A 72,089-nucleotide genomic window follows, 5' to 3' on the forward strand; every position below is an offset into this window, starting at 1 on the left:
CGCATCTCTGTGATATAGGGAGCCAATGTGTTTTCTTCATAAGGTTGGAGACGTGTTGGTGTTTGTTTTCCTGCAGAATCAGTCTGGCCGCCTGGTTCTGTATCAGTTGGAGACGGTGATGAGATAGGCTGGGATGCCAAAGTATAAGGAGTTGGCATAGTCAATATGTGAGATCACCATGGCGAGCGCTGCCTGTAGTTTTGCTTCCTGAGTGAGGAACCTGCTGATTTTCTTTATTTTCCTTATTTGGAAGAAGCAGGTAGAAATTACAGATCCTATTTGGGTTTTTATGGTGAGGTCATTATTGACTATTATTCCCAGGATGTTGACATGATTGGATGGAGTCGGGGGTAGTCCCAGTTCTTTAGGCCAGAATTGGGAGCTGCAGGGTTTAAGTGAGCCTCCCGTGAGGATCAGTTCTGTTTTATCTGGGTTCTATTTCAGTTGGTTGCTGTTCATCCCGTCACGGATGAATAGCATTGTCGATTGGCATTCGTGGATGGAGCCCGGGGAGTTATTGATAGGGAGTACTAATTGAAAATCATCCGCATAGTTGAAGGTTTAAATATTCCTTTCTAATGCGTGGATCAGGGGGAAAGGTATACAATGAATAAGTGAGGGTGAAAGTCAGGATCCATGGGGGATTCCACAGGTAGTTTTAATCATGGGGGTCATAAAACCGCCAAGATGGACTGCCTGAAATCGGTTTGTTAGGAAGGATCTGGTCCATTCGAGGGCTGTTCCTTCGATACCCGCATCCATGACACGGTCGATCAAGATGTTATGATCGACCGTGTCAAAGGCAGCGGAGAGATACAATAGCACCAAGGCTTGGGGGAGACCTTTGTCCGCCTTTTCTCTGAGGGTATCCAACACTGATAGTATCACTGATTCTGTGGAGTGAGCTGCTTGATGTGCATCCAGGTATTCAGATTGCTCCAAAAAGGCAGATAGGCTTTTGGCTACATGGGCTTTGAGCATTTTTGCTAGATAAGGGAGCAGTGAGATCGGTCGCTAGTTAGTTAGGATTTTTGGGTCAGCTCCTGGCTGGGGGATGATAATGGCCTCCTGAAAGGACTCCGGTACCTGACCTTGGAGCAATGACTCATTTAGGAGGGTCACAGCTGGACTTGGGCAAGCAGTAAATGCTTCCTTCAGGATCAAGGGGGGACAGCAGTCCCTTGGAGATCCAGATTTAACTTCTGCTAGTAGGTCTGTGAATGTTTCTTTCTTTTATTATTTTCGGAAATTGTTCCAACCTGTGTGAGTTCTTGGGTTTTGTGAGACATGCAGGACTCAGGCAGCTGGGGATACTTGTTTTAATTGTTTTGATTTTTTCAATGAAAAAAATGATTTAAGGAATCGCATAGGGATTGAGAGGGAGTGGGTTTTACTGTTACTCTATCCGGGTTGAATAGTTCATTAATGATTGAAAAGATGTCTTTGGAGCGGTTTGAGGAGTTGATGATTTTGGACGAGAAGTATTCAGCCTTGGTAGCCAATATAGCCTTTTTATAAGTTCCATGTACTTCTAGGTAAGTGCTTTTGTCATCAGGTGAATATTTATTTCTCCACTTCCTTTCTGCATGACACAGGTCAAATTTTAATTTCTTTAACTCAGGGGAAAACCATCTCTAGGCCTCTTGGCGACGTGCTCGATGTAATTTCTTGAGGGGGCATGTTTATTGCTGGCTATTATCAACCAATCCGAAAGGTCTTTCTAGCTTTGAGCAATAGATGGTTGGCCAATGGGAATAGTACTGGTCAGTGACTCCAGAAATTGACCTTTATCAATAGTATTCCAGCTCCTGCGTGATCCAAGATCATGTGGTATTGTTTTAAAATGGGTAGGGATATTTATAGTAAATGTAATAAAATAGTGGTCAGACCATATACAGGGGGTGACTTCTAGATTGGTTAAAGACAGGTTACAGGATCATACCTGATCTAGTGTGTGCCCTTTGATGTGTGTAGCAGTGGATATAAGCTGACTTAGGTTGAGCCCTGCGAGTAGGTCCGTTAGTTCGACTTAGTGAGGTCCCCCAGCTGAGTAGTTGGCCCAGTAGTTGAAGTCACCGACCATCAGTACTTTAGCATGATTTGTTACAAGGTGTGACATTTGTTCACTCAGGGATTTTGGGAACTGTGGCATGTTCTGTGGTAGTCTGTAGACCCTATATACTTTCCTGCTCAAGTGACCCGACCCCTGAAACAAGTCCCCTGCTAGGTGCTCCGTGTTATTTGATATTTATTAGCTTTTATAAAGCGCGTCTATCGATCCGGAAGGAGCATCTTGGCGCTGAGCAGACAGAAGAAACCAACTTGACGAGAACAGGAATCAGATGGCTGCGAGGACCAAAGAGTCGGGCTGGGAGAATATCCATGTCTTCAGGAGTTTCCTGAAAAGGCTTTCTGAGGGGGCGTGCCTGAGGTTGAAGGGGAGGCCATTCCATGCCTTAGCCGCCAAGTTATGTTTGTGTCACTTCAAAGCTGAATTCAACATCCTACTGTAGGCCACCAAAACTAATGGTCTTCAAACTTTTTACTGAAGTGCGCCCCTCCCTGTTAAAATAATTTCATCGGGCTTGCCCAGGATTTAAAAAAAAACAATTAATTATTCAATAAAATGATAAATATTAATGGGTTGGACAGCACACATTCTAGCAAATATAGACAAATCTGATTTGGAACACTGATTTTGAAGCTAGCACACTAGATACTTGAAGAGTAGAGGACAGCAAGTCAAACATTTCAAGTGAGATTCCTCCCTCCCAGATAAGAATTAGCCTAGAAATCGGCGAGGGTAGGGCTTGACTACATTACACAACGTCTTCTGGATGGGTGAGCCAGGTACACTTCTCAGGGTGCATCATTTTGCTTTCAGATGGGGTGATTGGACAAGGGATTGACAGTCTGAGAAGGTGGAAGAAGCGTAATCCAAGTATCTGGTCACCCTAGCAGAACATAGGGTTGCCGTCTGGCCGGTTTTCTACATCCACCACCACTATTTTAATGGCCCTACCGGTACAAAAACAAGCAAAATGACTGAAAGCCTGAATTTTCAGGCCTTCGCTGTACATACTTCAAATATAAACAGAAGGCACTTTTAACCCTTTAACCGCAGCGCAAATTCTCCCGCAGTTAAAGAGTGGGCGGGGCTGCGACAGCCAACAGATGTGCGCAGCAGCAGGGAGGTAGTGCTTGCGTTGGCCAACGCCAGCAACGAACGGGTTAAATGTGTTCTACAGCTGCGTTAAGGATCCAATACTAATAGTTTAGGTAAACAAAGACAGAAAAGTCATGTTACACATAAATCTGTGCAAATTTGTTTAAAGTCCTATTTAGTATTACATCTGGGAGCTTGCAGACTCTTAAAACAACAACAAATGGCCGGTATGTTTCTCTTGAAAGGGTGGCAACCCTGGCAGAGCACCTCTTATCCGTCTTGAGATGAAAACTTAAACCACCAGCATCAAGGAAATGGGAAGTCTTTGATCTGTAGTCCGTCTTCTATGCGATTGCGGAAGGTCCCAGCCTCTTTCTATTTCGCGCGTTCTAGTCCTTCTTCTCTTTCCTCGCCAGGAAGTGTTTGTGTTTTTCTGAGGGTGGTGTGTTCTTTCTTCTTTCCATGTCCATTTCTAGCTTCTCTCTTCTTCGTTCTTTTCTTTTCTGACCTGAACCGATCGGAGAGGTCTTTGTTCGCCTCGGTGATGATAAACTCGGTTCCGGAAGGAGGCTCTGATCGATGCTTCGGCGTTGCGCATGATGTCGCCTCTTCAGAAGGCTTATGCTGCCCTTATGATCAGTCGCATTTTCCTTATATGACCCAGTTCCCTCGTGGCCGCTGGAAATGATTATGTACATTGCAGTGATTGGGCCAAGCAGCGCCTTCAGTACTTTCTTCTTGCTTTTTTATTCTTAACTCTTTCCTTTCTCTCCCCTTCTCTCCCCTTTGCTGTACTGTTTATTTCATTTTACTTTTTCTTTGGTATCTCGAAAACACTTCCTCGTTTCCCTAGTAAAATGAGTTAGTTCTATCAACAAATAAATGAATCTTTTTGGGGCATTATATGTATGGCGTTGGTGCTTCCAAAACAAATGCATTTATTTGACATTAAGGTTTTATCACAAATGTAAGGAAATCGACAGGGACTTTTGTAGTTTTTTTTTACTAATCAGTATGTTTGGATCGTGACTTTAATTTTGTAAGATTTAGCAGATAACAATGATGTGTTTAGCAGTTTGGAACTTTCGTTAAGTTTTTTATGTCAGCGAAAATAGTTGTAATTGTGGGTCCATGATGACATCTTCGGTGCAGTCTGAGTTTTTACTACTGAGATGACGTGCACAACGAAAAAATGTCTGAGATCTGCATTCATTCTATATTTGCATTATTTCTTTTTCAGATTGTGCTTACATATGTGTCGCTGCGAACCGAATAACGGATATTTTAATCAGTAAGAAAGTAGTTCAGTGTACTGCCACCTTTGCTTAACACCAGGACACTGCCTGTATTTGAAGTACATTCCTGCAAAACAAACGCCAGTTACCGCTTCTACTGTGTGATTTTTTACTCACTCATCCACCTATACATCCCTCTCATTTTGTGAAGCACCGACTCCGGAGATCTGTCTGTAACCTGCACGTCACTCATGCATTAACTACATGTTCGGTGAGCTATTAAGGTTTATGATAGTGTCCCCTGCTGAGGTTTATGTGTGGAAAATGGAAGATTTACTTTATTGCCTTCTGTTTCAGAGGGAAGCTTGGTTTGCTACTGCCATGCTGTTCCTGTTCTGTCAGAAAGTAAAGTTTGCACTGCTGCTGTCTGATTTCATCCTGTCCTGTGATTGGAAAAGCATCTGCTGATGCTGCCCTATATGTAACTTTGCTCTGAAGAAGGAAGCTTGTACTGTTCCTGCCCAAGGTGTGCCTGGTCTATGAAGCGAAGTTTTTCCACTACTGTTGCTCCATCTTATTAAAAAAGAGGAAAGGATGTTTTGAATGCACATGTATAACATTCCAAGCTCAGTCAGAAGCTTTTGTTGGACACAGGGCAAAAACTCCTTACATGGCCCTGACCCAGAGTCCCTGGTTCCAATTGCAGCTTCCCAGCTTGACCAAATTGTGTGATCCTGTGCAGTTACGTTTCTTGCCTCTGCCTCCTTTTCTGTGATCAGCATTTTTTAGAGCACCTTGAGATAATTCTGTTCAGAATATACACTGCACAAGAATCTTTCTTGTGTATGGTTTAGTAGATTGTAATGTTCCATGTATAAAAATAAAGCCTTATATAGGAGAGACAAGACCACTGACTTGAGACAGTCACAGTAGAAAGGATGTGGGCCACTAATTCTAATAAAGGTGATTCGGTGCAGTGATATAATCTAAGGTTCCAAAGTGAAGCAATCAAAAATACACCATTTTATGTAACAATTCAAACTTCCGCTATAAATAAAATGGGAGTCAGTGACACTAGCAACAGAACAAGAGGTCCAGACTAAGCTATGAGCTGTCCTCCTCAACCTCCCATGCAATGCTTTTCCTGGCAGGGGGAATTACGGGACCCAGCCATCAGTGCTTCACACCACTGCCTCATCGGCGCTGGTGGCAAAGCAGGAGATGCTTTGATATTGAGCAAGGGGTTCAGTGTCTCAAGTTATGTGCACTTCCGCTTCTCACACCCAGTCAGCTGCAAGTGTGGCTTGGCAGTGTGGACATGCCCTGCTACATAGCACAGGCTATGATGAAACGAATATATGATTTTTCCACGAAGACAAGTTCCACGCATGGCATTACCACGCGAACTTTAGTTCGCATGTGTCTTCACCACGCAGCATTTGACAACGCATGTTTTTACTCCGCAAAATGAACGTTACGAAACATCTCACGTCTCATTTAAATTTACATAACGATGCTGATAGGCTACATGCAGTACGAAGGAAAAGATCGATGTTTTAAACAATTAAAAACAACAGATTCCCTTACATTTTATTTTTATTTTTTTCATAATGCGCTTAAATAATACCTTAATTAATAAAGTTTAGATTCTTATCTGACCCCTGTACGTCTTTCCCCATCAGCCCTTTCTTCCACCGACCACGGAAACAAGCGTCAAAACACGTCTATCAAAACTGTGAAAGGACTTCAATTATGACGTACACGTCTCCTTGTTGGTGAGGCTATTTCCTTGTTCGTTTTTTAAGTTTTCTTATTTATTTATTGTTATCCGCTTGTTTTTTTTTTTGGGGGGGAGACCCCCCAACCCCCCCTAGCCCCCCCCAACCCCCCCTAGCCCCCCCCCCCAACTCCCCCTAGCCCCCCCAGCCCCCCCCCCCCAAGCCCACGCAGATCGTACAGGCAGAACGACACGAAGGAATACCACTCGCGTGGTAAAGACGGACGTTGAAAGCATACGCGTGGAAAAGACCTTTTCGTGGTGAGTGACGCGTGGTAAACGTTATGCGGGGTAATTCCTTCGTAGTAAATGATGTTTCCCTGATGAAACATGCTGACAGCCATGTCTTAGCTCGTTGCAAAGCCTCTTCAAAGACACTCCTCTTACCTAGCACAACTTGGGCCTAGACGTTAGTGCTCCCTACGTTCAACAAGTGCAGTAAAGGCTGCAGGTGGTTTCCCCACGAGGTCCGTCAGTGAGTCAGCCCTCCCAGGCTTACTGATACTAAGTATACCTGTAACTTAGGGGCCGAGATAACTGTCATTACAATGCAATCCTTGAGGTCCATTTGAGAGAAGATTAATTACTGGGGTAATTAGTAATTCAAAGTCAGATTCTTCAAGTTAACTCCTCATTCTTCCCTAGAGTTTCACGCAGTGATTTCAACTGCTTTCTGTAGCAGAAATGGTCAGGTGAACCATAATAGATCCACAGTAAAACTGTGTGTGTTGTAATTCTGATGGGACCAGTGACACTTTAGTTGGTCGCTAAAAGCTATAATGTGAGGAATTGAAAAGAACACTAATAAGATGTCAACCTTCGGCTTGCAATAGATCAGAGTTGTCAATTGGTGCAGGCATTGCCACGTAAGTCCATTGTAATCAACATTTGCAATTCCCAGTAATACAGTTATTTGAGTGTATCCCCCAAAAATTCATAGTTGGTGGAGCTCCAAATGCAAGATAAGCACTTATGTAACCAACAGAATATGCACTACACTAGGATCTGAATACCTGCATTTTATTGGAAAGAAGTAAAATATACACATTCTCCAGTGTGAGTCTTGGCCACAATACAAGTGTTTTCCCACATAGAGACAGTACCACAAAGCCCCTCTAGGGAAAGCCTGTATGACAGCTCAAAACAATTGCCCGATTTCATGAGTAGCTTCCCGTTATAGATTCTGCTGGGAAAGTGGGGCCGCGTCTATGTGACCCATGGTCCATGGACCCTTAGATGTCAGCTCAGATAAGGTCCCTCTAAGTAGTTACTGAAAGGTGAATACTGGGTTATGTTGCTGTCCATTGGATGTATATTCTGAGCGTGAGAGAAAGCCAATTATCCTTCTCCCTAACCCTGTGGTTCCCAAAGTGTGCGCCGCGGCACCCCGGTGCGCCGTGATTAGAAGCCAGGGGCGCCGCACCAAAAGTACTTCAACTGTTTGCTCGCTGCTCCGCATATCATTCATTTTTTGAGCCCTAGCAAATGGAAAGTGCAAGGTGCTGGGGCAGCCACGAAATATCCCAAAGGTACTTCAATTGTTTGGCGGCAGCTGAACGGTGACATGAGCGATTTGAGGGCCCACTCAGGCCAACGATGATGTTAACATGTAGGGGCAGATTTACAAGCCCCTTGCGCCACTATTGCGTCACTTTTAACATGGGAAAAGTGACGCATTGTGGCGCAAGGGGCTTGTTAATCTGCCCCGTAGTGCGTAGTGTGGTATGCACTGAATTCAGACTGGTGGTTACAGCTTGTGCAAAATACAGAGACAACCGTGGAATATTGCAAGAGCACTTCAGTTATTTAATAGCAGCTGTGCAGACCTATGTGTGTTTTTTTGGGTCTGAGCCGCCGATGGTGTTATGAACCCCAGTTTTATAGCAGCTGCCTAAAGAAATATGACTGTTTTAAGATTTAAATGGTATTCTCTGGGTTCAGACTCGCGATGGCAGCCTGACGGCATGCTCGAACTCCAAAGCAAACAAGGTCTCTGCAGGGCAAGTCTTTTCTTAGCTGTAGCAGTGATGCGCAGACGCATAGCACGTCCATGTAGTCTCTGCACCCTGACCGCAAAGACTACATGGACCTGTGTGTTCCATTTCCCCAGTATGAGTGCTGCAAGTTTAGCTTTAAGCCAGAGCGGGTATATGCAAGTAATATATTTCTGCTGGTTCCACAGGGCGTAGGAGTTGCTTACTGCCCAGGCATGAGAGCCCTTGCTCAATTCTGCCCAGTCATCAGCCTTGAAAGCCCTTTCACTGTAATTGCTGTGAGCGTTTTGAATGTGGATTGTGGAAGATTCTTCCCCCAGGGACAGGGTCAGAGGCCTAGTGGAGAGCATTGGGTGAGTGGGTGCGGGGGTCAGGGGCCTGGTGGAGAGCATTGGATAGGTGGGTGCAGGGTCAGGGGCCTGGTGGAGAGCGTTGGGTGGGTGGGTGCGGGGGTCAGGGGCCTGGTGGAGAGCATTGGGTAGGTGGGTGCAGGGTCAGGGGCCTGGTGGAGAGCGTTGGGTGGGTGGGTGCAGGGTCAGGGGCCTGGTGGAGAGCGTTGGGTGGATGGGTGCAAGGTGAGAGGCCTGGTGGAGAGCGTTGGGTGGGTGCAGCGTCAGGTCCTGGTGGAGAGCTTTGGGTGGGTGGGTGCAGGGTAAGGGGCCTGGTGGAGAGCGTTGGGTGGGTGGGTGCAGGGTGAGAGGCCTGGTGGCGAGCGTTGGGTGGGTGGGTGCAGGGTGAGAGCCCTGGTGGAGAGCGTTGGGTGGGTGCAGGGTCAGGTCCTGGTGGAGAGCATTGGGTGGGTGGGTGCAGGGTGAGGGGCCTGGTGGAGAGCGTTGGGTGGGTGCAGGGTCAGGTCCTGGTGGAGAGCATTGGGTGGGTGGGTGCAGGGTCAGGGGCCTGGTGGAAAGCGTTGGGTGGGTGGGTGCAGAGTGAGGGGCCTGGTGGAGAGCGTTGGGTGGGTGGGTGCAGGGTCAGGGGCCTGGTGGATAGCATTGGGTGGGTGGGTGCAGGGTGAGAGGCCTTGTGGAGAGCGTTGGGAGGGTGGGTGTAGACCAGTGGTTCCCAAAGGGTGCGCCGCGGCAACCCGGTGTGCGGGTAAAAAATGGTGCGGAGCCACGGCCAACTGCCAATTAGGTCAAGGGAGCCACGGGTCAAAAAAGTTTGGGAACCACTGCCCTAACCTCTCCAAAGAAGCACAGTACTCCTACTCTGGCACACATACAGACAGACTACTAGGCCTCATCTCATAGCACCACTAGGACTTGATAAGGACCTTGCAAGCTTTTATTTACATCTGGTAACTTGTGCAGGAAGGGTATTTTTCATTGTTGAGGTATGGATATGAAATACTATCATAACTTCGTTCTCCTCCAAACTCCTTGTTATGCTGGATGTGGGCCATGCCCCCCACCCCCGTTCCAGTGGCAGAGTGCCAGTTATCTCTCACTGTAATCACAGGCTGCCTCAGTGATGCCATAAAGGGGCACATCTTGCTGAAAACAACTGGGTCTGAAAGGCAACTTTTAATGCTTCATGTTGTGTCAGTGGATTGAAGAGAGCACTCTTCTACACTCGTTTTGTAGTATCCTTGCCCTGCCTTTACACATAAAGAGAGATATCCAAGCACATTGTAAATGAGACCGGGTCTTGGTGGATCGGGGTGAAGAGATTTTGTCTGCTGACCTTTTGGGACGTGGCCACTGCAATGTGTTTACAGAACACGAAAAAGTGAATTCTAAAGGTCTCTCTTCCCTATGTCTGCAAAGTGATTCTGTGATCTGCCAGACCATCAGTAATGCTTTGCTCATGCCTTCTTGAGATCAGGGTATGAAGAGGATCCACAGAACAGCTCACTGAGAAGGCAGGCAGCTCAATGACCATCCTTGAAATGGGGGAAGTATGTTAATAAGAGCGCGATTTTGCCATAATGCAGGTACAGAATCTATCAGTGAATCCTGTCGAGTAAGAGATCATGATTATTTTTTTAAATCATGGGTAAAATATAATTTCACCATTATTAATTATAAGCAATATTGTATGGGGAGAAGAACATCAATATTCATTTAGCTAAAGTTTCCTCAGAGAATAATTTACGAGTATGCAGATTCCAACATGAATAATTCATATTTTGAACTAGCGTAGGTTAGAAGGTAAATTGCAGGATGGAATTTTTTATAACCTTTGCAGGGCACATTGAGTGACTCATGAGTGGGAAAGGATTATACAAAGTGTCTGTGTTCAAAGATGTAACTTCAAAACTACTTAATTGTATTATTCATACAAATAACTTACTTTGGTTTAGAAACCCTTAAGTATATATGTATATAATACCTGTTTCATGGACAGCACTATTTAAATATTTAACAGTAATTCGTATGACAGTCTCATCTTCACAGTTCATGCGTCAAATCTGTCAAATTATTACGTGTTTTAGGAATAAAATGGTTTGTAGTCCCACACCAAGCAATATTAGTTCCAGGCCTACTTAGAGGGTATTACTGCTGTTTATCTAGTATCATTCATTTATTCACAGCAGCGCATTGTAAAATGATATGTTCTAAAGTTTCACAAGACCTATTGTATAGTCTACAATAAATATGCCCCATCCTCTCACCATTACTAGACTAGTTACTCTTGTATCTCGAATGACCAATAGTTAAAACTAGTGTTTTTCAAATTAATTTTCAATTTATTCTTGGTTGTAAAAACTGATAAGCCGTTGCAGTCCCACCTTGGCATGATCAACCAAAGCAAGGCTGTCTACATAATAACATGCAGATATTCCCTTAACACTAATTTTGGGCTTACTAAGGTGACCACTCTAATCAATCAATCAGTGAACTTGTAAAGTGGACTACTTACCCGTGAGGGTCTCAAGGTGCTGAGGGGAGGGGGTGCCGCTACTGCTCGAAGAGCCAGGTCTTGAGGAGCTTTCTGAAGGTGAGCAGGTCTCGGGTCTGCCGCAGTTGGGTGTGGAGGGTGTTCCAGGTCTTGGCGGCGAGGAAGGAGAAGGATCTGCCGCCGGAGGTTGTTCGTTGGATGTGCGGGAAGGCGGCGAGGGCGAGGCTGGCGGAGCGGAGCGGAGCTGGCGGGCGGGGGTGTGGAAGTTGAGTCTGTTCAGGTAGGCTGGTCCGGTGTTGTGGAGTGCTTTGTGTGTGTGGGTGAGGAGTTTGAAGATGAGCCTCTTGTTGACGGGGAGCCAGTGCAGGTCTCTTAGGTGGGAGGTGATGTGGCTGCGGCGGGGGACGTTGAGGATCAGTCGGGCGGAGGCGTTTGGCCGGGATTCCTGCGTAGAGTGCGTTGCCGTAGTCCAGCCTGCTGCTGACGAGGGCTTGGGTCACCGGCCTTCTGGTGTCGGTCGGGATCCACTTGTAGGTCCTGCGAAGCATGCGGAGGGTGTTGTAGCAGGAGGAGGAGATGGCGTTGACCTGCTTCGACATGGAGAGGGAGGAGTCGAGGTAGAATCCCAGGTTGCGTGCATGGTCCGTGGGTGTTGGAGCTGTATCAAGAAGATCACTTTTATAAATTAAACAAGGGCGAGAGGAAGGCCAGAGCCAAGTAGCATCTCCTGACCCTGTCTTTATATGATGTGTGATTTGGGCCTTTTATTGAAAGTGAACCAAGAATCTCTACACTTTGAGGCCTCTGCATTGTGGACTGGCCTTTTCTAAAATAAGCCTGGGTTTTGAATATGTTAAATAAGCCTGGGTTAATGGAATAATTGTTGCAGACTCTGGCCGAAACAATCATGAGTAATTGTAGTGTTCTTTCTGAAGGCACTAACAAGGCAAATGTGCATGTATTTGCCTTTTCTCATGACCTCTACTGTATGATTTTGTACTTTTAATATTTAAAATTTCAACTCAAGGGCGTGACAGACTTATTTCCTTTAAATAATGTATCAAATGTAATTTATGTTACTCTCAAAATCGCTTTGAAAACTCAAATAGTTTCCAACAAGTCAATAAAACAGTCAGATCAAATAAGAGCCTTTGTACACTGTAGTCTTTTGTCAATAAAAATTCAAACCCACTGGCCTGGTGCCTTTTTAAAAAGTCTGTAGCACAAAAAGATTTCTAAAATGTACCAACATTATTTTCTGCTAATTTAATAATCTTAAATCACCTAATGAATTATAAGGAAAAACACAATTGGCTATGTAATAATTATTTAGGAAACTTCAGTGCAAGGAAACTGCGACCAGCTGATCAAGCTGGTATTCAATTTCTACTTCATGTCTTAATCAAAATTTGGGGGCCTATTTATTACTCGGTTTGCAGTGCTTTTGCACCACACAATGTGGTACATGTGCAAACCAAACCATAAGTGAGATTTGTGAAGCTATGCAGGGCTACTTTGCGTGGCCCTGTGTATCTCCATAAATGTGGAGTAAGTCAATGCAGTGCAAATCGCTGCGTTGCCCTGGGAAGGCATTCCATGGGCGTTGTTTTTTTTACTCATTCCCAGATGTACCAGAACTGGTAAACCTGTGAATGTGCCAAAACGATACACCTTCCCAAGGGAGGCGTAACAAGGAGAAATAGCTTTCTCTCTCCTCATTATTTCCTCTTTCCATGTGTGCTACTTTCTGCAGCACACATAGAAAGAGGAATATGACTCTCAAGATTGTTTTTTAGCAGAAAGTTGCCCCTTCCTGCACAAAAACAATCTTGAATGCAATGAAGGCACCCATGCACCAGGGTGCCTCCCTTGGTGCCAAGCTGCCAAAAGGGTGTCAGTGAAGGGGAAAAGAAAGGAATGCTCCGTACTGACTTCAATACGGCACATACCTGCCCTTTCCCTGTCATGCAGTGCAAAGCAGCAATGTTACTTGCTGTGCTGCACTGCGTGACAAGTACATATATCTACCTCTTGTGTGTGTTTGTGACCATTTATGCTGGAATTTAGAATTTCTGGTTCAAAGAAAGGTTTTCCCAAGGGTACAGTAATACATCTTGTACTTTGCTTCACCTGGCTCAAGAGCTGCAGGGAATATGTTATGAATTGTGGTGAAATGTGCAAATACTTGAGAGAGTGTCTTGGCCGGATGAACAGCAGAACAGTTAGGTACTGACAAACTCGCGCAAATGAGTGAACTGTCCAGTGTTAAATTTTTTCTGAATGTGAAGAACTTAGGTGTGCTTTTTAATGAAAGTGGTAGGCTGTTCCAAAGTTTGGTAGACAGATAGAATGAGGGAGTAAGTAAGATTAAGGCTAAAGAGAATGCCAAGTTTTTTTGCTTGGGCAGCAGAAGCGGGGGATTCCCTATTTCAAAGAGCCACGAAGATGTGGAGTAGGTGTTTGCCTGGTTCCTGAAGAGAAGTGTTAGAATTGGGGGTCTTTGGTTGACGCAAGTATTCACTTGTGACAAGCAGGGACCCTCTCCTCTAAGTCAGGGCAAGGGACTTACTCTCAGGAAATAACCCCTGCTCACCCTCTAGGTAGTGTGGCGCAAGCAGTCACGGCTAATCTCTGGAGTGCATACGGTTAAGCATTTGAAGTATCCCCCACAATGATCACTAACCCACCACAAAGTAAAGTAAAGTCCACATTTGTAAAGCGCACAATCACCCGTAAGGGTCTCTAGGCGCTGGGGGCCGTCGGGAAGATTAAGCGAGCTATTGCCCAGAGTCACATGGTGCTGGGCTAACCTGCCGCCGGAGCCGGGGATCGAACCGTGGTCCCCAGATTCCAGCGTCAGTCGCCCTGGCCGCGGCGCCACACCTCTTCCACCACACAGGGACACAAGACTGTAGTTTTGTAAAAATATATCTCTTTTATATAAACTTTCAAGCAGGCGTCAAAATACAGTCAACAGGCTTCAGGATAGGTTCCAGTAATGTTTTAAAAATGCCACAGTTCTTATTTGCAAAGTTCTTTGAAGGTACGGCGCTTCTTGGCGCTCTGGTGCGCTTCGTTCTGTGGGAGGAGTAAGGCTCTACCGCGGCTCACGCATCTCGCGGTGCAGGGCGTACTAGTTCTAGGATACAGCTCGTTCAGCGGCCGGCGTACTTGGCGTACAGAGACGGGCTCGATGCAGAGTGTACGACGCGTACACAGCCCAGCCACAGTCTGTACTTCGAAGCGAAGCGCACGAGGCTCTTTAGACGATAAATGCGAGGCGCACAGGTTGGATCTCCCCGTGCGAGGTGTACCCAGCAGCGTACAGTTCTTTTGGCAATAACGTATGCCGCACCCAGTCTCTCTATGAAGCGAAGCGCACAATACCTTTTACTTTGGTGTCTCGTAGCTTTTCGAGGCGGGCGTTGTAGAGGATAGTTGTCCCACGGCGCGATGCTTCCCCTTTGGTGATGCGAGCTGCGGCTCGAGGCTTGAATAGTTCACAGGACACTCGGTTTGGCGGTGAGTTGTGGGGGCAATCTTCTTGTACAGCGCACGCTTCGACCCTGGAGGGGGAGCGGATGAGTGTGGGGCAAGCGGCAGTACGGTCCCCAAGGGCGGGACATACCCAGCCGCAGTGCGGGTCGCAGCTGTGCACTTCACAGCGGCGGACGCTTCAGGCAGGACGTTGATCAGCGGGAGGTGATGCAGGGCGGTAGTCCGTCTTTGCTTTGTGATCTACGGCGCGGGGCTCAGTAGATCTCGATGCTTGGACCGGACGGGTCCTCCTTCACTTTGCGAGCTAGGGCTCGGTGCGGGTGCAGTCACGGTGCTCGGGCCAGCGGAGGGCTGGTCTTCACTTTGTTTTTGCAGCACGCTCAGGTCAAAGTCACGGTGCTCGGGGGACACGGGTAGACTGAATCACAGAGAGCGCGGTGAGGGTGCACAACGCTCTCAGTCTCCTCGATCAGCACTGCAGGGACAAGCAGCACATACAGCAGTTCCTTCTTCAGGGGGGTAGCGCCCAATGTTCCTGGGGCACAAATCAGGGGGCGAGTTCACAAGCAAGCCCTTGGAGATTTTTGTAGAAGAATGCACCAGTTGAATAAAATAAAGTTTTTCTCAGTCTTTGTCTCCTCTCCTTCTTGCAGCAAGGCACCCACCACAGGCCAGTCTCTCAGGCTAGAGACAGTACTCCTCCATGCAGTTTTCCCAGGTCCTTCTCTTCAGGTAGAGTTTCTTCTTAGTGCAAACAGGATCTGATTTCTTAGGAGCAGGGCTCCTACTTTTATACACCATTTCTTTTGTTCTTGCAGGCCTGGGGGGCCTTTGCCCTTTCCAGTCAGTCTCTGAGCACTTTGTTTTTCAGGCCCTGGCTTCTTCTTTCAGTGTGCAGGGCAGGGACATCAGATGCTACGCAGGAGGTGGAGCCAGCATTGTGATGACAAGTACAGTCAGGAGCACTCTGTTGACAGTCTTCCCTCTTCCTGGACCAGGTGCAGGGTAGAGTCATCAGTCGCTCCCCAGGGGGCGGAGCCAGCATTTGGGTGGCAGAGCACAGCCTATTCAGAATCAAGGGGCACTCCCCCCCCACCCATCGTGGTGTAATCTCTCTATTCACCACCTGTCAACCCCAGCCTGTCCCCTGGAATTCCCGAGCCCTGTCACACACAGAAACCAGACAGCAGATACACATCAGAGCAGAGGCGGGCTGAAATGGTTAGGCAAGCAAATACTAACTTTCTAAAAGTAGTATTTGCAAACACAGGATATTAAAATAACCTTTACTAAAAGAAGTATTTTATTATTCTGAGTTCAGGCATACTAAACTAGACTTTCTACCATGCTCTCTGAGTCTGTTGGGATTATATAGTGTAATAATTCCAGCAGCCCATTCTGGCCTATGGAGAGTAGGTAGCCTTACAATAGTGAAAAACGAAAATGGCTGTAATTCACTATTAGGACATGCCACACACATCAGGGCATGTCCTACCTTATGCTACAATGCACCCTGCCATTTGGCCTACCAGAGGGGTGACTAGTATGAAGTTAAGGGAAGGTTTAGGGACTGGCAAGTAGGTGTACTTGCGCAGTTAGCATGACAGTACCAGACTACACGCAGGTCTTGCAATGGCAGACCTTAGGCACATTTTACTAGGCCGCTTCTGTGGGTGGCACAACCAGTGCTGCAGGCCTACTAGCGGTACAAAAGGGGGTGGTGATGGACGGAGAATATGAGCCAATCAAATACTCAAACCCAGTCAAAAGATCTGGGTTGAATCCCTCCCTGTTCTTTAGCCCACTCTGCCACCCCAGTTCAGACATGGCTATATGCAAATCAGTCTGACCCTGTGCCTCATGGAAACAGTCCAGCCCGAACTGCCAAGCCATGCCTTCCCTGGACCGGAAACAAGATACCGAGGACCGGTTTCTGGCATTACAGCCGTCTTCAGCCCGGCTTGCTTGAATCCAGTGGCAAAGTGAGCAAGGGACTCACGTCTGAGCATACCCTGCCACACTTATGGCGGCCAAAAGTGGTACAAAAGGGGGTGGTGATGGACGGAGCATCTGAATCAGTGTTTGATTGGTTCAGATGCTCCGTCCATCACCACCCCCTTTTGTACCGCTTTGGCTGCCGTAAGTGTGGCAGGTTATGCTCAGACGTGAGTCCCTTGCTCACTTTGCCACTGGATTCAAGCAAGCCGGGCTGAAGACGGCTGTAATGCCAGAAACCGGTCCTCGGAAGCTTGTTTCCGGTCCAGGGAAGGCATGGCTTGGCAGTTCGGGCTGGACTGTTCCCATGAGGCACAGGGTCAGACTGATTTGCATATAGCCATGTCTGAACTGGGGTGGCAGAGTGGGCTAAAGAACGGTGATGGATCAAACCCAGATCTTTTGACTGGGTGTGAGTGTTTGATTGGGTCAGATGCTCCGTCCATCACCACCCCCTTTTGTACCGCAGGCCCACTAGCAGCATTTGTATTTACAAGCCCTGGCACTCCTGGTGCACTTTACTGGGGACTGACAGTAAACCCAATAAGTCAATCATGGAAATCAATCACATATACATTTTATACAGGGAGAGTGTTGGACCTGGGGTCACCAGACCACATAGGGTAGCCTGACACAGAGAAGGAAGGTCTAACCCAAAGGCAACTTGCATCACACCCTACAGTAACTCAGCGTCCATCCATTCAAAAATAACACTACACCAGTTTAGAAAAATACGGTTCACTTTTATAAAAGTTCTTTTGTGTTCTCTTATTCCATCAGTCTGTTTTGTCACTAATCACATCAAGTATTTCTCCATCTGTCTCTTTGCATAAATTAAAACTCAACAATACCTTGCATTTGGTGATACACTATTTCTCCAAAAAAGATAAAAGCTCAGCAACAACTTCACAGTTTATATTAAGTAAGCGGCAAGATTGGTGCTTCTTTATGGAGTAATCAGAATGCACATTACACTTAATAACTCTTTGTCTTTTTAAACAGGAAGATATACGGGTTCAGCAGACAGTTCCACAGTAGATACTCTAGGTTATATGGATTCGAGCAGCTATATAGCTAAATAGAAACAAGCAGGTTAAACAATTATTTCATGAAGCGTTTTGATTCGCTCTACAACCACATTAGTTTGACAGGATAACACAATGAATCTTCTAGACCCTGAATAACCTGCACAAAATCTCTCTCCTCAATCAGTCAGGACCTATTCATGGACCAGCTTTGTTACCCCGACTTTCATCAGCTGGAAGCTCCTTTCGCTATATCCTGAAGACTCTTAGTCTAAAAGAGACCCTTCCCAGGTTGTAGATTTGTCTCACAACAAGTCCATTAATCAGAGAGTTCTGTCTGGGGCGTAGTTCAGCCAGTTCAATCACCCAAAGCCTTCAGTAGTTTCCCTTAGTCCGGGCTGAAATTAATGTCAAAGTGTAGGAACTCTCGTCGACCTTCCCTCCCCTCCAATTTACTCTCCCAGCTTACTTCTTCTGCAGTCTTGCCAGGTCCTCTGGCCCAGGATTCGGTTTCCTTTCTCTGGCCTCGATCTACAGTTGATGCGGATTTTACTGTGGAACGGACCCACCCCGAACCCGGTTCCCGTTTGACTACCTGGCAGGGTCTGTTGTAATGTCTCCTCAGCGCTTCCGAAATCTGCTCCCTTTTTCAGCTTCAGTAAACTCTCCTTGGCCCTCCCGAGATCCTCCCCCTATCCGGTTTCACCCGGAAAGGATCTTGATCGAGCCCGGCCTCTGTCAACTTCACCCCTCCCCTTACGACGCCGCCATGCACTCTCTGGGCGGCGTTTCACTCCCTCTTCTTCCGGCGGCTCACTCCAGCAGCTACCGCTTCACCCCTGTGAGCTCCGTACCGTGGGCGCTGACAGCACCGCTAACACAGCGCACCGTCCCTCTCTTCACGAGCTTCCACAGATCTGCCGCAGGGAGCCGTCCAAGCGCGAGGAACCCAGGATCAGCTGACAGCTATCCTAATCAAGTACGTTCCTGGCCCAGTGGGGGGGGGGAACAATCCCAGGCAGTTCACGAAGCTGCAGGTCGCGCCAGGGTGCTGGATGACAGCTAGGGTCTACTTTCGCTGGGAGGGGTTCAGGTTTCAAAAGAAGGTGGCAGTCACAGCTGCCCTCACCTGACCCTCTTCAGTCCATGTCCCAATTTACTCCTGAGGGTTGACACTCCCTTTTCGAAATCAGGGGTATGAGAGATAGTTATGCTTGCTGGGTCAGATCAATAAGTGAGGGATAGCGTCAGCAAGTAGAAAGAGCAGCCCCGTGAGGCAATCAAACTCTCCACACTGCGCCAACCTCCTCCCCTCACAGCCTGTACTCCAACTAACTACACTACTCTCCTCACGACACAAAATGCCTGCTCAACATTCCGCCTTTTATAGGCTGACCCTAGAGTGTCCAGAGGAGTCCAGAAGGTTCTGGAAACCCTCATACTGTCCTATGGACCTGAATCCTGAGATAGCCAGGCAGGTGGCAGTTGGAAGCCACCGTTTTGTGGATCCTGTGGTTTCAGTCAGAAATGGCACCTAGGACAGGAAAAAAACTATAGGGTCAAGGAGTACCTAACCCCTTGGACAACACCTAAAAATTCCAGTGGACATAAAAAACAAAGGTTAGGAGTCAGAAAGGGGACAAAAATAAATAAATAAGTAGGAGGGACCACCCAAAGGGCTGACAGGTTTAACACGCGTCCCCCCCAGCTGAAAGTGGGGAGAGCTACCCAACCCCTTGGGAGTGCTCATCGCTAAGGCGGAAATACCTGGAGAGACCGTCTGCATTGGCGTGGTCCACTCCAGGTCGATGTTCCACCCGGAAGTCCATTCCCTGTAGGGAGATAGACCATCTCAACAGCTTGGGATTCTCCCCCTTCATTTGCATCAGCCAACGAAGGGGTCGATGGTCGGTCTGAACCAGGAAGTGCGAGCCAAACAGGTATGGCCGCAACTTCTTCAGAGCCCATACCACTGCAAAGGCTTCCCGCTCAATTGCACTCCACTTCTGTTCCCGGGGAAGCAGTCTCCTAGACAGGAAGACAACAGGTTGATCCAGACCCTCTTCATTGAGTTGCGATAACACTGCCCCAATGCCATGCTCTGATGCGTCTGTCTGGACAATGAATTCTTTGGAAAAATCCGGGGCCCTCAGGACTGGTGCTGCACACATTGCTTGTTTCAACTTCTCAAAGGCTTGCTGAGAAGCCTCCGTCCAGACTACCTGTCGAGGTTTCTTCTTGGATGTGAGCTCAGTCAGGGGTGCGACAATATTGCCATACCCCTTCACAAAGCGACGGTAGTAACCTGTGAGGCCCAGGAAGGCTCGGACCTCAGTTTGGGTCTTGGGGGGTTCCCAGGCCATGATAGCCTCAATCTTTGCCTGGAGGGGCTGCACCGTTCCCCTGCCCACCAAGTGGCCTAGGTACACAACCGACCCCTGCCCGATCTGACATTTACTGGCCTTGATTGTCAAGCCAGCCTGTTTCAGGGCCTGGAGAACAGCTTGTAAGTGACACAAATAGTCCTCCCAACTGCTGCTGAAGACGGCAATGTCATCCAGATAAGCAGCGGAGAAGGCCTCCATCCCAGAGAGGACCTGGTTCACCAGCCGCTGAAAGGTGGCAGGGGCGTTCTTGAGCCCAAAGGGCATTACGCAGAACTGGTAGTGGCCCTCAGGCGTGGAGAAGGCTGACCTTTCCTTTGCTCCATCTGTAAGGGAGATCTGCCAGTACCCTGAAGTAAGGTCAAAGGTACTCAAGTATTGGGCAGCTCCCAGCCGGTCAATAAGTTCATCCGCCCTAGGGATCGGATGTGCATCAGTTTTGGTCACTGGATTCAGTCCCCGGTAATCCACACAGAACCTTAGTTCTGGAGTGGTGCCCGGTGGGGCAGCTTTTGGTACCAGAACCACCGGACTGGACCAGGGGCTACTAGAAGGTTCAATTACTCCTAGCTCCAGCATCTTTGTAACTTCACTGTGGATGCTGGCCTTCACCTTGTCTGACAGCCGGTAGGTCTTAGACTTCACTGGTGGGCTGTCTCCTGTGTCCACATCATGGGTACAGAGGTGGGTCCTTCCCGGGACAAGGGAGAACAGTGAGGAGTACTGCTCCAGGACCTGGCGGCAGTCCCTCTGCTGTTCAGGAGTCAGGGGTGGTGAGAGAATCACTCCTTCCACCGACCCATCCTTTTCCTGAGACGAAAAGAGATCAGGGAGAGGCTCGCTTTCTGCTTCCTCTGCTCCATCAGTCACCATCATTAAGATGACCTCGGGCCTCTCATGGTGGGGTTTGAGACGATTGGCATGAAGCACCCGTAGGGGCTGTCGAGGGGTCTTAAGGTCCACTAAGTAAGTGGCCTTACCCTTTTTCTCCATCACCTCAAAGGGGCCTGTCCAGCGGTCCTGGAGGGCACTTAGCTCTCCAGGTTCCATCACCCACACTTTCTGTCCAGGCTCCAATTCCACCGGGTGAGCATTGTGGTCATGCCACTCCTTCATCACTGCTTGGCTGGCTTCCAAGTTGTCAGAAGCTTGCTTCCACAACTTAGCCATTTGGTCTCCGGAAGGCCAGCATGTAGCTTACCACATCCTGGGGAAGTTTCCTGGGAGTCTTTTCCCATCCGTCTTTCACCAGGCTGAGAGGTCCACGCACAGGGTGCCCATACAAAAGCTCGAAGGGGCTGAAGCCCACTCCCTTCTGTGGAACTTCCCTGTAGGAAAATAACAAACAGGGTAGGAGGACGTCCCATTTCCTCCGCAGGCTCCCAGGCAGACTTCTTATCATGCCTTTCAAGGTCTTGTTGAACCTTTCCACCAGACCATTGGTCTGTGGGTGATAAGGAGTGGTAAACCGATAGGTAACTCCACACTCCTTCCACATAGCCCGCATGTATGCTGACATGAAGTTGGTCCCCCTGTCGGACACAACCTCCTTGGGGAAACCCACTCGGGTAAAGATCCCCATCAGGGCCTTAGCCACTGCAGGTGCTGTAATGGTCCTCAGAGGAATTGCCTCTTGGTACCGTGTGGCGTGATCCACCAGAACCAGGATAAACCTGTGACCAGCTGTAGTTGGTGGATCCAATGGCCCCACAATGTCGATGCCCACCCTTTCAAAGGGGGTGCTAACGACAGGAAGTGGTTCCAGGGGAGCTTTCAGCTTCACCCCTGTTTTCCCACTGGCTTGGCAAGACACACATGTCCGGCAGTAAGTGTCGGACGCCACCTTCATCTGAGGCCAATAAAAGTGGGGGACAAGCCGGGCAAAGGTCTTGTCCTGTTGAGGGACAACCAAGGCCCGTGATGCACCGTGCACGGGTGCCTTAGGTTCACTGTAGAGGAGTCCATCCTCCCAGTAAATATGGTAATTCCCAGTAACGTTCCCTGCTGCCTGGGCTTCGGCCTTTCGCCTCAGTCCCTCAAGGGTAGGGCACTCCTTCTGGCCCTTACAAAACTCCTCCCTGGTAGGCCCTCCTTCCACATGCCACTCAGCAGGGATAGGTAAGTTCTCCAGGGAGACAACTTCCCCCTCCACGGACTCCTGGTCCACCACGGCAGGTGGCCTATCTGTCTCATGGGGCGTGGAAGCAGAGGCAGGCTTCTCCTGTCCTCGGTTCTTTCCCTTTTTGGCAGCTGGCTGGGCCTTTGTTCCAGGCTCCAGCCCAAGCGAAGTCCCTCTGCGGGTAGTCGAAGACCTTGTGCTAGCACAGGCCCAGTCAGGTGTACCCAGCATCTCGGATAGAGTCCGGTATTCCACCTCCTTCCAAGCATTGTGCTCCATATCATTGCCCAACAGACAATCGACTGGCACGGCTGGGCTTACGGCAACTCGAAGTGAACCTGCAACCCCTTCCCACTCAAATGGAACCTCGGCCACCGGGTAGTGGCCCAATCTGCCGTCAGCCATCGCGGCGGGGTGGAGTACATGTGGAATCACCTGCTCTGGAGACACCAGTTGACTCCTTCCCATAGTCATACTGGCTCCTGTGTCTCTCAGAGCCTCCCCTCTTTGGCCATTGATGGTGACCCATTGCCCATACTTTGTAGTATTTGAGGGCACCTGGATCTTAGGAACCATCTCCCGATCTCCCAGGGACACTAAGGTGACACCCGCCCACTCCCCCCCTTATCTAAGGGCAACTCCTCCCCAAGCACTACACTAGCTACTCCCGGGGCCTTTCCTCCAGTGGGAGGGGGTGGTCTCTTTGGGTACTTGACATCTCCCTTATAGTGGCCAACGCCACCACACTCAAAGCAGTGGACAACCCTTGGCTGCTGACTTTGGCCAGGATGAGGGTTTCTGGGCGGGTTAGCCTTAGGGGTGAATCCTGTTCCCTTTCCCTGGAAACTGTTTTGGGGGCCTTTTGAGAACTCCCTCTTTTTATCTCCCCCCTCTTTCTTCTGGGGGGCGCCATGTCCGGTCCTTTGGGAATCCCCTCCAGTCCCCTTTGAGGACACCCGGGTACTAGCCCAGATGTCCGCCTCCTCAGCAAGCTTCCGGGGGCTGGTCAGCTTGCTGTCCACCAGGTGTTGTCGCAGCTCGGGAAAACATTTCTCGAGTAGGTGCTCCTTGAGAATAAGGTCATACAACCCCTCATAGTCCCTCACCTCGCTGCCTTGTACCCAACCCTCTAATGCCTTCTTTGCGTAGTCCAAGAAATCCACCCAATTCTGTGTGCCTAGTTTGTGACTACCCCTGAACTTCTGTCGGTATTTTTCGGGAGTCAGTCCAAACTTTCTTATTAGCGCCACTTTCATGGTGGGGTAGTGAGTCTGCTCTCCCTGCTCTAGGGCCAATAGTGTATCCCTTCCTGCAGGAGGCATGTATTTATACAAGCCATCCCCCCCAGTGTTTCTCCAGTATCCCATGGGCTCTTAAGGATTCCTCATAGGTAGCCAGCCACTTGGCGATGTCATCCCCTGCGCTGTAGCTGGCGACTACGTCCTTTGGTAAATAGGGTCTGGGTTCCCTGGTTGTATCTTTGGATTCGCTGCCACCATTAGGAGTACTGGGAGTCCCTACTTGCAGGGCCTTAAAGTCTAACTCTCTGAGACTCAACTCATGAGCTAGCCTCTTCTCCTCCCTCTCCTTCTCTAATTTTGCCAACTCCCATCTTAACTGTCTCTCCTCCCTCCCGTCCGCTAGTTCGGCTTCAGTCAAGCTTCTCACGGAGAAACTGCTGCCCTCCCTTGAGAGTGTTTTGGGACCTGTCAATAGGTTCCCCTCCTCAGGTTGGTACAATACATCTACCCCGATGACAGTGTCCTGCTCCCCCTCTTCCTCCTCCTTCCCATCTGGGTGCGCTGCCACCCACGCTCTCAAGCTGGTTTGGAGTTCCCCCTTTTTAGCACCACGCTTGAAGAACACTCCCATATTTTGACAAAGTTGAGCCACAGTATAGGTCTCTAATTCTTCCAGAGCAAATTCCATTTTGCCAATGAGAGTCAGGGACAGCCACTTGGAAGGAATTAGTTTAGAGGGTAATTAGAAGCTACCTCCACCCACCACCAGGAGTAAATTTGGAAAAACAAAAATATAATTAGGGAGTCCGCTAGGAGAAAACTCCAGGTGTAGGTCTGTGGATTACACTACGTTACTAATGAGTGGACGTAAGCACAGTTGTCATCCCACTGCTAGACACCAATTATGTTGGACCTGGGGTCACCAGACCACATAGGGTAGCCTGACACAGAGTAGGAAGGTCTAACCCAAAGGCAAAAGTGTTAAACTTGCGTCACACCCTACAGTAACTCAGCGTCCATTCAAAAATAACACTACACCAGTTTAGAAAAATACGGTTCACTTTTATAAAAGTTCTTTTGTGTTCTCTTATTCCATCAGTCTGTTTTGTCACTAATCACATCAAGTATTTCTCCATCTGTCTCTTTGCATCAATTAAAACTCAACAATACCTTGCATTTGGTGATACACTATTTCTCCCAAAAAAGATAAAAGCTCAGCAACAACTTCACAGTTTATATTAAGTAAGCGGTAAGATTGGTGCTTCTTTATGGAGTAATCAGAATGCACATTACACTTAATAACTCTTTGTCTTTTTAAACAGGAAGATATACGGGTTCAGCAGACAGTTCCACAGTAGATACACTTGGTTATATGGATTCGAGCACCTATATAGCTAAATAGAAACAAGCAGGTTAAACAATTATTTCATGAAGTGTTTTGATTCGCTCTACAACCACATTAGTTTGACAGGATAACACAATGAATCTTCTAGACCCTGAATAACCTGCACAAAATCTCTCTCCTCAATCAGTCAGGACCTATTCATGGACCAGCTTTGTTACCCCGACTTTCATCAGCTGGTAGCTCCCTTCGCTATATCCTGAAGACTCTTAGTCTAAAAGAGACCCTTCCCAGGCTTTAGATTTGTCTCACAACAAGTCCATTAATCAGAGAGTTCTGTCTGGGGCGTAGTTCAGCCAGTTCAATCACCCAAAGCCTGCAGTAGTTTCCCTTAGTCTGGGCTGAAATTGCTGTCGAAGGGTAGGAACTCTCGTCGACCTTCCCTCCCCTCCAATTTACTCTCCCAGCTTACTTCTTCTGCAGTCTTGCCAGGCCCTCTGGCCCAGGATTCGGTTTCCTATGTCTGGCCTCGATCTACAGTTGATGCGGATTTTACTGTGAGACGGACCAACCCCGAAGCCGGTTCCCGTCTGACTACCTGGCAGGGTCTGTTGTAATGTCTCCTCAGCGCTTCTGAAATCTTCTCCCTTTTTCAGCTTCAGTAAACTCTCCTTGGCCCTCCCGAGATCCTCCCCTATCCGGTTTCACCCAGAAAGGATCTTGATCGAGCCCGGCCTCTGTCAACTTCACCCCTCCCCTTACGACGCCGCCATGCACTCTCTGGGCGGCGTTTCACTCCCTCTTCTTCCGGCGGCTCACTCCAGCAGCTACCGCTTCACCCCTGTGAGCTCCGTACCGAGGGCGCTGACAGCACCGCTAACACAGCGCACCGTCCCTCTCTTCACGAGCTTCCACAGATCTGCCGCAGGGAGCCGCCCAAGCGCGAGGAACCCAGGATCAGCTGACAGCTATCCTAATCAAGTACGTTCCTGGCCCAGTGGGGGGGGGGGGGAACAATCCCAGGCAGTTCACGAAGCTGCAGGTCGCGCCAGGGTGCTGGATGACAGCTAGGGTCTACTTTCGCTTGGGGGGGGGGGGGGGGGGGTCAGGTTTCAAAAGAAGGTGGCAGTCACAGCTGCCCTCCCCTGACCCTCTTCAGTCCATGTCCCAATTTACTCCTGAGGGTTGACACTCCCTTTTCGAAATCAGGGGTATGAGAGATAGTTATGCTTGCTGGGTCAGATCAATAAGTGAGGGATAGCGTCAGCAAGTAGAAAGAGCAGCCCCGTGAGGCAATCAAACTCTCCACACTGCGCCAACCTCCTCCCCTCACAGCCTGTACTCCAACTAACTACACTACTCTCCTCACGACACAAAATGCCTGCCCAACATTCCGCCTTTTATAGGCTGACCCTAGAGTGTCCAGAGGAGTCCAGAAGGTTCTGGAAACCCTCATACTGTCCTATGGACCTGAATCCTGAGATAGCCAGGCAGGTGGCAGTTGGAAGCCACCATTTTGTGGATCCTGTGGTTTCAGTCAGAAATGGCACCTAGGACAGGAAAAAAACTATAGGGTCAAGGAATACCTAACCCCTTGGACAACACCTAAAAATTCCAGTGGACATAAAAAACAAAGGTTAGGAGTCAGAAAGGGGACAAAAATAAATAAATAAGTAGGAGGGACCACCCAAAGGGCTGACAGGTCTAACACGTGTCCCCCCCAGCTGAAAGTGGGGAGAGCTACCCAACCCCTTGGGAGTGCTCATCACTAAGGCGGAAATACCTGGAGAGACCGTCTGCATTGGCGTGGTCCACTCCGTGTCGTTGTTCCACCCGGAAGTCCATTCCCTGTAGGGAGATAGACCATCTCAACAGCTTGGGATTCTCCCCCTTCATTTGCATCAGCCAACGAAGGGGTCGATGGTCGGTCTGAACCAGGAAGTGCGAGCCAAACAGGTATGGCCGCAACTTCTTCAGAGCCCATACCACTGCAAAGGCTTCCCGCTCAATTGCACTCCACTTCTGTTCCCGGGGAAGCAGTCTCCTAGACAGGAAGACAACAGGTTGATCCAGACCCTCTTCATTGAGTTGCGATAACACTGCCCCAATGCCATGCTCTGATGCGTCTGTCTGGACAATGAATTCTTTGGAAAAATCCGGGGCCCTCAGGACTGGTGCTGCACACATTGCTTGTTTCAACTTCTCAAAGGCTTGCTGAGAAGCCTCCGTCCAGACTACCCGTCGAGGTTTCTTCTTGGATGTGAGCTCAGTCAGGGGTGCCACAATGTTGCCATACCCCTTCACAAAGCGACGGTAGTAACCTGTGAGGCCCAGGAAGGCTGGGACCTCAGTTTGGGTCTTGGGGGGTTCTCAGGCCATGATAGCCTCAATCTTTGCCTGGAGGGGCTGCACCGTTCCCCTGCCCACCAAGTGGCCTAGGTAAACAACCGACCCCTGCCCGATCTGACATTTACTGGCCTTGATTGTCAAGCCAGCCTGTTTCAGGGCCTGGAGAACAGCTTGTAAGTGACACAAATGGTCCTCCCAACTGCTGCTGAAGACGGCAATGTCATCCAGATAAGCAGCGGAGAAGGCCTCCATCCCAGAGAGGACCTGGTTCACCAGCCGCTGAAAGGTGGCAGGGGCGTTCTTGAGCCCAAAGGGCATTACGCAGAACTGGTAGTGGCCCTCAGGGGTGGAGAAGGCTGACCTTTCCTTTGCTCCATCTGTAAGGTAGATCTGCCAGTACCCTGAAGTAAGGTCAAAGGTACTCAAGTATTGGGCAGCTCCCAGCCAGTCAATAAGTTCATCCGCCCTAGGGATCGGATGTGCATCAGTTTTGGTCACTGAATTCAGTCCCCGGTAATCCACACAGAACCTTAGTTCTGGAGTGGTGCCCGGTGGGGCAGCTTTTGGTACCAGAACCACCGGACTGGACCAGGGGCTACTAGAAGGTTCAATTACTCCTAGCTCCAGCATCTTTGTAACTTCACTGTGGATGCTGGCCTTCACCTTGTCTGACAGCCGGTAGGTCTTAGACTTCACTGTTGGGCTGTCTCCTGTGTCCACATCATGGGTACAGAGGTGGGTCCTTCCCGGGACAAGGGAGAACAGTGAGGAGTGCTGCTCCAGGACCTGGCGGCAGTCCCTCTGCTGTTCAGGAGTCAGGGGTGGTGAGAGAATCACTCCTTCCACCGACCCATCCTTTTCCTGAGACGAAAAGAGATCAGGGAGAGGCTCGCTTTCCGCTTCCTCTGCTGCATCAGTCACCATCATTAAGATGACCTCGGGCCTCTCATGGTGGGGTTTGAGACGATTGGCATGAAGCACCCGTAGGGGCTGTCGAGGGGTCTTAAGGTCCACTAAGTAAGTGGCCTTACCCTTTTTCTCCATCACCTCAAAGGGGCCTGTCCAGCGGTCCTGGAGGGCACTTAGCTCTCCAGGTTCCATCACCCACACTTTCTGTCCAGGCTCAAATTCCACCGGGTGAGCATTGTGGTCATGCCACTCCTTCATCACTGCTTGGGTGGCTTCCAAGTTGTCAGAAGCTTGCTTCCACAACTTAACCATTTGGTCTCCGGAAGGCCAGCATGTAGCTTACCACATCCTGGGGAAGTTTCCTGGGAGTCTTTTCCCATCGTCTTTCACCAGGCTGAGAGGTCCACGCTCAGCGTGCCCATACAAAAGCTCGAAGGGGCTGAAGCCCACTCCCTTCTGTGGAACTTCCCTGTAGGAAAATAACAAACAGGGTAGGAGGACGTCCCATTTCCTCCGCAGGCTCTCAGGCAGACTTCTTATCATGCCTTTCAAGGTCTTGTTGAACCTTTCCACCAGACCATTGGTCTGTGGGTGATAAGGAGTGGTAAACCGATAGGTAACTCCACACTCCTTCCACATAGCCCGCATGTATGCTGACATGAAGTTGGTCCCCCTGTCGGACACAACCTCCTTGGGGAAACCCACTCGGGTAAAGATCCCCATCAGGGCCTTAGCCACTGCAGGTGCAGTAATGGTCCTCAGAGGAATCGCCTCTGGGTACCGTGTGGCGTGATCCACCAGAACCAGGATAAACCTGTGACCAGCTGTAGTTGGTTGATCCAATGGCCCCACAATGTCGATGCCCACCCTTTAAAAGGGGGTGCTAACGACAGGAAGTGGTTCCAGGGGAGCTTTCAGCTTCACCCCTGTTTTCCCACTGGCTTGGCAAGACACACATGTCCGGCAGTAAGTGTCGGACGCCACCTTCATCTGAGGCCAATAAAAGTGGGGGTCAAGCCGGGCAAAGGTCTTGTCCTGTCCTAAGTGTCCTGCCAAGGGTATCTCATGAGCCAATTCTAAAAGAAAGGCTCGATAACGTTGAGGGACAACCAAGGCCCGTGATGCACCGTGCACGGGTGCCTTAGGTTCACTGTAGAGGAGTCCATCCTCCCAGTAAATATGGTAATTCCCAGTAACGTTCCCTGCTGCCTGGGCTTCGGCCTGTCGCCTCAGTCCCTCAAGGGTAGGGCACTCCTTCTGGCCCTTACAAAACTCCTCCCTGGTAGGCCCTCCATCCACATGCCACTCAGCAGGGATAGGTAAGTTCTCCAGGGAGACAACTTCCCCCTCCACGGACTCCTGGTCCACCACCGCAGGTGGCCTATCTGTCTCATGGGGCGTGGAAGCTGAGGCAGGCTTCTCCTGTCCTCGGTTCTTTCCATTTTTGGCAGCTGGCTGGGCCTTTGTTCCAGGCTCCAGCCCAAGCGAAGTCCCTCTCCGGGTAGTCGAAGACCTTGTGCTAGCACAGGCCCAGTCAGGTGTACCCAGCATCTCGGATAGAGTCCGGTATTCCACCTCCTTCCAAGCATTGTGCTCCATATCATTGCCCAACAGACAATCGACTGGCACGGCAGGGCTTACGGCAACTCGAAGTGAACCTGCAACCCCTTCCCACTCAAATTTGAACCTCGGCCACCGGGTAGTGGCCCAATCTGCCGTCAGCCATCGCGGCGGGGTGGAGTACATGTGGAATCAACTGCTCTGGAGACACCAGTTGACTCCTTACCATAGTCATACTGGCTCCTGTGTCTCTCAGAGCCTCCCCTCTTTGGCCATTGATGGTGACCCATTGCCCATACTTTGTAGTATTTGAGGGCACCTGGATCTTAGGAACCATCTCCCGATCTACCAGGGACACTAAGGTGACACCCGCCCACTCCCCCCCCTTATCTAAGGGCAACTCCTCCCCGAGCACTACACTAGCTACTCCCGGGGCCTTTCCTCCAGTGGGAGGGGGTGGTCTCTTTGGGTACTTGACATCTCCCTTATAGTGGCCAACGCCACCACACTCAAAGCAGTGGACAACCCTTGGCTGCTGACTTTGGCCAGGATGAGGGTTTCTGGGCGGGTTAGCCTTAGGGGTGAATCCTGTTCCCTTTCCCTGGATACTGTTTTGGGGGCCTTTTGAGAACTCCCTCTTTTTATCTCCCCCCTCTTTCTTCTGGGGGGCGCCATGTCCGGTCCTTTGGGAATCCCCTCCAGTCCCCTTTGAGGACACCCGGGTACTAGCCCAGATGTCCGCCTCCTCAGCAAGCTTCCGGGGGCTGGTCAGCTTGCTGTCCACCAGGTGTTGTCGCAGCTCGGGAAAACATTTCTCGAGTAGGTGCTCCTTGAGAATAAGGTCATACAACCCCTCATAGTCCCTCACCTCGCTGCCTTGTACCCAACCCTCTAATGCCTTCTTTGCGTAGTCCAAGAAATCCACCCAATTCTGTGTGCCTAGTTTGTGACTACCCCTGAACTTCTGTCGGTATTTTTCGGGAGTCAGTCCAAACTTTCTTATTAGCGCCACTTTCATGGTGGGGTAGTGAGTCTGCTCTCCCTGCTCTAGGGCCAATAGTGTATCCCTTCCTGCAGGAGGCATGTATTTATACAAGCCATCCCCCCCAGTGTTTATCCAGTATCCCATGGGCTCTTAAGGATTCCTCCTAGGTAGCCAGCCACTTGGCGATGTCGTCCCCTGCGCTGTAGCTGGCGACTACGTCCTTTGGTAAATAGGGTCTGGGTTCCCTGGTTGTATCTTTGGATTCGCTGCCACCATTAGGAGTACTGGGAGTCCCTACTTGCAGGGCCTTAAAGTCTAACTCTAAGTCTAAAGGGGAGAGGGGTTGGCCTAACGGCTAAGGCGCTCGACCTCGGACCTGGGGATCTGGGTTCGAGTCTCGGTAACGACGCCAATAACCCCCTGTGATTCTGGGCAAATCACTTAATCTCCCCGTGCCTAAAAAAAAAATGAAAGTGTGTTCTCATGTAACGTAACTGGTGCTATGTAAAGCGCTCTGATAACTGATTCGGTTCGGTTCTAGTTCGCGCTATATAAAACTCAAAAAAAAAAAAAAAAAAAAAAAAACCTCTCTGAGACTCAACTCATGAGCTAGCCTCTTCTCCTCCCTCTCCTTCTCTAATTTTGCCAACTCCCATCTTAACTGTCTCTCCTCCCTCCTGTCCGCTAGTTCGGCTTCAGTCAAGCTTCTCACGGAGAAACTGCTGCCCTCCCTTGAGAGTGTTTTGGGACCTGTCAATAGGTTCCCCTCCTCAGGTCGGTACAATACATCTACCCCGATGACAGTGTCCTGCTCCCCCTCTTCCTCCTCCTTCCCATCTGGGTGCGCTGCCACCCACGCTCTCAAGCTGGTTTGGAGTTCCCCCTTTTTAGCACCACGCTTGAAGAACACTCCCATATTTTGACAAAGTTGAGCCACAGTATAGGTCTCTAATTCTTCCAGAGCAAATTCCATTTTGCCAATGAGAGTCAGGGACAGCCACTTGGAAGGAATTAGTTTAGAGGGTAATTAGAAGCTACCTCCACCCACCACCAGGAGTAAATTTGGAAAAACAAAAATATAATTAGGGAGTCCGCTAGGAGAAAACTCCAGGTGTAGGTCTGTGGAGTACACTACGTTACTAATGAGTGGACGTAAGCACAGTTGTCATCCCACTGCTAGACACCAATTATGTTGGACCTAGGGTCACCAGACCACATAGGCTAGCCTGACACAGAGTAGGAAGGTCTAACCCAAAGGCAAAAGTGTTAAACTTGCGTCACACCCTACAGTAACTCAGCGTCCATCCATTCAAAAATAACACTACACCAGTTTAGAAAAATACGGTTCACTTTTATAAAAGTTCTTTTGTGTTCTCTTATTCCATCAGTCTGTTTTGTCACTAATCACATCAAGTATTTCTCCATCTGTCTCTTTGCATCAATTAAAACTCAACAATACCTTGCATTTGGTGATACACTATTTCTCCCAAAAAAGATAAAAGCTCAGCAACAACTTCACAGTTTATATTAAGTAAGCGGCAAGATTGGTGCTTCTTTATGGAGTAATCAGAATGCACATTACACTTAATAACTCTTTGTCTTTTTAAACAGGAAGATATACGGGTTCAGCAGACAGTTCCACAGTAGATACACTTGGTTATATGGATTCGAGCAGCTATATAGCTAAATAGAAACAAGCAGGTTAAACAATTATTTCATGAAGCGTTTTGATTCGCTCTACAACCACATTAGTTTGACAGGATAACACAATGAATCTTCTAGACCCTGAATAACCTGCACAAAATCTCTCTCCTCAATCAGTCAGGACCTATTCATGGACCAGCTTTGTTACCCCGACTTTCATCAGCTGGTAGCTCCCTTCGCTATATCCTGAAGACTCTTAGTCTAAAAGAGACCCTTCCCAGGCTTTAGATTTGTCTCACAACAAGTCCATTAATCAGAGAGTTCTGTCTGGGGCGTAGTTCAGCCAGTTCAATCACCCAAAGCCTGCAGTAGTTTCCCTTAGTCTGGGCTGAAATTGCTGTCAAAGGGTAGGAACTCTCGTCGACCTTCCCTCCCCTCCAATTTACTCTCCCAGCTTACTTCTTCTGCAGTCTTGCCAGGCCCTCTGGCCCAGGATTCGGTTTCCTATGTCTGGCCTCGATCTACAGTTGATGCGGATTTTACTGTGAGACGGACCAACCCCGAAGCCGGTTCCCGTCTGACTACCTGGCAGGGTCTGTTGTAATGTCTCCTCAGCGCTTCCGAAATCTTCTCCCTTTTTCAGCTTCAGTAAACTCTCCTTGGCCCTCCCGAGATTCTCCCCCTATCCGGTTTCACCCGGAAAGGATCTTGATCGAGCCCGGCCTCTGTCAACTTCACCCCTCCCCTTACGACGCCGCGATGCACTCTCTGGGCGGCGTTTCACTCCCTCTTCTTCCGGCGGCTCACTCCAGCAGCTACCGCTTGACCCCTGTGAGCTCCGTACCGAGGGCGCTGACAGCACCGCTAACACAGCGCACCGTCCCTCTCTTCACGAGCTTCCACAGATCTGCCGCAGGGAGCCGCCCAAGCGCGAGGAACCCAGGATCAGCTGACAGCTATCCTAATCAAGTACGTTCCTGGCCCAGTGGGGGGGGGGGAACAATCCCAGGCAGTTTACGAAGCTGCAGGTCGCGCCAGGGTGCTGGATGACAGCTAGGGTCTACTTTCGCTGGGGGGGGGTTCAGGTTTCAAAAGAAGGTGGCAGTCACAGCTGCCCTCACCTGACCCTCTTCAGTCCATGTCCCAATTTACTCCTGAGGGTTGACACTCCCTTTTCGAAATCAGGGGTATGAGAGATAGTTATGCTTGCTGGGTCAGATCAATAAGTGAGGGATAGCGTCAGCAAGTAGAAAGAGCAGCCCCGTGAGGCAATCAAACTCTCCACACTGCGCCAACCTCCTCCCCTCACAGCCTGTACTCCAACTAACTACACTACTCTCCTCACGACACAAAATGCCTGCCCAACATTCCGCCTTTTATAGGCTGACCCTAGAGTGTCCAGAGGAGTCCAGAAGGTTCTGGAAACCCTCATACTGTCCTATGGACCTGAATCCTGAGATAGCCAGGCAGGTGGCAGTTGGAAGCCACCATTTTGTGGATCCTGTGGTTTCAGTCAGAAATGGCACCTAGGACAGGAAAAAAACTATAGGGTCAAGGAGTACCTAACCCCTTGGACAACACCTAAAAATTCCAGTGGACATAAAAAACAAAGGTTAGGAGTCAGAAAGGGGACACAAATAAATAAATAAGTAGGTGGGACCACCCAAAGGGCTGACCGGTCTAACACGCGTCCCCCCCAGCTGAAAGTGGGGAGAGCTACCCAACCCCTTGGGAGTGCTCATCACTAAGGCGGAAATACCTGGAGAGACCGTCTGCATTGGCGTGGTCCACTCCAGGTCGATGTTCCACCCGGAAGACCATTCCCTGTAGGGAGATAGACCATCTCAACAGCTTGGGATTCTCCCCCTTCATTTGCATCAGCCAACGAAGGGGTCGATGGTCGGTCTGAACCAGGAAGTGCGAGCCAAACAGGTATGGCCGCAACTTCTTCAGAGCCCATACCACTGCAAAGGCTTCCCGCTCAATTGCACTCCACTTCTGTTCCCGGGGAAGCAGTCTCCTAGACAGGAAGACAACAGGTTGATCCAGACCCTCTTCATTGAGTTGCGATAACACTGCCCCAATGCCATGCTCTGATGCGTCTGTCTGGACAATGAATTCTTTGGAAAAATCCGGGGCCCTCAGGACTGGTGCTGCACACATTGCTTGTTTCAACTTCTCAAAGGCTTGCTGAGAAGCCTCCGTCCAGACTACCTGTCGAGGTTTCTTCTTGGATGTGAGCTCAGTCAGGGGTGCCACAATATTGCCATACCCCTCCACAAAGCGACGGTAGTAACCTGTGAGTCCCAGGAAGGCTCGGACCTCAGTTTGGGTCTTGGGGGGTTCTCAGGCCATGATAGCCTCAATCTTTGCCTGGAGGGGCTGCACCGTTCCCCTGCCCACCAAGTGGCCTAGGTACACAACCGACCCCTGCCCGATCTGACATTTACTGGCCTTGATTGTCAAGCCAGCCTGTTTCAGGGCCTGGAGAACAGCTTGTAAGTGACACAAATGGTACTCCCAACTGCTGCTGAAGACGGCAATGTCATCCAGATAAGCAGCGGAGAAGGCCTCCATCCCAGAGAGGACCTGGTTCACCAGCCGCTGAAAGGTGGCAGGGGCGTTCTTGAGCCCAAAGGGCATTACGCAGAACTGGTAGTGGCCCTCAGGCGTGGAGAAGGCTGACCTTTCCTTTGCTCCATCTGTAAGGGAGATCTGCCAGTACCCTGAAGTAAGGTCAAAGGTACTCAAGTATTGGGCAGCTCCCAGCCGGTCAATAAGTTCATCCGCCCTAGGGATCGGATGTGCATCAGTTTTGGTCACTGAATTCAGTCCCCGGTAATCCACACAGAACCTTAGTTCTGGAGTGGTGCCCCGTGGGGCAGCTTTTGGTACCAGAACCACCGGACTGGACCAGGGGCTACTAGAAGGTTCAATTACTCCTAGCTCCAGCATCTTTGTAACTTCACTGTGGATGCTGGCCTTCACCTTGTCTGACAGCCGGTAGGTCTTAGACTTCACTGGTGGGCTGTCTCCTGTGTCCACATCATGGGTACAGACGTGGGTCCTTCCCGGGACAAGGGAGAACAGTGAGGAGTACTGCTCCAGGACCTGGCGGCAGTCCCTCTACTGTTCAGGAGTCAGGGGTGGTGAGAGAATCACTCCTTCCACCGACCCATCCTTTTCCTGAGACGAAAAGAGATCAGGGAGAGGCTCGCTTTCCGCTTCCTCTGCTGCATCAGTCACCATCAAGAAGATGACCTCGGGCCTCTCATGGTGGGGTTTGAGATGATTGGCATGAAGCACCCGTAGGGGCTGTCGAGGGGTCTTAAGGTCCACTAAGTAAGTGGCCTTACCCTTTTTCTCCATCACCTCAAAGGGGCCTGTCCAGCGGTCCTGGAGGGCACTTAGCTCTCCAGGTTCCATCACCCACACTTTCTGTCCAGGCTCCAATTCCACCGGGTGAGCATTGTGGTCATGCCACTCCTTCATCACTGCTTGGCTGGCTTCCAAGTTGTCAGAAGCTTGCTTCCACAACTTAGCCATTTGGCCAGAAGGCCAGCATGTAGCTTACCACATCCTGGGGAAGTTTCCTGGGAGTCTTTTCCCATCCGTCTTTCACCAGAGTGAGAGGTCCACGCACAGGGTGCCCATACAAAAGCTCGAAGGGGCTGAAGCCCACTCCCTTCTGTGGAACTTCCCTGTAGGAAAATAACAAACAGGGTAGGAGGACGTCCCATTTCCTCCGCAGGCTCTCAGGCAGACTTCTTATCATGCCTTTCAAGGTCTTGTTGAACCTTTCCACCAGACCATTGGTCTGTGGGTGATAAGGAGTGGTAAACCGATAGGTAACTCCACACTCCTTCCACATAGCCCGCATGTATGCTGACATGAAGTTGGTCCCCCTGTCGGACACAACCTCCTTGGGGAAACCCACTCGGGTAAAGATCAGGGCCTTAGCCACTGCAGGTGCAGTAATGGTCCTCAGAGGAATTGCCTCTGGGTACCGTGTGGCGTGATCCACCAGAACCAGGATAAACCTGTGACCAGCTGTAGTTGGTGGATCCAATGGCCCCACAATGTCGATGCCCACCCTTTCAAAGGGGGTGCTAACGACAGGAAGTGGTTCCAGGGGAGATTTCAGCTTCACCCCTGTTTTCCCACTGGCTTGGCAAGACACACATGTCCGGCAATAAGTGTCGGACGCCACCTTCATCTGAGGCCAATAAAAGTGGGGGACAAGCCGGGCAAAGGTCTTGTCCTGTCCTAAGTGTCCTGCCAAGGGTATCTCATGAGCCAATTCTAAAAGAAAGGCTCGATAACGTTGAGGGACAACCAAGGCCCGTGATGCACCGTGCACGGGTGCCTTAGGTTCACTGTAGAGGAGTCCATCCTCCCAGTAAATATGGTAATTCCCAGTAACGTTCCCTGCTGCCTGGGCTTCGGCCTGTCGCCTCAGTCCCTCAAGGGTAGGGCACTCCTTCTGGCCCTTACAAAACTCCTCCCTGGTAGGCCCTCCTTCCACATGCCACTCAGCAGGGATAGGTAAGTTCTCCAGGGAGACAACTTCCCCCTCCACGGACTCCTGGTCCACCACCGCAGGTGGCCTATCTGTCTCATGGGGCGTGGAAGCTGAGGCAGGCTTCTCCTGTCCTCGGTTCTTTCCCTTTTTGGCAGCTGGCTGGGCCTTTGTTCCAGGCTCCAGCCCAAGCGAAGTCCCTCTCCTGGTAGTCGAAGACCTTGTGCTAGCACAGGCCCAGTCAGGTGTACCCAGCATCTCGGATAGAGTCCGGTATTCCACCTCCTTCCAAGCATTGTGCTCCATATCATTGCCCAACAGACAATCGACTGGCACGGCAGGGCTTACGGCAACTCGAAGTGAACCTGCAACCCCTTCCCACTCAAATGGAACCTCGGCCACCGGGTAGTGGCCCAATCTGCCGTCAGCCATCGCGGCGGGGTGGAGTACATGTGGAATCACCTGCTCTGGAGACACCAGTTGACTCCTTACCATAGTCATACTGGCTCCTGTGTCTCTCAGAGCCTCCCCTCTTTGGCCATTGATGGTGACCCATTGCCCATACTTTGTAGTATTTGAGGGCACCTGGATCTTAGGAACCATCTCCTGATCTCCCAGGGACACTAAGGTGACACCCGCCCACTCCCCCCCTTATCTAAGGGCAACTCCTCCCCGAGCACTACACTAGCTACTCCCGGGGCCTTTCCTCCAGTGGGAGGGGGTGGTCTCTTTGGGTACTTGACGCCACCACACTCAAAGCAGTGGACAACCCTTGGCTGCTGACTTTGGCCAGGATGAGGGTTTCTGGGCGGGTTAGCCTTAGGGGTGAATCCTGTTCCCTCTCCCTGGAAACTGTTTTGGGGGCCTTTTGAGACCTCCCTCTTTTTATCTCCCCCCTCTTTCTTCTGGGGGGCGCCATGTCCGGTCCTTTGGGAATCCCCTCCAGTCCCCTATGAGGACACCCGGGTACTAGCCCAGATGTCCGCCTCCTCAGCAAGCTTCCGGGGGCTGGTCAGCTTGCTGTCCACCAGGTGTTGTCGCAGCTCGGGAAAACATTTCTCGAGTAGGTGCTCCTTGAGAATAAGGTCATACAACCCCTCATAGTCCCTCACCTCGCTGCCTTGTACCCAACCCTCTAATGCCTTCTTTGCGTAGTCCAAGAAATCCACCCAATTCTGTGTGCCTAGTTTGTGACTACTCCTGAACTTCTGTCTGTATTTTTCGGGAGTCAGTCCAAACTTTCTTATTAGCGCCACTTTCATGGTGGGGTAGTGAGTCTGCTCTCCCTTCTCTAGGGCCAATAGTGTATCCCTTCCTGCAGGAGGCATGTATTTATACAAGCCACCCCCCCAGTGTTTCTCCAGTATCCCATGGGCTCTTAAGGAGACCTCATAGGCAGCCAGCCACTTGGCGATGTCATCCCCTGCGCTGTAGCTGGCGACTACGTCCTTTGGTAAATAGGGTCTGGGTTCCCTCGTTGTATCTTTGGATTCGCTGCCACCATTAGGAATACTGGGAGTCCCTACTTGCAGGGCCTTAAAGTCTAACTCTCTGAGACTCAACTCATGAGCTAGCCTCTTCTCCTCCCTCTCCTTCTCTAATTTTGCCAACTCCCATCTTAACTGTCTCTCCTCCCTCCTGTCCGCTAGTTCGGCTTCAGTCAAGCTTCTCACGGAGAAACTGCTGCCCTCCCTTGAGAGTGTTTTGGGACCTGTCAATAGGTTCCCCTCCTCAGGTCGGTACAATACATCTACCCCGATGACAGTGTCCTGCTCCCCCTCTTCGTCCTCCTTCCCATCTGGGTGCGCTGCCACCCACGCTCTCAAGCTGGTTTGGAGTTCCCCCTTTTTAGCACCACGCTTGAAGAACACTCCCATATTTTGACAAAGTTGAGCCACAGTATAGGTCTCTAATTCTTCCAGAGCAAATTCCATTTTGCCAATGAGAGTCAGGGACAGCCACTTGGAATGAATTAGTTTAGAGGGTAATTAGAAGCTACCTCCACCCACCACCAGGAGTAAATTTTGAAAAACAAAAAAGTAATTAGGGAGTCCGCTAGGAGAAAACTCCAGGTGTAGGTCTGTGGAGTACACTACGTTACTAATGAGTGGACGTAAGCACAGTTGTCATCCCACTGCTAGACACCAATTATGTTGGACCTGGGGTCACCAGACCACATAGGGTAGCCTGACACAGAGTAGGAAGGTCTAACCCAAAGGCAAAAGTGTTAAACTTGCGTCACACCCTACAGTAACTCAGCGTCCATCCATTCAAAAATAACACTACACCAGTTTAGAAAAATACGGTTCACTTTTATAAAAGTTCTTTTGTGTTCTCTTATTCCATCAGTCTGTTTTGTCACTAATCACATCAAGTATTTCTCCATCTGTCTCTTTGCATCAATTAAAACTCAACAATACCTTGCATTTGGTGATACACTATTCCTCCCAAAAAAGATAAAAGCTCTGCAACAACTTCACAGTTTATATTAAGTAAGCGGCAAGATTGGTGCTTCTTTATGGAGTAATCAGAATGCACATTACACTTAATAACTCTTTGTCTTTTTAAACAGGAAGATATACGGGTTCAGCAGACAGTTCCACAGTAGATACACTTGGTTATATGGATTCGAGCAGCTATATAGCTAAATAGAAACAAGCAGGTTAAACAATTATTTCATGAAGCGTTTTGATTCGCTCTACAACCACATTAGTTTGACAGGATAACACAATGAATCTTCTAGACCCTGAATAACCTGCACAAAATCTCTCTCCTCAATCAGTCAGGACCTATTCATGGACCAGCTTTGTTACCCCGACTTTCATCAGCTGGTAGCCATCTTTCGCTATATCCTGAAGACTCTTAGTCTTAAATGAGACCCTTCCCAGGCTTTAGATTTGTCTCACAACAAGTCCATTAATCAGAGAGTTCTGTCTGGGGCGTAGTTCAGCCAGTTCAATCACCCAAAGCCTGCAGTAGTTTCCCTTAGTCTGGGCTGAAATTGCTGTCAAAGGGTAGGAACTCTCGTCGACCTTCCCTCCCCTCCAATTTACTCTCCCAGCTTACTTCTTCTGCAGTCTTGCCAGGCCCTCTGGCCCAGGATTCGGTTTCCTTTGTCTGGCCTCGATCTACAGTTGATGCGGATTTTACTGTGAGACGGACCAACCCGAAGCCGGTTCCCGTCTGACTACCTGGCAGGGTCTGTTTTAATGTCTCCTCGGCGCTTCCGAAATCTTCTCCCTTTTTCAGCTTCAGTAAACTCTCCTTGGCCCTCCCGAGATCCTCCCCCTATCCGGTTTCACCCGGAAAGGATCTTGATCGAGCCCGGCCTCTGTCAACTTCACCCCTCCCCTTCCGACGCCGCGATGCACTCTCTGGGCAGCGTTTCACTCCCTCTTCTTCCGGCGGCTCACTCCAGCAGCTACCGCATCACCCCTGTGAGCTCCGTACCGAGGGCGCTGACAGCACCGCTAACACAGCGAAGCGTCCCTCTTTTCGTTAGCTTCCACAGATCTGCCGCACGGAGCCGCCCAAGCGCGAGGAACCCAGGATCAGCTGACAGCTATCCTAATCAAGTAAGTTCCTGGCCCAGTGGGGGGGGGGGGAAACAATCCCAGGCAGTTCACGAAGCTGCAGGTCGCGCCAGGGTGCTGGATGACAGCTAGGGTCTACTTAGCTGGGTGGGGGGTTCAAGTTTCAAAAGAAGGTGGCAGTCACAGCTGCCCTCACCTGACCCTCTTCAGTCCATGTCCCAATTTACTCCTGAGGGTTGACACTCCCTTTTCGAAATCAGGGGTATGAGAGATAGTTGTGCTTGCTGGGTCAGATCAATAAGTGAGGGATAGCGTCAGCAAGAAGAAAGAGCAGCCCCGTGAGGCAATCAAACTCTCCACACTGCGCCAAATTCCTCCCCTCACAGCCTGTACTCCAACTAACTACACTACTCTCCTCACGACACAAAATGGCTGCCCAACATTCCGCCTTTTATAGGCTGACCCTAGAGTGTCCAGAGGAGTCCAGAAGGTTCTTGAAACCCTCATACTGTCCTATGGACCTGAATCCTGAGATAGCCAGGCAGTTGGAAGCCACCATTTTGTGGATCCTGTGGTTTCAGTCAGAAATGGCACCTAGGACAGGAAAAAAAACTATAGGGTCAAGGAGTACCTAACCCCTTGGACAACACCTAAAAATTCCAGTGGACATAAAAAACAAAGGTTAGGAGGCAGAAAGGGGACAAAAATAAATAAATAAGTAGGAGGGACCACCCAAAGGGCTGACAGGTCTAACAGAGAGGATATGCACTTTAGCACTGGTCAGCAGTGGTAAAGTGCCCAGAGTCATTAAACCAACAAAACAGGTCAGAGAGAATATTGGAGGAAGGCAAAAAGTTCAGGGATGACCCTGCCAAGAGGGCCAAGTCCAACAAGAAGTATCTTGGTGTTATAACTGTTGAGCTTAAGGAATGACAATTGGATCCCGACTGATACAGGATGTTGCAAACGTCCTATACCCCTGTTGGAAAAGGTCTATGTAGGCAACTGCGCTCTTCCAATATGCTGATGGCTATCACCCAAGATTCTGCCTTAAAAGGACAGGTGGCAGTTCCCTGGCCTATACGGCTTCAGTGGCCTAGAACTCACTCTATTTGACTTACTGCAGGATCCCAAGTAATTTAGAAAGAGACTCAAAACTTTCCTCTTTAACTGACTGTTTCTCCCCTTCTGCTGAGTCCTTTTTCACTGCCTTTCTGCTCTAGGGCTCGCGCTGGGACACTCTTTTGAGTAGCGGTGCGCGTTATAAGCTTATTAACATAACATAACATATAGGATAATCTGAGTGCCATTGGCGTATGCAGCCAATTCAAAGCCAAAGGATTGAACCAGAGATACCTGGGGGACATAGATACATTAAACAGCATAGAGCTCAAAGAGGAACCCTTGCGAACGCCACAGGACACAGGGACTAATTTGGATTCAAAAGGCGGCATTAAAATCGATTATCTGCAACGAGGAAGGATCTTTTCGATCTGAGGGTATAATTATATTTTCCCAAATGGAAAAGTCTCTTTGTCAGCATGGGTCTGATAGAGAGCCAAATTGAGAAGACTGGAGAGCCTTTACAACCTTTTCCGGTAGAGAGATACTCAAAGAAGGCAAGGAACCCTGAGGGGTTGTAAGTTGCATGTGCCTGGGTAAGAGCTACTTGAGGTTTGAAATGTGCTTGAATGATTGAATGTTTATTGCTAAAGATAACTTAGAACAAAGTTCCTGTGAAGGCTGAATAGGAATGTTGCAGGCAGGGGTTCTAAGAGCTCTATAACAATAGACAATATCTCACGGGAGAAGTTTTCTAATGTTTCTCTCTTGCTCGTATAGAAGCAGGTGGATGTCTTGCGAATAAGGCATCGGTAACTCTTAATAGCAGCTCTGTAGGAATTTGTAGCCACAGGATCACAGGAAAAACGCCACAGGCTTTCTACAATACAGTGTGGCCATTTTGAGATCGTTTTTGTGTTATGGGGTTGATGGCAACAGACTCAGGTGCAGAGCGCTGGATAATCAGAATTCTCAGCGATGGTTACACCCAATGTGCATATAGAACGGGAGCTTAAGGGCTGAAGATCAGTGATGAAATTGAGTGTGTGTTAACTTTGAACCAGGGTCTCAGGGGACAAGGGAATTCTTGGCCAGCCGAGTTCTGGAAAGAGAGGAGACTGGGATAAAGAAAAGGGGTTTTAGAGATTAAAGCTAGGCCTAGTGTGTCTGCAGAGTTGTAGAAGGCAATCCTATCTGTGTTACTGGCATCATTAAAGTTGCTGATGAGGTCTTCAAGTATTATGAAACAGGAAGGTTTTAAAACAGAATGGACTAGCAGGTTCAGAGGTTTGGGGGTGTAATTCGTTTTGGGACTTGGGGGTTGATATATTAAGGCTGTAGAAAATGTGGTTGTAGGAGTAAATTTTGACGTGAATAACATAAGCTTCAAGATGGTAGAGCGGAGTTGGCATGAAGAGCACTACTAATATGGGTGCTGGTTATAATGGCCAGACCGCCACTGCATTTACCTCTGCGGTCCTGATGAAGAATAAAATAACCTGTTGGGATGGCTGCATTGATCTTGGGGGCAGAGGCTTCGTGCAGCCACGTTTCTGTGGAAAATGGAACAGACTGAGAAGAATTAATGAAATCAAAGATCTCTAATTTGTGGTTAGGAAGCAATCTGGTGTTATTTGGATATCAGTTTGGGTGTGGGATGCAGCATTTGTTCTTTCTCTAGCCAAAGCAGTGGGATCTCCAAGAGACTGAAAATAGCAGCTATGGCAGGAGAATAACCCATGGCGCAAATTAGAGGAGAGAGTGGCACCAGGGCCAATCCTAACGTTGGGTCTCAACGTGTTGAGTAGGCTGGTGATGTAGGATATCTGGTGGGTAGTGGGGGAAGAGCAGGTTTCTAGCAACTGACGCGGCATGGGCGCTGACAGGTTTGCCTCTAGCGTGCCTGCGGTGCACCGCCTGGGCACATAGTCTACCTTATTTATATAGCTGCCATGAAGTTATAGATGGAATGTCTAAGAATGTGGAGTAGTGGAATCAAATGAAAAGCAGAGGGAGAAGGGGGAGAAATTAAGGGTGAATTTGAGCCCAGCTGCTCCTGTTACGACCACTAAGATCCCTTAGTGGTTGTAACTACCGGAAAAGCACGATAATGTTAATAGTGTGAAAAGTAAAATCCATAAAAAAAGCTTTACTGGAACAGCCTGCTTTTATTGTAGAAAAGCAACAGGGATGTGGAACCAGGCTCCTCCAGAAGACAGGAGAAGAACATCAGTGTGAGAGCCCGCAAGTCCCAAAATACCGCTTTTCAGGAAGAGGCTATTGCTGAAGGTCAGATCCAGTGAAGATGAGGAGCCTTCTTTAAATAGGCTGCCATAAAGTCAAAGGGGTGTGACCTAGAAAACGCAGATGTGCTGGACTCAAATGAAAAGCAGGGAAAAGAAATAAAGGGTGAGCTGGAGCCCTGATAAGGTTACAACCACTAAGCTGCTTTATCAGTAGTTACTTTCTCAGTAGCTAATGAGAAAGCAAGAGAAAGTTAAAACGAATAAAGTGAAAAGAAAAACCCATAAAATCACAAACAGTTTGCATCTGATTTGCTTGTAGTGTAGAGATCAAGTAGAAAAGTCATACGGGCACATCCTTTTTTTGCAGGGATGGATTTCCAAGTAGCAATCTCAGTAGACTCTCATAGTTTGAATACAATTGGCTAATGTGCAACAATGCAACATTGGTGAAATCGTTCCACTAGGTTTCCATTCTGTTTGGAAGGCCATAATAGAATAGGATTCTGGCCCAGAGCAAAACACCACTACCATCAACTTGGCTCAAATCGTATTTCGCTCTATACACTACTACAGATCAGGAGTGAACCCCTAGGCCTGTGACCCATTGGTAGGCAGCGAAAATTGCCTGGAAGTAGTTGATCAAACCTTCTTGATGTTTGTGGGTTATCTATTTATTTATTGTCATGTGTCCCTCAAATGCACATCATTGTGTGTGGCTGAGCACACTACACTTGCAAAAATTAAATTCATTTCTGACAGTTTCCAAGTTTCTGTTAGAAAAATATCCAGTTTTGCACTAAATTGGTGGGTGCCAATTAGTCAATCTAGTATCCCCTTCTTGTAGTTCCTTGATTGCTTCAGTGAAAACACTGTAAACAGGCCCCGAACATATTTTTGCCCCTTTAGGTGTTAACCTTAATATGACCTTTCTTCTGCTGGCACAGGGCAGGGAAGACTGTTTCCACAGAAATCCTTAAGACTGGAGACTTTGTCCAATTTTCCCTTTCACAAACATTTACACACCTCCTTTTCCATCTGTTTGGGACCTATTGTTTGGTTTCAGCTGGTGCTTTTGTTGAATTTAGTTCATACATATGTATCAGCTGAGGTTCAGTAACTTATCCCCCTCAAAACCCAGACTTTGCAAAAATTAGGGTAAGACATATCGTTGCCGTTTTGAGAAACATTGAACGCCCATGTCTTTCCCCAGACCCAAGGGTTCCAAAAATTCAAATTCTTCACAGTTCTTCTCCACACAATGCCATTGTCCACATAGACCCCAGTACCTTGGAGCACAAGCTGGTGAAACTTTTTTTTGATCGCATCTTAGCCCCAGAAGGTGCTAGGCCCTTTTTTATTTTCTTGGATTGCCATTTTGTTACCACCCTAGTTTTTCCTAATGCAAATAATGACCTATTTTGACTGGACATTAATCTTATTATATGTAACTACTTTATCAATCCTGCTACTGGAGTAAGCCTTGGTTCCTTTCTGTTTCTACATTTGGAGAGGCAGAAGAGCTAGAAGAGTAGTTGATCAATCCATTTGCTGTGCAGTAGTATCCAACATCATGTGCAACCGATCATAAATGTTAATACCACCCACAGATACCACACAGCAAGTCCCGGCTGCCTGTGGATCTGCAGAAAAAGACTCTAGAGGGGCTGGAAAACAATAACAAAAATTGAGAAACATTAAATGTTCTCGGCTGCTTAAAAATTAGCTCCTAGTCAGGAACTTAGGGCCATATTAGCAAGAAACTGCGAAAAATATCGCAGAGCGCAGTTAGCGCAAAAATTTTCATTGCCAGCTGTAGCTGGAATATATCGCTGCGCTAACGCTGTATTAACAACAATTAGCGATATGGTGATATATATTCCAGCGACAGTCGTAGGGAAGGGCCAATGTCACGTCAAAACCAGCGATGTTGCATGGGGAAGGGGGAAAACCTTGCTGATACGACCCTGTGGTCGTATCAGCATACTCCACCCCCCCATGTTAGGTATGGTGAAGTCAGGAAAATAGCAGGTGTAAAATAAAAAGGCGATGACCCAGGTTAGCACGATTTTTCACGTCTCTAACCGGGGCCAGGGCCTCGCTGCAAATAGCCGATAGGCCTGTTAGCGGCTCTTTACTAGGTCAGTTGGTTTGGAACGCCTACTTTACATGTCATTAGCGATGAATATCGCTGACATGCAAAGTGGCACCCAAACTGTCCTCTATCACCAGACAGCTGTTCCTAACGCTTGTTAGCGACAGCTTGCTGGTAGGGCGATCAAAAAATCGCCGCTTTAGCGGCAAAAAGTGTAGCTATAGTGGCGATAAGGCCCTTGGTAATATGCCCCTTAGTTTGGTAGGTAGACCAGGAAACATTATTTAATGGGACTAGTAGCAGTCAGGATCTTTAAGAGTACAGAAGCCCTCTAGCATTGCCTCCTTTTTTGACAGCTTCCGCTTCCACTTGCCTTGTATTTAGAACTGGAGCTACTAGTTACAAGGCCAGAGAAGACAATGATTGAAAGTTTCATTGAAAAAGTCCAGGCTCCAGCAAATTAATGAGAGTGTAATTAATGATTACTGGTAATGGAGAGGACAGAAAAAGGATTAATGCAGGTGAGGAGAAAAGCCACACCAGCTGAAGCTGGAAGAGTTTAAGTTGAACATAGTGAAGTTACTGCATCTCCCATATTGTAGCTTCAGCTGGCTCTATATATGTATCATAGGGTCATCCAGAAACCAGTAAGGAACAATATAATCAGGGCTGATGTGCTTATGTGGTAGCGCATGTTTGAACTTACAGGTGCCATAAAGAGGTAACTGAGAATGAGAAAGCTCTTCCTTGGCTATAAAGCCCTTATGCAACCGAGGGATGGAGAAAGAAAGAACATATGCATGACGGATGTAGTATTAAGGTTTGCAATTGGCACTGCTTAGTGCATTAGGAATTTTCAGAGTCTACAAAAGAATATTGAAATTTCATGGGAGACTTGGATGCAGGGTGTACAAAGAAATTTGAGAGTACCGAGGAGGGGGTGAGGAAGAAGTACAGCCAATGTTATTTAGTGTGGTGTCAGATAATGTTCGTGAAAATGGGGGTGACCTGTTCCCAGGACACCCCCACGCCGCACTGCCCTCCAGCTGCTGGCGCGCCCCTGCCCTGTGCCACAGGCTCGTCCCTGACCTTGGTGCCCCCTCGCTACCGCTCGTTCTTCCTCCCTCGCAGCTCTCCGCTTGTTTTTCGCCAGCTTGTCCTACCTACGACGCCGCCACCCTCAACGCCGGCCGAACCCCCGCCTGCTACCGAGCCACCCCGAAACGCACCCACTTCACCTGCCAAGCCTACAAATTCACCTGCCTCCGGACCTGCACCGCACCCGACAAGCCGAGCACCAGCAGCAACCACCTCAAGTGCATCCTGCTCAACACCCGCTCCGTCCACAGACACGCCGTCGAACTCTGGAACCTGCTCGACACAACATCACCAGACGTCGCCTTCCTCACAGAAACCTGGATGAACGCCTCCTCAGAGCCTGACAGCGCCATAGCCATCCCGGACGGATACAAGATCACCCGGAAGGACCGCGTCAACCAGACTGGAGGAGGCATCGCCATCGTACACAAGAACACCATCCCCGACGACACCTTCACCGCCGCCGAACACCTCCACTTCCAGATACACACCGACCCCAAGACTACCCTCAGAGGCACCCTCATCTACAGACCCCCGGGACCACGCACCCAATTCAGCGAAGACATCGCCAACTTCATCAGCCCGCACGCCCTCCCCTCCGCTGACTACATCCTCCTAGGGGACCTCAACTTCCACCTGGAGAACAACAAGGACAGCAACACCACCACCCTGCTGGACAACCTCGCTAACCTCGGACTCAAGCAACTGGTGAACACCCCCACCCACTACCCCGGCCACACGCTTGACCCCGTCTTCTCCTGCAGCAAGCACATCTCCTTCAGCCACTCAACCGGACTCCATTGGACTGACCACAGCTGCATCCACTTCAGATTCAGAAGAACCATGACCCACCACCACCCGCAACAGATCCCTCGCAGGAGCTGGAGCAAGATTACCACAGAGCAGCTCACCACCTCCCTCCGCCAGAGCCTCCCGCCAGCACAACGGACCCCAACGAAGCAGCCAGCAACCTCACACAGTGGCTCACCAACTGCGCAGATGACCTTGCACCACTGAAGAACCCTCCCAGCAGAACCGGCAGCAAGAAAGCCCCCTGGTTCACCGACGAACTCAAGATCTCCAAGAAGAACTGCCGCACCCTCGAGAAAGCCTGGCGCCATGACCAGACCACAGACAACATGACGGCCCTCAAGCACGCCACCCGCAAACACCACCAGCTGATCCGCACCACCAAGAAGACAGCATTCAAGGAACAACGGGACAACAACGCCCACAACAGCAAGGAACTCTTCAGCATCGTCAAAGAGTTCTCCAACCCAGCGCCGGAAACAATGACATCACTCCCTCGCAAGACCTCTGCAACTCACTCGCCTCGTTCTTCCACCGCAAGATCGCCGATATACACAACAGCTTCGGCGCACCAACCACGCACCCAACCACCAAACCAGCACCCCCCACCACCACCCTCTGCACCTGGACCCCGGTCAGCACCGAAGACACCACCCGCACGATGAACACCATCCACTCCGGATCACCAACCGACCCCTGCCCCCACCACGTCTTCAACAAGGCCGACTCCATCATCGCACCCCAACTCCGGGACATCATCAACACCTCCTTCAACACCGCCACCTTCCCGGAGATCTGGAAGCACGCCGAGCTCAGCGCCCTCCTGAAGAAACCAACAGCGGACCCCACCGACCTCAAGAACTACCGCCCCATCTCGGTCCTCCCTTTTCCTGCCAAAGTCATCGAGAAGACCGTCAACAGACTGCTTGCCGCCTTCCTCGAGACGAACGGATCCCTCGACCCCTCGCAGTCCAGTTTCCGAGCCAACCACAGCACCGAGACCGCCCTCATCGCAGCCACTGACGACATCAGATCCCTGCTCGACAACGGGGAAACAGCTGCCCTCATCCTCCTGGACCTCTCTGCAGCGTTCGACACTGTCTGCCACCGCACCCTAGTACAGCGCCTCAGCAACATCGGAATCCAAGAGAAGGCACTGGAGTGGATCATCTCGTTCCTCGCCGGAAGAACCCAGAGAGTCCGCCTCCCCCCGTTCAGATCCGAGGCCACCGAAGTCATCTGCGGCGTACCACAAGGATCATCACTCAGCCCAACCCTCTTCAACGTCTACATGAACCCTCTCGCAGCCATCGCACGCAAACACAACCTCAACATCATCTCCTACGCCGACGATACCCAGCTAATCCTCTCCCTCACCAACGACCCCGCCACCGCCAGAACCAGCCTACACGAAGGGATGAAAGACGTCGCCGAATGGATGAAGAACAGCCGCCTGAAACTGAACTCAGACAAGACGGAAATCCTCATCCTGGGATCATCGCCCTCCGCCTGGGACGACTCCTGGTGGCCCCCTGCCCTGGGCACCACTCCCAAACCAATGGACCACGCACTCAACCTCGGCTTCATCCTGGACTCCTCCCTCTCGATGACCAGACAACGCCGTCTCATCATCATGCTTCAACACCCTGCGCATGCTCCGTAAGATCTTCCGATGGATCCCCACCGAAACCAGGAAGACGGTCACCCAGGCACTCGTCACCAGCCGACTGGACTACGGAAACACCCTCTACACCGGAACCACAGCCAAACGTCAGAAAAGACTCCAGCGCATCCAGAACGCCTCCACACGACTCGTCCTGGACATCCCCCGACACAGCCACATCTCCGGCCACCTGAGAGAACTGCACTGGCTCCCCGTCAGCAAGAGGATCACGTTCAGGCTCCTCACCCACGCACACAAGGCCCTCCACGACCTGGGCCCCAGGTACCTCAACAGCCGGCTGACCTTCTACGCGCCCACCCGCCAGCTACGATCGACCAGCCTCGCCCTCGCCGCCGTACCACGCATCCGCAAAGCCACCGCCGGGGGAAGATCCTTCTCCTACCTGGCAGCCAAGACATGGAACTCCCTCCCGATCCACCTCCGGCTGACCCAGGATCATCTCTCCTTCAGGAAGCTCCTCAAGACCTGCAAGAGCAGTAACGGACCCCTCCCCCCCGGCGCCTTGAGACCCTTCCGGGTGAGTAGCGCGCTATATGAATGTCCATGATTGATTGATTGAAAATCAATGGTGTAAATGATCCTGATAAAAGAAACAGAAGTTTGACATTTTTAAGGCACAGACATTAAACTAGGAATCTCGTAAGCCTTGAAGGGAATAGGTGGGATTTCACTTGAACAGCAATGAGACCAGCAAATATTGAAAGACGTGAATGTTAGTGCGGAAAATACCATTCTTACAGCAGATGGAAAGATGACCCAGAAAGTCATTGAGTGTCTGTCAGACCAGAGATTGAGGCCATGTTCTTTACTTTATTTATTCTGTATCTTCTCTCACAAAACCAATCTAAGATTCTCGAAATCGTAGCGTTATCACTCCTACTAGTGCAAGCAGGGTGTGACTTTAATTTAAGTCTTGATCCTTACATGATCACAGTGCTAGTAGAAAGAAGTGTATTCAGATACCTTTCATTCAATATTTGTTTGAGGTTGGTAAATATTTAGAAATATTTTGGTCTATACATTCTTCTTAATCTTTAATACCGTTTCTGTAAATATATGAAAAATGCTAGAGCATTGGTTTTCTGTGAAACTGGGAACATTAATCTTTCAGATCATGCTCACATTTTTGTTGTTGCCTGCCATATAAATATAAAAATGTATTTACGTCGTTTTAAAACATTTTGTCCTAGACACAATCTATTTTGTGAAGTCTTTAAAACTAGGAAAGGTACATTCATAGAGCCAAGCTCAAGGAGTGCTAGACATTTTGGTTTGGTATGAGATTCCTTAAGGCTTATCTGCTACATATCTTTATAGTAGAAATTACTAAAAAGAAGAAAGGTCAATTTATGAAGCAAAACGCTTTTTCAGACTTCAGTCATGGAAGTTGAGGCTTAAATTAGAGCAGATGCCCGGGACTGTAAGTTTTTTTCAAATAGGAGTTTTAGTCCAAGAATGCAGAGTTCACTATGAAATTCAAACAGTGCTATTGTGAGAGAGGAAACTTGCATAGCATTTTGTACACGGATAGGTGTCTTTCAACTATAATCCAATGCTAGAAATCACAGTCACACATTTGCTTTATGGTTCAAAAGGTGTGTGTGTTGTGCCATGCAGAAAGTATGTGTGCCAGCGCAGGGGACTCAAGTAGCAGCACGCCATATTGATTAAATATGGCTCTATGCTACTCTCTCCTCTAGCACAGTGCAGCAACTGTGGTTATTGTGATGCGTTGAGCTATATAATTTCAAAAACAATTGTCCCAGAGACACTGGCAGTACTATCAACTCTTTTAAGGATCAGCAAGGTCTGGTCAGAATAACGAATGAAGTATTAATTACATATTTCGATAAGAAAGCATCACAAGTTGATAGCCAAACCTTTTTAAAATAATTTCCAATATCTAACTTATCAAATGACAGTAGTACTATTGTGCTCCATTGGGTCACAATTCTCAAGGTGCGTAAAGATGCCCTAAATTTGGGTGATCTTATTCTTGATAGTCTAACTTCTAAATTCTCCAGGTCCTTCAGTGAGGAACATAAGCCTCTTCTAGTTAAAGTTTTGAATAAAACCATAGAAAGACCTTTTTCCTAAATCTGAGACTGACTTGTGATTCTCTTGCCTAAACCTGGCAGTGCACATCTCTGGTACCTTTTGACCAATGTCAGTGATATATTTGGATGCCAGGCTAATAGAATTCTGGCTGATCCATTAGGTAGGTTATAAAAGAGATAATTTGTAAAGATAAACATAAGAAGTGCTAATAATATTAGGCAAGTCATTGACATAATTGAACAGAGACCTCATTAATTTAACAACCCAATGTCTTTGGTTTTGTTGTAAACGTATCTAGGACCCTTTTTAAATATTCCCGATTTATGCCCTTATGTGGTTATATCAAATCATATCCTTATAAAGGCATAAGAATCATACCCATATTAAGTCATAGCCAATGCAGTCCAAATACGGCAAGGCTACTCCCATAGACTCCTAGAAAGTACAACGCGTTCTTAAACAAACCAAGCCTCCAGCAGCCTGGGAATCCCCCCTGCTTCTGTATTGATTTGTCCTAGAACTCCTGGAGTCCTGAAAGAACTGCAGGTTCTTAGTGACGTCTTGGTTTGGAGCAGATCGGCTATCTACTTGCCCGAGGCCCTGCTGAAGCGAGTGCCGAAGGAAGCCGACCCTCCCATTGACGCACTGAGAGAGACGCTGTCTTTTCTCTAGCCGAGAAATCCAGCTCCAGTGTTTCCCTGTCGCCCTCGCGGGTTGCTGGGAGATCGAGTCCGGAGAGAGATACAAGACCTCCTTCATTCTATAACCAAGATACGGAGCTGATTAGACCCTTAGAGAATTCTTGATTCAGATTCTTGGCAAAAACTATCTTAACTCAAACTACATCTCACTTACCCCTTCCCACGTACTAGGCTTAGGTTAGGCACACCGGGGTAGGCGTATTTTAGAAGCACCAGTTGAGTACGTTTAGTCAACTTTTATCATTGTATGTATTTTATCAGTTTTAAGTATCTTATGGCTTAGAAACCATATAAATGCTTTTACAGTATTATTTCATAATACTCCTTTTACTGTATGCACTTTACTTTATGACAAGTATTGCAATAATAGCAATTCACTTCTCTTGCATGAGAAAGAAGACTGCTCAATAAATAACCACTTTTTATTGAAAACGCCTGTCTCTCTATTTCTCTGCACTCCTGGTGAAACTAAGCATGCACGATTGACAGAGTAAAATAGCTGTCTATTGTTTCCGCGACTCTGGAGATATACTCGTTGTTCTAGGGGAGCAAAGTTGTCATGTTTATGCGGTTGTCAGAAACTAATCCCTTCTTGTGAATTCGAGAAAGCTTCTAGTGACCTCTGAGCTAGCTGGCATTCATAATTAAGTCTAACATATTCATTAGAGACCTAGTCGACCTCAGTCCTACGTCTAAACTATCGTTTATGTTATTCCAATGCGTAGAGCCTATTGGGAATATAGGAACTACACTACATGGCACCCAACGTTTGGTAAGGCGATAATTTAGCGCTAGATACTAGAGTAACTCAGTCGTGCTTTTCACACAGACCCCTTTTCCCGTAAAAACTCCAATAGACGTCTGGAGTGGGTAAAAGGTTAATATCCACTAGAACTTAGTAGGAAGAGATTCCTATGTATTAGTTTTCAGTTTAGTCAACGTTGAAGGATACAGTGTTCCAAAATATTGTGCACCTAATCTTTGTTTCCTTGAAACTTGCTCTGCTAACTTTCAGTCAGAAAAATGACGGGAAGTGACGACGAAAGAGATGCTTTGGCAGCTCAACTTTTAGCAGAAGACACAACTCTCCAACAAAATTACCCGGATGCAATATTCATCCCGGTAAATATAAGGAAAACCATAACTATGAAACTTATAGAAAATGGAGTATCATCAAGAGGTGGTACAGTAATATTTGTGGTAGAGGCACATGAATATCGGCAGACAGAGGTATTCTATTCATGGATAAATTTTCCAGCAGCAAATGCTGTGACACGCGAGTTCCACTACTACAAAATAGAGGAATCTCCAGAGGAATACGCCCCTTTCGAGGACGTTGAAAATTCCACTAACTTACCAAGAGCATGAGCTCTGGTTTAATGGCGCCCTAAAACATCAAAATCACATTACCAGGCTCGGTCCACTAGGTAGACCAGGAGCCACATGGCCGGTTCTAGCCAGCTATACACCACATCCTGGCATTGAAAAAATGTCAAGCGGAGAACTTTTAGTTCAGCTAAAACAACTAATTAAAATACATAGTCAATTGGTACAATATGTAATGCGGACTTTAACAGTCCAACCAGCAATAAAAATTCCACAGCACACCCCTCACCAGGGGAACACAAATAAAATTACACCACAGACTATACAATCAGTCATTGGCAAATTACCCGCAAAACTGGAACAAATTCCGTTCTGGTTAGCTCAAAAAATTACTCGGATAGAGGCAGTATTTCTTGATACTACACCTCATGAAAAACACAGAATTCTGACAATCTGCCTACCAATGGGGATCGCACCACGTGTGGAGGACTGTGACACTTGGGGAACAGTCTTTGCTTCAATATACACAAAAACACATGGTGTTCTGTCTATGGCGGTTATACCAGACGTACTAAGACATATTCAAAATGAATACGGTCCAGAGCCTGCTTTAAATCTAGGTATGAAGTTACTGAAAGACTTTAAGCAAGTCTTGGCTATACTGCTAGCCAACATAAAAGGAGAAGCAGCATCTGTGGCGATCCGCCAAAAATTGAAAGAAACAGATATAGCAGAACAACCTTTTGAACTTGCCAGAATAATTGAAAAAATCCTATGAAGAACTAGGTAGAGATAGTTTGGGTGGGAAACCACTAAAACCACAACTAACTGAAAATCCTGAAAAAACGTTTATCAAGAATAATCTAAATACTGCAAAAAAGAGGTGGGAGGGTAATAAACAAACCACTCCTAGAGAAAAACTGTTTCAGTCCAGAGGAAAGTCTACAACGGAGAAATAGATCTCCAGAACGGGGGGACAGGTCTCCACAAAGGGAGCCCTCTGAAAAAAGATACAACCTTAGAAATAGGGACAATTTGAGAAAACCTGACAGATATCAAGATATTGATACACGTCCCTCTCGATCTTTTCAGACTTCCTCACAGAAATCAGAAAGAAGAGGACGGTCAGAACATAAAGAAGAGCGCGTCAAGTCCAAAGACTAGGAACCTGCTCATCAAAGTAAAAAAATACAATTTCCCAAAAAGAAGGTAGCTAGTATTAAAATAAAACATGCCAAGGATTCTGAGGACACAACTCAAGAACGGAGAATGGGCCCAGACAATGCTAGACAGCGCAGCAGAAGTGACCATAGCTCGCAAGATCCTGATGAACCTTCTGGAGATAGTGGACACGAATGAATACATTCAAGTGGAAACTGCAGACACCAGAGTTAGCATACCCCATAAATTATATGAAATAACATTACGTATAGAGGGGGACACAACTAGGAAAATAAAAGGTCTCTTTTGGGAGAACCTATCTAAAGGCTATGACATCCTTTTAGCAGAGAAAGACTGGCCACCAGAGTTTGTCAGGGAATGCCCACATGGCGAAAAAAGGATTATGCCTGCCTTTTCCAATCACATTCCAATTCATAAAAAATACACATATGCTAGAAAATGGGCAGTGGCCCAAGCCCCTGCATTATATAAAAACCATGTAGGATGGGATGAGGATTCTCCTCACCATAAAATTCAGTTAAAAAATCAACCTACTGCACAAAGGCAGTATCCTGTTAAGCAAGAAGCTAAAAAACAAGTCAGGTAGATCCTAGATCAACTTGAATACCAGGGGGTGATTGAAACATGCACCTCACAAATGAACAATCCTTTGTTTCCTGTCTCCAAACCAGACAATTCATACCGTCTAGTTTTGGACTACAGACACCTAAACTCTTGTTGCAAAACATTTGCAGTACAAAACTCACACAGTGCAGCACTAATGAATAACATCGTGCGCAAAAAATATAAAACGACATTAGATAATTCAAATGGTTTCTTCTGTCAAAACATTGAACCAGAAAGCAGGTATTTGACCACTTTCTCAAGTATGGGGTTCTAAAAGCAATTTTGTCGTCTCCCACAGGGATTCAAGAATAGCCCAGGATTTTTTTCAGCCAGGGTAACAGAGTTACTACAAATGTATGATGATGAGGCATTATCATATGTCGATGACATCTATCTTACAGACGATGACCTGGAGACACACTTGAAAAGAGTGAACACCATCATACTTGGGTTCGCATCTGAAGGGTACAAATTCAACTTTAAAAAATCACGAATTGCCCACCTAACTGTCCTATTTTTAGGATATGAGTTATCAAGTGAAGGCAAAAGCCTAGCAGACAACTTCTTAGAGAAGTGTGCAGTGCTCCAAGCTCCAAAAACGCTGAAAAACGTACAATCAATTCTAGGTTTCCTGAATTTTGGAAGAACTTACATTCTAAACTATGCAGAGAGGGTTAAACCTCTCTACGAACTAATAAAACCTGATTTCAAACCAATTAATTGGACTCAGAAACACACAAAAATGTTACGAACATTACAAACAGACATGTTAACTAAAACAAAACTGCAAACACACGCAAACTAACGCAACCTTATAATCCGAGTCATCTCAGGAAGATGCGGATTCACGTACCTAACCTCTAATGAGGGAGAAACGGTACCAAAAGCTTATAAATCACACTTGTACACACAAGCTGAAATGAAATTCAGTTCTACTGAAAAAATTCTGACTGCGGTTCAAACTGCTGTAGCAAAAAAAAAAAACCCTAGCTCAAGGGAAGAGCATAACTGTCTTAACAGCAGTATCAGCCCTTGAGGCAGTAACAAGACCGAGCATTCCAAATGCTATGGCATTAGATCCAGAATGGATACAATGGGTTAATTATCTTGCTGCAACAGACGTGATACACGCATTTGATCCCAAAATGTAAAATCTAGAATATGAACATGAATATCCTCTGCCGATCGAAATTCTGCCTCTAGAACAGTACTCCTGTGTAATCTACACAGACAGATTTGCACAACACTACGTTGTAGATAAACAAGTTTACAATGCAGCATGCGCGATTGTTAAAGGTCGTTGGCGCATAGGTAAATTCAGACCAATGGTCACTAAAACTGAATCACTTGAAAACTGTACAGCTCAGCGAGCTGAACGACGAGCTTTGAAGATGGCGCTCGAGAATGCTGATCGCGAATTCCCCACACTAATAGTGTGCGATTTGCATTACTGTGTCCAGTCTTACAATAATTCCATGCAGACCTGGATTGAAAATAGTTACAAAGATGAGACAGGTGTCACAATAAAGCATAAAAAACTATGGGAACAAGTAGTTCTTTTAAAGAAAGAACTACGAAAGACTCATGTGATACATACGCAGAGTCTTCAACGTGATGGCGTTCACGTTGCAGGGAATTCATTGGCTAACACAGCCACAGCGGCAGCTGTTCAACCGGCTTCTGTAGCTACAAAAAAGCGTTCAAAAAACAAATAGATGGAGAAACCATGCTGGCAGTAAAAGCCTCATTAAAAGGCGACCATGCGGCATTACCTCTAAATTATCCACTCAATAATACATACATAATTGATGTGAACTCCGTTCCTTTTGCTCGAATCCCTGGAGTGGGGGACAGAGTAATTCCAAACACGAACCGGAGGGCTTACTTAATTCAAGAAGCACACATGGGAATGGGTCTGAGGCACCAAGAGATCTTAAAATCTCTAATAGAATTGCAATCACAATACTGGTGGCCGGGGATGAGCGTGCAAATTTATAATTTTGCAATGGACTTTCAAGACTGCAACAGAGATCGCAGTTGTGAACCGGACGAGATACCAGCCCAGACACCTCTATTAGACAGCATTAGGCTATCTACACGCAGACATCCACACGGAAAGAAGCAATCCCATGAATATTAAGACGAGATTCATTTGGATGTGGCCCCAGCACTCGGCTGACGCCAGAACTGTTATAAAAGATTTGCGAGTCTTTATCGGCACATACGCAATTGGCATGCTACATTCTGACTAGGGTCCTGCGTTTAGCTCTCGAGCTTACAAGGAAGCCATGGCCAGCTTGGGCATTGCATTGCGGTACTCTAGTCCATTCCATCCTGAGGGAAATGCGGTAGTGGAGAGAAAAAACCGTGACATAAAGCAATCTATAACAGCGAGGGTATTAGGTTCGGGTGATGGGTGGGTCAAACATCTAATAAGTGTCCAACGTAGTCTTAATAATCTGCCAAGAAATTCTCTGGGTGGAATCACTCCGTATGAATTTTGTTTGGTACAAGAATGATAATCGAAGACCTCGATTGTCAGACTTCAGTGGTGGAACAAAAAACCTTTGATATCAAAGATCGTTTGGCTGTCTTACAGGACTTAAATGAAACAAGAAGAAGTCTAAGTAACACAAAGTTAAAGCCAACGGCCACTGAAGAAAAACCACCTGTCCCAGCAAGACCTGTCTGGATTCCAAAGATTCGGGATCTGGTCAGAGAAAAGATCGCGGTGAAGAAGGAATTTGGGCCTTCTTACATAAAAGCAGTACCTGTCTTGGCAATCAGCGGAACAAGATCAGTAGTACTACCGCCCCTTGCTGGTAAAAAGGAGAACAGAATTGTATCATTCGACCTGGTAAAACCACAATCATGTGGCCAATAATAAGTAGTAGGCCCGGTGGACTCCCAAGTAGTAGCAGAAGACCAAACCTGGCTACAATCCAAGAGGTTCAAACTGAGAGACTAATCACATTTGATAAACCTGCAGTAAATAAAAAAGGACTATGCAACAAAGCTATGGAACTTGTGCCTCTTGAAACCCAAATTGCAACAGTTCGTCAAGAAACACCTGTCTACAATGATGTAGCCTCTGACCATACAAATACAAAGATTAATGAAAATCCGGAAGCTATTCCAACAATTGACAGAACTGCATCTTCATCAATTTCGATGACTTTTCTGATGATCCAAGTGAACATGAGGACAAGCCAGCAAACAAAACTTTCAAAGACAAAATTACAGAACTCTTTCATCAACTTGGAGAAACATATCTTATTTCACCATGGATTGAATAGTGGATTGTGTTAGGTGTACTTTTCCTCCTACTCTGGCTCATTTTGGTTTTAAGCTTCGGAAGAATGATTGATGGAAAATACAGTACAATGGACACAGCAAGTCAGAACATCAACTTGGTTCTAAAACCTCACAGATCTTCTCACATCGAAAAAAGAGAACTGTCATCAGTGAACATCACAGCCATTCCTATACCTGGTGGTGTAGCATGGGACACAACTGATTACGAAATCTATGGCCCGGTTGAACTCTTGAAATATCCACATCAGTTCAAGGTTTCCTTAAGTGACTTTGTATCACCTAGTACTTTCTCTGATGATTGGGACTTTGAAAATATTAACTATATGATGTCAGATTTAGAAATGTCAGCAAAATGTACAGAACATGATTATTTACAAGGTTCATCAGATTATGAAGAAATGTATTGTTTTAATCATTATGGGCATCACTATTTGCATAAATCTGCTAATCCTAGAAATGTTTTTACTTATAATCAATGGGAGCATTGTCCAACACCGCCAAAAGGCAGTTCAAAAACATTTTAGGAGAAATTCCCCTACTTCTCTGGGTTTAATAACTCTGATCCAGAAAGGTTTTATTTTAAAATTATGAATAAGACAGGAATGAAAAACATGTTGACAAATACTAAACTGATTTATTCTGAAAAATGTTATGGAAAAATGTCTACATTTGGTTTTGGATTTTGGAAAAACAACATTGAGACTAAAACAGTCTGGGGTACAAAAGACTGGCAGGTACAAGGTTTAGAATCATTATTCAGAGCCTGCATGATCCCAGAACAGATAATATTCCTGAATGACACCATTCAACAAACAACCTGTCTTGGCCTAGCCAAGATAAAGGAGTTAAACAAACCGTCTGTACCAAAGCCCATACCTGATAGTAATAGCACTACAGATGTGGAGATAGACGTATCCCGTATTTTACACCAAAACAGAACAAATCCTGATTGGAAAAAATGGTTGATCTGGCCCACAGATACTAATAACTGTCAAGATAGATTCCTAAACAAAACACAGGGGTTCAAACAGAATAGGCCAGACCCAAGATATTCCCAGAGACAACATCCAGGGATAATAACAACATACAGTGTAGGAAAACTATGCCTCGAATGGCTACAAAAATCCACACTACCTGAAATTAAGCAGCACTTGACTTTACTTAAAGAAGGTGCTGACTTGCGAGATTTCTTAATGGGACCTCGCAAACAGCGTCAAAAACGTTTCATATATGCCGGTATAAACGCTGCTTACAACGAAGCTTGGAAAGTAACGCAAATTGAAACTGCTGAAAAAAATACGAGAAATTGATTGTATTAATTTGGAAAAAACACTGTCTGTAGTGGACAATGGGTTAACGACTCTGTCCTCCAGAATTTATTCACTGGACAGCATTGTATCATCTGCTATTGATATAATAGAACAGGATATGCTAATGTTACAACATGGCCAGTACCAATTACGTTCTATTGTACAGTTAGGCTGGACGTTACAAAATCTCCGTTCAGGCTACGTGCCATGGCGTCTAATCAACACAACTTCATTATTTTCTTTAACCTTACAGATAAACAAATCTCTTTGGCACAAAAAGGAGCAGACTATACGGTGCTGACCATTGAAACCTAGAAAGATTGCCATTGACAATCTCCGAAAGACCTGTCATTGAATGGATAATACATGGCACCATTACAATTCCGATAACGACTTTTCAGTTTCAATATTGCTATAAGTATATACCAGCGGGCCTGTATGAAAGGTTGGGTAAAGGATACATCAAGTCAACCTGGAGTTTACCTTATACACATGGATGTTATAGTGAAGGGAAAAAAGAGGTATTTCTTAGTGGTAACAACTGTAAAAATTCACTAAGCGGTACACTTCTGTGTCAAGGTATTAACTTGCATGGAGCCTGCGAAGGTTCATCAAATAACCTGCACGGCACCCCTGCTACACAGATAGAGCCTTTTTTCAGACAACTTTCCAACGGCAGTTACGTTATAATAAGTGACCACAGCTGTTGTGGCATGGTGCCAGGAACGGCCTATCTCGTGAGTGTTACTTCCAGGGTCACTTGCTGTATGCAAGTATTGTATCCAAACAGCAACCCAGACAAGGAGGCAGCAATATGGCCTTCTCTGAATATCTCTTCTATTCGAATTGATACTTTAAGCAGAATGAAGACTATTCTTTTACAAACAACTGTGCCTTTAACCTCGTCTAGAGAAACGTATGATCTGCAAGTTGCAAGGACAGCAGCAGAGATACATGCATTATTATCAACAAATTGCCCCGTGCATTTTGTAGAAATGTTAAGTCAAATCTTAAACATGTCAGATACCAGTGGCATTGCACATGTATTTAAGACAATTTTTTCGGGACTGTTAGCACCCTTTGAAGCAGTCCTGAGCATCTTCCCGAATTTCGTGAACTCTGTGTTCGGCGGCCTGCCTCTCATCTTGGGACTCGTAGCAGGAATCTTATTTTTGTTCCTTCTGCTCCGATATGGCAAGTCAAGTGACAGACAAAACTCAGGCTACAATGGAAGACACGATCCTAGCAATGAGATTCCGAGAGCAGATTACTAAAGTCCTCGGCTTGGCTCGGCTAAGAGATCTGAATACTACCTGGTTTCTTTCATTCAGACCAATCTGGCAAGATTGCATCCTACCTGTTCTACGATGCCTGCTCTGCGGAGAAGAATGCGTGTTAGACGTCTGTCTCACACTCCCATCAGCAGTACCTATGGATATCGATACTTTGCTTGGTTCTGTAACGGCTCATGCAACGTGTTGTCCCCAGCGGCTACCTATTCTGATGACGGCATTCGTTGGGACCTCACCATTACGATTAGGTGGCGGTGAGGTATGAGATGAAAGCGGCACACAGGTACAACCTTCTGTGACCATTGCTGATCTAGACACCGATGACCGCAATGCTTCTCACATATGCACTATTTCTACTTTTTCGGACTTGGGTGATCTTAGTCTTGATGGTCAAACTTCTAAATTCTCCAGGTCCTTCAGTGAGGAACATAAGCCTCTTCTAGTTAAAGTTTTTAATAAAACCATAGAAAGAACTTTTTCCTAAATCTGAGACTGACTTGTGATTCTCTTGCCTAAACCTGGCAGTGCACATATCTGGTACCTTTTGACCAATGTCACTGATATATTTGGATGCCAGGCTAATAGAATTCGGGCTGATCCATTAGGTAGGTTATAAAAGAGATAATTTGTAAAGATAAACATAGGAAGTGCTAATAATATTAGGCAAGTCATTGACATAATTGAACAGAGATATCATTCATTTAACAACCCAATGTCTTTGGTTTTGTTGTAAACGTATCTAGGACCCTATTTAAATATTCCCGATTTATGCCCTTATGTGGTTATATCAAATCATATCCTTATAAAGGCATAAGAATCATACCCATATTAAGTCATAGCCAATGCAGTCCAAATACGGCAAGGCTATTCCCATAGACTCCTAGAAAGTACAACGCGTTCTTAAACAAACCAAGCCTCCAGCAGCCCGGGAATCCCCCCTGCTTCTGTACTGATTTGTCCTAGAACTCCTGGAGTCCTGAAAGAACTGCGAGTTCTTAGTGACGTCTTATGTCCAACCTTACGTCAAACTCAGCACCTTCCAGGTATAAATCTACCAGCATCTGCCCTAGCAAAAGACACAGTGGTTTGGAGCAGATCGGCGATCTACTTGCCCGACGCCCTGCTGAAGCGAGTGCCGAAGGAAGCCGACCCTCCCATTGACGCACTGAGAGAGACGCTGTCTTTTCTCCTGCCGAGAAATCCAGCTCCAGTGTTTCCCTGTCACCCTCGCGGGTTGCTGGGAGATCGAGTCCTGAGAGAAAGATACAAGACCTCCTTCATTCTATAACCAAGGTACGAAGCTGATTAGACCCTTAGAGAATTCTTGATTCAGATTCTTGGCAAAAACTATCTTAACTCAAACTACATCGCACTTACTCCTTCCCACGTACTAGGCTTAGGTTAGGTACACCGGGGTAGGCGTATTTTAGAAGCACCAGTTGAGTACGTTTAGTCAACTTTTATCATTGTATGTATTTTATCCGTTTTAAGTATCTTATGGTTTAGAAACCTTATAAATGCTTTTACAGTATTATTTCATAATACTCCTTTTACTGTACGCACTTTACTTTATGACAAGTATTGCAATAATAGCAATTCACTTCTCTTGCATGAGAAAGAAGACTGCTCAATAAATAACCACTTTTTATTGAAAACGCCTGTCTCTCTATTTCTCTGCACTCCTGGTGAAACTAAGCATGCACGATTGACTGAGTAAAATAGCGATCTATTGTTTCCGCGACTCTGGAGATATACTCCTTGTTCTAGGGGAGCAAAGTTGTCATGTTTATGCGGTTGTCAGAAACGAATCCCTTCTTGTGAATTCGAGAAAGCTTCTAGTGACCTCTGAGCTAGCTGGCATTCATAATTAAGTCTAACATATTCAATAGAGACCTAGTCGACCTCAGTCCTACGTCTAAACTATCGTTTATGTTATTCCAATGCGCAGAGCCTATTGGGAATATAGGAACTACACTACAGTTTGGAGATCAAGGCCTTTAATAACATGAGTTATCTGTTTGAAGTCCTTCTGTAAATGATATTTGGTGTAACTTTCTGCAGAGACCTTTTTGGTTTATATTCTAGTTCATCAGTGCACCCCATCATTAAAGGGATATTCTCAGACCGCATTGGGAACCAAGCAGAACACCTGGTTTTCTCCTATGTTATTCAGTTACAGCTTTGAATTGTGGTCTTTGCAAATGCAGTGATCAAAGGAGTGAGATGTGACAATAGTGAATAAAAATGGCTTTTATTTGCAGATAACATGTTCAAAACTATATCAGGCTTAAATTCCACCCTCCTGGAGAATTTACCACTAGGCACCCCTTTTAGGGCAGAGCAGGTTCCATTGCACTCTGAAGCCAATGTGCAAAATGTTAATACCGACTTCAAAAATACAGTTTGAATAGGAGGGCAAGGAGCATAGGGAGAGAGATCTCAATAAATGCAAATAATCCATATAAAAAACGACATTGATGTGTGTTACATTTTAATCAACATAACAGAAACCATTATATTACCAGAATCTGCTTCTTGACTGAGAAGGTGAATGGCAGAATCCATTTTAGGGCTGGCGTTAGCCAAGAGCTGTTGATTTTACTAAAATTGTATGTATTATATACTTACTTAAGGAAACTTTCAGCTTACTCCACTGGTCTGTTGTTCACAATTTTGCTTCAGCACACTACATCATACAGCATGGGGCAGTGGGCCAGGCTATTTCAGCCACTGGCTGACTTCACTTTGAGTGACTGCATTTTGGCCTTTCGCAAGAAGAACATCCAGGCAACCTTTCCTTTAATGACAGCGTTTTTATTTTTACTTTAATATTACTTTAGAGTTGTGTTTGTGTTCAGAGTCTGATGTGATAGCAGGATGCTTTCTACTAGCTTTTCATGTTTATCTTGATGTGGGAATAGGGCACATTCCTGCTTCATTAGTTCTTGTCTCGTACTAATGTTTTTGTAAATTCCTTTAGAGTGGCCTTTCCTTATCTGATTGTTGGTATTTCATAGCATACCAGATTGCGTCCATTGGAACATTTTATTCATCAAGATATCCTCTTTTAAGCATGCACACAATGAAGTGCATTAATTTGTGCACTCCTGTCTGTCATGCTCATATGTGTTTTAAATGAGGACTACACTTACACTTGTAAACCAATTTAGCTTGTATATCCCCCCTTGCATGGCTTCCTAGTTTGCTTTCAGTGCTTTTGAATGTTGTGCTTGTATAAACGTTTAACACTTAAATTACTAATTCGAGCTGTGCTATTTATTCCATTTTGCTTATCTATCTATCTATCTATCTATCTATCTATCTATCTATCTATCTATCTATCTATCTGTCTGTTTGTCTTTCTATTTATCCATCTACCTCTCGCACTATTTGTCTGCCTACCTGTTTAGCTATCTGCCTATCTATCTATGCAAACCTTTCTGACGGTCAACATTTACAAACACACGCATTTGCAATGCAATAGGTCTTGCGTTTGCGAGAGTTTAAGCTATTGGTATTGTAAATGACAATGAATTTTATTTATCTATATTGATAATTGACACATAAATCAAAGCCATTGTCATTTACAACACCAATAGCTCAAACTCTTGTAAACGCAAGACCTATTTAATTTCAAAGAAGCGGCTGCCATTTTTCCGGGCTGCTTAGAAAGTGAAAGGGCGCATGGCACGCTTAATGTTGCAGGAAAGCATGTTGTGCCTCTAGTAGGAGAAACTCATTAAAGAAAATAGTGCTTACAGACTAAATACGACATACTGTGTAACAACAGAAGTAAAATGGCCAGTCCTCATGGGAGGTTATAAATGAAGACAAGGCGGTACTAAGGAGGGACTAACAAGCCTATTAACAAATCAAAAGCCAGCATTTACAAAGGACAATGACACAAGCCAATGAAAAATATGGGCTGAGAGTTTGCGGACCTTCAAATCCATACACAAATACAGCATGCCTCGCAGAGCAGTGCATGCGCTGCCCAGACTCTACCTAACAATACAAAAACAATACAAAAAGCATTAGCAAAGGAAACTGACTGACGCGCCGATTGTCAGGTACAGATGAAAACTTAAGCTCTTTGGCCTGTTTTTATTTTATAACATTTTAAATCTTACTTGTTATTTTTTAATCTGGAAGGCATACTTCTGGCAGTTTTGCTTTAAATTAAATATTAATCAGGATGCTTACCCCACGCCCCCTTCCAAGATCTCCTCTCTGTTCCAACGCGGGCTTGCTCGTTGCGTGGAGAGAGGTAGATCTGACGGATTGCGATCAGGGGCAGTTCCGGGCACAGAACACACTTCCGGTTTCACCGGAAATGAGGTTGGCGCTCTAGCTGGCCGAGCAGACTTGCCTATTTAAACTCGAGCTTGGCAGAGGCGCAGCGGACGCGCCGATTGTCAGGTACAGATGAAAACTTAAGCTCTTTGACCTGTTTTTATTTGATAACATTTCAAATCTTACTCGTTATTTTTTAATCTGGAAGGCATACGTCTGGCACTTTTGCTTTAAACTAAATATTAATCAGGATACTTACCCCACGCCGCCTTCCAAGATCTCCTCTCTGTTCCAACGCGGGCTTGCTCGTTGCGTGGAGAGAGGTAGATCTGACGGATTGCTATCAGGGGCAGTTCCGGGCACAGAACACACTTCCGGTTTCACCGGAAATGAGGTTGGCGCTCTAGCTGGCCGAGCAGACGTCACCATTTAAACTGGGGCCTGACACGACGCGCAGCGGACGCGCGCAGCGAGGGTGCCGGCGGCGTGCCAAAGGCAAGCCCGTCTGCGCCCGTCCGCGCCAGTTCGTCGCCAGGAGCCAGGACCCTTGGTCATTTTAAGTCTGATACCCTAGATATCTCCTTTAAAACTTTACCTGAGCTCACCTATACAAGAGAATTCCTGCTAAAACTTAGACCAACCTCCCACATATGCTCCCTAGGAAAATGGCCTGAAGGGTCTTTTTCGTGCAAAGAATATAAGTATCATCTAAGTCCTTTCCAGGACACTAAAACCATAGCTAACTTGATATCAAATTATCTTCTACTCCAGAGGCGCGGCCCTACACAAGCCCCCCGACTAACACCACATGGAAAGGCCTCCTAGCAAACGTTAGATCTCTGCCCCGGCATGCCACTGCTATTTGGGATCTCTTAAAGGACACTAACCCAGATTTGGGATTTCTCACGAAAAACGTGGATTAAACCCACTGCGGTTCCTGCTATCGCCCTAGCTCTTTCACCTAGCTTCCGCATTTAAAGACTGGATAGGCCTGAACGAGTGGGTGGTGGTATAGCCATAATTCTCAAAGAACAGATACCAGTTACCATTCTAGACCAGTTCTGTTCGAAACTATTTGAATGTCTTATTTTTAAGGTGGAGCTACACCCCCAACAGTGTTGGAAAGGTGCACTGGTTTATAGCCCCCAGGCCCATTAAAAGACTTTAATAGTCGCCTTTTAGAATTTATCTCCCCCCATATTGTTGCTACCCGCAATTTCTTACTTCTAGGAGATTTTAATATTCACAGTGAGGACCTAAACAACCTAGACGCTAGAACTTGCCTAGAGGATTTGGCTTCCCATGGGCTTCTTAAGCTCAACAATGATTACACTCACCTAGCGGGGCACACCCTTGCTCTCATTCTCTCTAACTCACAATGTATTGAATATATAGCTACTAGACCGCTCACTTGGTCAGATCATTCTGTAGATAACTTCCATCTGACAAGCCCCTTCACCTCACCTTCTCCCATACCCCTTACTGATAGATGGTATAGACCTTGGCATAAAATTGAAGCTCAACATCTTGTCTCTTCTTTCCTGACATGGGACACTGACACCCACAATTTCAATGTCAACCAACAACTACACCACTTTAACAACATTATTTCCAGCGTTCTGGATAAAGTGGCACCTTTAAAACCAGCTACCCATCCCCCCAAAAGCTCTACTGATACTACTGAATGGTACTCCCGGCCCTACGTACCGAAAAGAGTGGATGTAAAAAACTGGAGCGTACCTGGCGACTCACTCATTTAGAACAAGACAGAATTAAATATAAATGCGCCTTAGCAGTGTACCACAATAACATTAAAATAGCACGCAAAATGCACATTACCCTAAAATTGGAGAAGGCTGGATCCAATTCCAGGGAACTATTTAAAATCGTAAAAGCCTACTCTAGCCCATCGGCATGTGATACTGCGGAATCCCCCTCGCAATCCATATGCAACGATGTGGCAGAACATTTCATTCTTAAAATTGATTCCATCTATCAGAAAATTAATCGTCGAACACCTTTGCCCTTCCCTCCACAGCTTGTTTTCCGGACACTTGGCAACATCTGCCCAACTCCACACCTTCCCCCAGCTTCATACGAAGGAAGTTACTTTCCTTATAGAATCTATGAAATCTGGCTCACCCACGGACATCATCCCTGCCAGGATTTCTGCTAAATTTGCGGAACAACTAGCTCCCTCGATCTGCTCGATCCTAAATTGTTCCCTTAGGGAAGGCCGCCTTCCTTCGGCATGGAAGGACGCGCAAATCAGACCCATACGGAAAGATCCCATGGTCCGACCACTGAAATTAATAACTATCGACCTATATCTCTTCTACCCTTACAGTCAAAACTCATCGAGAAACACATTAATAGACACCTGTCCAATATCTGGAAACTCATCAATTACTAGATATCTCCCAATCAGGATTTCGAGCTACACATAACACAGAGTCCGCCCTTGAGGTCACTGATAATATACGTATGGCTGCTGACAAGGGACAAGCGGCACTTTTGGTGCTGCTTGACATGTCATCAGCGTTTGATACCATTTCACATCACATCCTTCTGGAAAGGCTCCAAGACCTAGGTATTCAGGGGCAAGCGTTGAGTTGGATTACCAACTTTCTTACAGATAGAACACAAACAGTTACCATGGGATCTTTTACATCTGCCACGACCAAAGTGAGCAAGGGAGTCCCGCAGGGATCCTGCCTAAGCCCAACCCTTTTCAATATATATGTCACCCCCCTGGCCAGACACATGAGATCTTTGGGATTCACTCCTATCTCATACGCTGACGACACCCAGCTCCTTCTAACATTTGACAAAAACACACCCAACATCGATCTGTTGTTCTCCGAGGGCTGCCTGGATGCGTAACAACTATTTACAACTTAACGGGGGCAAATCAGAGATCATGTTGTTTGGAGGAGCTACCACTCACTGGTCACCTACTTGGTGGCCGGAAGAGCTGGGAAGTGCTCCACTCCTAAAGAAGTGGTTAAGAACTTGGGTGTCAGGATTGATCATAGACTCACACCTAACACACATGCCAATACCATTGCAGGTTCCTGCTACTATATTCTGGGCCTCCTGCGGAGGATTTTTCCACTCTTACCCTCCTCCACTAAAAAAACCCTAATACAGGCCCTGATATTGAGTAGACTTGATTACTGCAATGCTCTGCTGTTTTCGGCCAACGAAAGCGCCATTAACAAACTCCAGGTGGTGCAGAATACTGCTGCCCGACTTACCATCAACGCCCCATCTAGAACACCCTCCGGACCACTTCTTAATCAACTCCACTGGCTCCCCATAAAGAAAAGGGTAACGTTCAAAATAGGCTGCATTATTTACAAGGCTCATAATGGCAAGGGCCCCAAGTATCTCACTAACAAACTCTCCTCCTATACACCAACACGTAATCTCAGGTCCAGTAACGGACATTTGCTAACCATCCCCAGAATCAAAAAAGCTCGTAGTGGTGGCAAATCTTTCTCTTATCTTGCCCCCCGATTCTGGAATGGTTTGCCTTTTCCGTTACGCTCAGGACAGAATTTGGCTCAATTTAGAAAAATGCCAAAAACCCACCTCTTCTAATTTTCCCTCTATTTCTGATGTTCCTCCGTCCGAAGCGCCAAGATACCCTCATGGGTGATTCAGCGCTATACAAATCAATAAATATCAAATATCAAATATCAAATAAATATGAATAACATAGTTACATATCGGGGTTTTTAGCCAGACTTCACCACTTAGGGGCCGATTACGATGCCGTAGTAAACGGCTCTGACCCTTGGTCAGAGCTATTCCAACTGCGTCATAATCAGCTGTTCAGATTAATTTCCGACCAACCCATCTGGATGGAGTCGGTCGGAAAGGAATCCAAACTTGATTTCTGAATAGCTTTCGATGGGCTCGGAGAGCCTACCTGCCATTCGCAAAGCCTCCAGTAATCCTAAAGGCAGCTCCTTCCACCCGAGGGATTACTATGTTGGATTCTGACAGCCTTTCCGTGCCGGCCTTTTTGACACACAAAGGCTGTCGGAAGTCGATGCCCCCATGGGTGCATGGCCTCCAATTGGAGGCGGAGGGGGCACCTCTGGTGCCCCCCTGTTGATCCCTACACCCTGTGGCAGGCACTTTAAGGTGCCTGCCACGGGGTGCAGGGATGAACTCCATCTCTTCTCTTTACAATGAGAGCATGCATTCCGGTCGGAATACATGCTCCCATTGTAAAGAATAGGAGTGCGACCGTACAGTGTTCGGTCGCATCCTAATTGCTGGGTGGGAACGCCGACAGGAGGTCAGTCGGTCCCAGTACCGAATCAATGTCAGATGGACTCAGTTCCGTCCAACATTGATAGCAGGCCCTTAGTCTTATGTGTTATTCACTCATCAGGATGCATCGTCGGGCAATGGGTCAGTCCATTTCAGCTATTGGCTGACATCAGTGTGAGTTATGGCATGTCACCCTTTCACAAGGAGCACTTACACATTCAAAGTAGTTCCCTTCAGTGCTAGGAACTAATATGGTAATGTGTGTTTTTTCAAGACCTAAATAAATATATATTTTTTCCTTTAGCCAATGGAACTTTTTAGATTAATATGGGCCCGGCAACTTCCCCAACACTAAAGTTTTGCAAAAACCATGACAGAACAAACAAGAATTGCCAAAGGATCGCCGGGCAAACGTCAGACCAATTGGCTTTGCCAGTACTTGTTTAGATAGTTCATAATATCAAAGTTAAACTGTTTACAAGCACTGTCAATACAGTGATAAAGGGTTACCAATTTTCACCTTTATGTACATGAGGTGCTCATTTGTTTTATTAGGGTGTTGATTTACATTTCCATTGTCTGTCATATTCTCCCATACGCTTATGTAGAACAATGTTTTTAACCGACGTGTATGATTGAATTATATGTTTTTAAATCTTTTTATGTCTTGAATTTATAATAATTCTAAAAAAAAAATACACTGTAGAACTCATATTATGTTTTTGGTTTATATTCGGTGTTGGTTATTGGACTGTGAGTACATGCTGGATGTGTGATTCTGTATGCTTTAAAGGAACCTAAAGGGATCTTGTTTTTGACAGAAGTGTCTTTTTTTCTCTTCCAGCACTGGCACATTTTAATCTTCTATGTGCCCACGCACACACTCTGGTCTGAAAGTGCAAAGGTATATGCGTTCTGTCAAGCATAGGATTTGCACTGGAAGGGGACCCTTCCCCCTTGATACAAAGTAGGGCGTAGCATTACTTTATTCAACTTTCCAATACAAATCATGATCTGTGGTGGAAAGAAAATCCCACCTCAACACTTTGTGCTGGGTTGGTGCAAAGCGTCAGTAACTCTGGAACCTAATTTTCTAATGAATAGGTTCTGTGTTTGTGGCAGGCTAAATAAAGAAAACCTAGATAACAGCTGACGTTTTAGCTGAGATTAACACCTCATTCATACTTAAACTCTAATTGTATGCTGACAGAACAAAAATTCTAATTGATCTCTATTAAGACAGTTTTGGTATCAGTCCATTGCACAACACACTGAGACTGACAGACATTTCCTTTGCCTTAACATGAACAAACTGAAATGTTAAAATTTGGGACAAAACACCTCCTGGTATCTGTTACAAGTAGGCGGTGACCTTAAATCCTGCCTGTTCCTATCAAAACAGCTTGTAATCAGGGAGTTGTGTTGACTCTGATCTCTTTAGTACCCTACATGTCCAAGCCATAACTAAATTCACATTTTCTATTATAGAACATCTCCAAAATCTACATCTGACTGACCATAAATCAAGGGATACTCCTCATTCAAGGTCATGTCCTGTCGAAAGTACTCTATTGTTTATCTGTTTTCCTAAACCACCCATTAAAGACTAACAAAACATCATTTGGTCCATAATACAGCAATCAGAATCATCTTTGACTGAAAACAAGTGATCACATCTCATCCTATTGTTCTTAATTAAACTGGACACCAATCAAACAAAAACATTGTGACGGGGTGGGTCGATGTCCCGATGAACAGGAGAATACACGAGAATGGTGGTCAGCGGTGCCTCTCTCACCGACTTATGTCCCCTTACAGCAGGACGATGCCCCTTACCAGAAGGAAGAATGGATCCCGCATACTCAGCCTTTATGTCTTGAAGACGAACAGGGACAAGGCGCCTTTAACTGGGGTTTCCAGCAAGACGAAACCCCTCCCCTGGATGACGTCACCAAGCCTGGACTGTCAAAGGAAGGAGATCCTGGAAGAAGACGGACGGCGTTTCCCTGGAGGAAGAAGGTGATCTGGAGTGGAGAAGAAGGACGAGAACAGAGACCAAGGAGGAAGAAGCAGATGAGGCGCACGGGAGGCGGAGTACCACAGGCGTTCCCGACAAGCCAGGAGGCCACCGACACCTCGAGCCGCCCTGCCACATTCCCACGGGAGGACCGTGGCTGGAACAGGTACGGGGCAAAGTAGCGGGTTGGGTGGGGAGACGGAGCCATCCTGCCATGTAAAACCCTCACTAGACCGCTTGTGCATATATCTGTATATAGTGCCTGTACAGTCTACTTCCCTCCCCTTCACCACGAGCACCAGAGCACAGTACCTCGCCGCACTTGTGTGGACAGTTGAGCACTCGGTTTCCCTCACTCCCGGCCCCTCGTGATCCTGTGTAAGGACGACCGTCCTAATCCTTGTGTTTCTTTGTTTAATTTTGGGTTCCGGATACCGAGGGAGACTACGGCGCTCCTGTTATCTGAGCCATTACCAGCAACCCATTCATTCTGGGTCCTCTAAGGAGAATCAAGACGGACCCTGCGGCGTTCGCTAAAGAAAGACTTACAAGCCGGCAAAGAAAAGTGTTCATAAAAATAAAGCCTTCCCTTAAACG

Source organism: Lissotriton helveticus, chromosome 2_1, assembly GCF_964261635.1.
Source record: "Lissotriton helveticus chromosome 2_1, aLisHel1.1, whole genome shotgun sequence".
Classification (NCBI taxonomy): Eukaryota; Metazoa; Chordata; class Amphibia; order Caudata; family Salamandridae; genus Lissotriton; species Lissotriton helveticus.